This window comes from Cucumis melo, chromosome 9 (genome assembly GCF_025177605.1).
Source record: "Cucumis melo cultivar AY chromosome 9, USDA_Cmelo_AY_1.0, whole genome shotgun sequence".
Classification (NCBI taxonomy): Eukaryota; Viridiplantae; Streptophyta; class Magnoliopsida; order Cucurbitales; family Cucurbitaceae; genus Cucumis; species Cucumis melo.
The window spans coordinates 17323407-17395495 of record NC_066865.1 but is presented as its reverse complement, the minus strand read 5'-3'; the positions used below and the strand labels follow the sequence as shown (position 1 = coordinate 17395495).

At 33.4% G+C, this 72089-nt stretch overlaps 3 protein-coding genes across 3 annotated transcripts in view; 2 read left to right on the top strand and 1 right to left on the bottom strand.

Annotated features, from left to right (window-relative positions):
• Window positions 1–26719: 26719 nt before the first annotated feature.
• Window positions 26720–27544, top strand: LOC103503157 (protein PXR1). The gene has a single exon (XM_008467310.3). The coding sequence runs from the start codon at window positions 26775–26777 to the stop codon at window positions 27348–27350; it is 576 nt and encodes a 191-aa protein (XP_008465532.1). The 5' UTR covers window positions 26720–26774; the 3' UTR covers window positions 27351–27544.
• Window positions 27545–38243: 10699 nt separating this feature from the next.
• LOC103503143 (alpha-mannosidase) lies at window positions 38244–54090 on the bottom strand. The gene is given in 28 exon segments (NM_001328469.1): window positions 38244–38471; window positions 38553–38621; window positions 39142–39189; window positions 39289–39495; window positions 40145–40229; window positions 40452–40564; window positions 41348–41413; window positions 41577–41696; window positions 42466–42513; window positions 43463–43534; window positions 43616–43675; window positions 43783–43854; window positions 44462–44598; window positions 44697–44916; window positions 46317–46373; window positions 46489–46554; window positions 47160–47249; window positions 47336–47503; window positions 47594–47687; window positions 47769–47869; window positions 50041–50154; window positions 51836–51907; window positions 52003–52086; window positions 52284–52403; window positions 52544–52718; window positions 52850–52938; window positions 53596–53679; window positions 53790–54090. Coding segments are annotated over 28 exon segments (3063 nt in total). The 5' UTR covers window positions 53994–54090.
• A 10296-nt stretch (window positions 54091–64386) lies between these two features.
• Window positions 64387–72089, top strand: part of LOC103503133 (uncharacterized) — a 14002-nt gene continuing 6299 nt past the window's right edge. Inside the window, exons 1-4 of the mRNA XM_008467295.3 lie at window positions 64387–64974; window positions 65067–65181; window positions 69773–71094; window positions 71803–72089. The exon at window positions 71803–72089 is cut by the window's right edge and continues 1242 nt beyond it. Of these exons, the coding sequence (XP_008465517.1) occupies window positions 64921–64974; window positions 65067–65181; window positions 69773–71094; window positions 71803–72089 (1778 nt within the window). The 5' untranslated portion in view covers window positions 64387–64920. The remainder of the gene's footprint in view (window positions 64975–65066; window positions 65182–69772; window positions 71095–71802) is intronic.

The window sequence follows — 72089 nt, the reverse complement described above, 5'->3', positions numbered from 1 at the left end:
CAGTCCTTATAATTTTGATGCCTAAGATTACATCAGCTTTACCTAGGTCTTTCATGTCAAAATTTGCACTCAACATAGATTTTACATCATTTATGACGTGCAAGTTTGATCCAAAGATTAACATGTCATCTACGTATAGGCATATGATAATACATAGCCTACCTTCAGTCTTATAGTAGATACATTTGTCACTTTCATTTACTTTGAATCCTTTTGACATGAGTAAGTTGTCAAACTTTTCGTGCCATTGCTTTGGAGCTTGTTTTATGCCATAGAGGGATTTACCTAGTTTGCAAACTTTGGATTCTTGGTCGTAAACTATGAAACCTTCAGGTTGTTCCATATAAATCTCTTCTTCCAAATCACCATTTAGGAAAGCAGTTTTAACATCCATCTGATGGATTAAGAGATTTTTCAGAGCAACTATAGATATCAACACTCTAATAGAGGTGATTCTAGTGACCGGGGAAAAAGTATCAAAGAAGTCTATGTTTTCCCTCTACCTAAATCCTTTTGCTACTAATCTAGCCTTATACTTATCTACTGATCCATCAGGAGTTTCTTCCTTAAAACCCATTTGCAGCCTATAGCTTTACATCCATCTGCTGAGGATAATGCTTCTGTTAGATCTTTTAGATCTTCTACGTTGTATATTTCGAAGTCTTCTCCAAAGTCTTTTACTGTTTTAGCTCTCTTGCTTCTTCTAGGTTCAGGATCTACTTCCTTGTCTTGGGTTTGGATCCTAATTGAAGGTAGACTACTGGAACTTGAGCCCTCACTAGTTTGACTATATAGGTCTCGCCTATTTCTAGATTTAAAAGGAAATCTATCCTCGAAAAAATCTACGTCATTTGATTTTATTCTAAGTCATAAAATTTATAGGCTTTACTATTTTCAGTTTATCCTATGAAGACACATTCATAGGCTCTACTTGCTAATTTCCTTTTTTTTTATCAAGTATTCTAACATAATCTAAACAGCCCCAAGTTCTAAGATAAGACAAGTTTGATGTTTTATGTTTAAGGACTTCGTATGGTGAAGTTTTACTATTTAATTTAGGAAACCTATTAAGAACATAATTGACAGTCTTAATTATTTTACCCTACCAAGATGGTGCTGCTTCTAACTCAAATAAGATAGCAATACTAACTCAGTTAGAGTTCTATTCTTTCTTTCTACTTTTCCATTCATTTCAGGAGGATAAGGCGCAATAATTTCATGTATTATTCCTTTTGAGTTATAAAATTCATTGAAAGCAACTGACTCATATTCAGTTCCTCTATCACTACGAAGTCTTTTAATTCTTTTGTTAAACTCGTTCTCTATTTCAATTACAAAGACTTTGAACATTTCATAGGCATCACTTTTATTTTTAACCAAATAAATAAAAATGTAGTTAGAACTGTCATCTATAAAGGTAATTATATACCTTTTACTGTCTCTAGTTAAAGTGTCATCAAATTCACATAAGTCAGAATGAATTAATTCTAAAGGCTCTGTTACTTTAGTTACAGACTTATGCGAGGTTTTAGTTATCTTAGCTTGACTACAACATGCACATTTCTCAAAATCATGCAAAGATAACTTAGGCATAAGATTTAACCTACTCATGTTACTAATTAATCTTTTATTAACATGACAAAGTCTAGCATGCCAAACATTTAAAGAAGTCAACATGTTAGCAGAAGATGCAATCTTATTAATTTCCAGATTCAATTTGAACATGCCATCAGTAGCATACCCCTTTCCCCACAAATACATTGTTTTTAGTTAAAGTAAACAAGTCTGATCCTATGATTTGTGTGAATCCAGCCTTGTTGAGGAGATATCTAGAGACCAAATTCTTTTGAATTTCTGGAGTATGCAGAACTTCCTTCAGTACAAGCGTCTTGCCGGATGTGAATTTCAGTTCTACTTCTCTAATACCGGCCACCTTGGTTGTGTGATGATCTTCTAGAAGGATATTCTTATCCTTAACTTCATTATATTTTCTAAAAAGACTAAGGTCATGGCAGACATGGCGGGATGCACCGGCATCTAGCCACCAACCTTCAGACCCCCCAATCACATTAACTTCAGATATCATAGCTACTAATTCATCTTCTATCAGGTTTGCCTGCGCAGCAGGACGACTCCCGTTTCTACAATTTCTAGCTAAATGACCAGGCTTATACAATTATAATAAACAATTTGTATCGTACTTCTGGACTGTGGGTTGTTTTATTTGTTGGATCCTCGTTTCATTTTGTTTTCTTTCGGCTTCAGGTCCGGTTTCAAAACTGCAGTGGCCTTCTTTCTGGGGATAGCGTTCACTCCTCTTTTTTTATCATTGAGTGGCATACCTTCACTGATAATTTCGTGGGCTATTTTTTTGGATTTCATGTGACTATGCCTCCATGGGTTTGTCATCAGTCATTTGATATCTCAGGTATCAGCTGACAGTGTACTTCTTCGACTCCGCTTACTCAGTATCGTACTTCTTTTATAGCGCATCCCACACTTCTTTTGCAGTAGTTATGGTACTATAATAATCATATAGTTCATCAGTAAGACCATTAAGAATTAGGTTCTTACAGATGAAGTTAGTTTCAGAAAAATATCCTACAGAAGATTATTGGATGAAAAATTTGTAAGAAATTATGAAACGTTTTTTGAATTAATTGTTGACTGTTAATATTTTATTAATATTTTACCATTTTATAATTAAATTCTTAACGTTTCATAATTAAATTCTTAAGGTTTCATAATTAAATTTTTAACGTTTCCTTAATGAATTTGACCGTTAGCCGATCCTCCCCACACTATATATAATTCCCTCATTCTCATTCTCATTCTCACAACACACAACAAACAATCTTCTCTCAAATTCTCATTCTCTTAAAAGTTTTTCAAGATGTTCTTTTTTTAGTGTTTCGGTCCCAATTAGTTTCTGTGCAAAACTAATTGATGAAAAAGGGTTGTTTTATCCTAGGGAGGACGAGACATAATTCTGTTTGCACGATTCAGAGCAGAGCCGTGAAACGTCTTAAGGAGAGCGTGTTCTGCGACTCAACCTTTTACTAATCCAGTTTTTGTTCCGCAATCTTTGTTCCTTTTAACAATCTGTTCAGTTGCTATCTCATTTCTTTCATCATTATTTGCCAGACTTTGACGATTTTTTGCATTGAAAACCGAAATGTAACACAACTTATACATTAAGCAATTTCAATCCAAAATATATATCACATTCTTAGTTCAAGATAAAATAACTCCAATTATATATATCACAATAAAATAGAATAAATTGATACAAAGAAGCCAAAAATAAGGGGAAAAAATCTAAGATAAAATAACACCAAAAAATAAATCTAGCAAGATCATTATTAAATGTAGCAAAATCAAGTATAGCAAAATAAAAAATTAAATCAAAGTTTAACCTCTTCAAAACAACTTCCATCAACCAAATCATACATTAAGCAACTTCAAGTCAAACAAAAGAGGACAAGATTTCTACTAATCAATCTAAATAAAATCATCACACAAACACAATTTATCTCAAATCATCATAATCCATTATTGTAAAACGTGTGCAAAACAAGAGCAAAGATTAAACCAATGAAAAGAGGAAAATAAAATGGAGAGAGAAGAGCGATTTTCGTACTGTGAGAGATGATTCGAGGCGGTGTCGAACAGCGGAAAGAGCGCAACGGTTAGAGGCAACTCGGACGACAGAGCGATAAAAACGAACAAAATCGATGTGAGTTTGCGTCACGACAAAAGAAGTGAAAATTTTCAAATTTGCAAAATTTGCAGATTGTAAATGCCCTGACGCCTTAACTAGTCGTCTGGTGTTACCTCGAAACTCCTGGCGCTTTACTTTAAAGCGTCGAAAATTCTTCTGGTTTTTTAGATTTTGTTTCCCAACTCCTACATTTATATACTGTGTCAGAAGTTGTGGCTTACTTGGGACGTTGTATGTTTTCCCGTTAGGAGATATCGTCTCTCCTGACTATCTTCTGACAACTATTTTAAATGTCAGGAAATCCTCAAATTCTTGTAGTAATTTTTTTGTGTATGCATGTGATTAGAGTCGTAGAGATGTAACATCACGATTTAAACAATGGAGATATGTTTGAACCGGTAGTTAGGTATTGCCCATTAAAGTTAGTTTACATGACAAAATAGTATATCGTTTCGTGTATTGGTGTGACATGCATATGTGATATATGTAAGAAATGCATGATTTTACAATGAAACATGTTTAAGGAACCCCGTGAATCACTCCTCTAGTTTTTTTTTAAATTCCATAAATTCTCATTTTGCTTTTCTATTAATAATTTCATAAATTCTAATTAATAGAAGTATTTGTAATCTTATTTTCAAAAAATAATAATAATAAAACTATAAATTTCATTAAATAAATATCATTCTTTCACTAGGTTAGTTTTAGAAGAATAAAACTAACCTTTGAAAAAAATATTAAAAAGAATATATAATTTATTCCCACTTTTACCCTTTTTATGTGTGTGTTATTTCAACTATATGACCGAATATTGTTTCATAAACCACTCGTTGATTAGAAAACAAGTCAACAATTGCATCGATACTTTGATGGTAAAAGTTAAAAACATATTTTTTAGATAAATCGTAAAATTGTTAATATAATAGTTATTTTTGGAAAAAGAAAGTCAATATAAAATTATAAGATGGCTTTTTACCAATATGAAATCACTTTTAAAATGTTTTTCCAACCTCAGGATTATTATTATTATTTGATAAATTCTTTTAAATAAAAAACGACGAAAATATTTATGAATATAACAAAATATTATATGATAGAAGGTAAAAGTATTCTATGGTATTCGAACATAGCTCAACAAACATACTCATTGTATTATTACCTTTGAGGTAAGATGTTCGATTTTTGATCTACTTACTTATTTAATTGAATATATTTAAAAATAAATATTTGAATATACCAAAATATATATAGTCTTTGTTGTTTGTTAAAATATAAACCTACAATAAGTGGAGGGCAAACAAATGACATAAAGTTGGTGACAAAGATGGGATTCTGGTTATTAAATAATGGATATTTTTAAGAATCTTAAAAATAAGAATGGATTTAGTTTAAACAAAAACAAAGCTAAAGATTATTTATATATATATATATATATATATATATATATATATAAGAATAATAATAAAAAGAAAAAAAGGTTATTAAATGTACTTTAAGATCTTTTGTGATCCCATAATGGCAGTGGGTTCATCCACAGATAATATGAGAATGAGACCACTTGATTTTTTGTAATTAATTAATAATTATTTATTCTATTTTTGAGACCACTTGGAGATTTGGTTATTCATTTTAGTGGGTGGGAGTTTTTCTCTTTCTTTATTTTGAGACCACTTGGAAATTATTTTTTCTTAAACTTTCAATAATCTTAAACGGGAGCTTCTAAATTTTTATTTAAAATTGACTTTATATTTTAAAATAATTATAGAAACTAAATTTTAAGCACTCGATTTTTAAAATCGAAAGTTTAAGTGTATATTTGGCGGCTATATTTGATTTTTGCAATTTGCTTCTTTTTTTTTTTTAATATAAATAAGATGTAATAAAAAAAATGGAATTATTTAAAATGACTAAGAAATTGGATTATCAAAGTAAATACATTTTAATTGGTTAACCTACAATTTTCAAAATGTGTGATTAAAATTAAAAATATTTATAAGATAGGTGTAACATAGATGCTCCTAGTTTAGGGTCTAAACAATGTGCCATTTTTCCATTGTCCATGTCTTGATGTCATAAACGCTTTAGTGTCCATTATTCATTGCATAAGGAGCTTTTAAGAATTATGTGTGAGGTTTTCATAATAAATATTTAATAAATTAATAAATAATATAATAGCATTTCAAATAATTAAGGGAGGTAATATACATTAATGTATCACTAGAAATATTTCGTTCTCAATTGTGTCACATCCTCGTTACCAAAATCCCGGTAAATAAGAGAAAATTTCTATTAAGTGCTTGCCATCTAAGGAGCTTTTAAGAAATTGGGTTGGTTTCACACAATAAATATTTAATAAATTAATAAATCAATTAATGTCGCATTAATTAGTCAGTGGAGGTAGTATTTACCACGAACTACTGCAACACTATAAATTTTTTCTTATAAATAGTGATCATTTATGGATTTTACATATGTGTTCAAATTGTTAGGGAAATCAAAGAATATTGGAGAAAATTTTCGTTGTTAATTTCTTATGTTTTTATTTTCTAAATTTTAGTTATTAATTTTAGATGACTCAGTATGGATAGAAAAAAATAATTACAAAATATATATAAAAATTAAATAATTTAATAAAAGTTTGATGAATTTTACTATATTTTATAAATAGTTTTAATATTTTACTATTGTTGAATAAGAAATTATGAAACCAATCACAAATTGTCACGTCATTTACTAAAATAATTGCATTTAGGATTAACTAAAAATTGGCATTATGTTCCAAATTAAATTTAAAGACAAATTTGGACATTTCTGATGATGCCAAGGGCTAAAATTCAATTGAGCAAAAAAAAAAAAAACTTAATTTAGCCCAAAGGTTAAATATGAGTCAAATTCATGTAATTGAACTCATGGGTCTGGTCTATGGACCAACTAGGCATAAGATCATAAAAGCCACTAGAGAATTCTATAAATAGAGGAGTTATCTTCATTTATGGAGGTTGAAAATTTTTGACTCTAGAAGGTCTAAAGAGAATTCTCCCAAGAATTAGAAGACTCTCAACTCCTGAAGTTGACCGCCCTCGAAGATTGAAACTCCTTTGAAGATACAAGCTTTCTTCTAAGACTCAAGCTTTAAGAACATCATGTGCTCCACTTCCTCAAATCAAGCGTAAGCATCCAACCGATTGAAGCTCTTTTGAAGATACAAGCTTTTTACCAAGACTTCAATTTCAAGAACATCAAGTGCTCCGCTTCCTCAAATCAAGCGTAAGCATCCAACTGAGAGAGAATTAAAGGATCAAATTCTAGAGATCGAACCACATCGCATCAAATCAACACAACACAACACAAGTTCAACTCTATGAATCAAATTTCTCCGAAAATCTCGTGTGAACAAATTGGCATGTTTAGTGGGCCTCTCTACCTCTCATCTCTCTCCTGTCATCTAAATCTACAAGCAAACCAATGGCATTAAAGAAAGCTGCATCCAAATATTTTGTTGCAAGCGATGCTTACATGGGACCTGTTACCTGCAGTCGTTCTAAAGGGATCATCCAGGAGTAGGATCAGGGTTTTGCCGGCATAGAGCATTCTTAAGCAATTGATGGAGTCGCCTAAAGCTGAAATTGTCATCAAAGAAAATCCTTTGTATGATAACTCTGACCCTCCCCCTAGCAAGTCAAAGAGGGAAGCACAACTTGACGTGATGTCTTTCATGATGGCTGATGTAACGGTCGAGGCTGCCATGGTGGAGATGGAGAGAATCTTCTGATAAAGGTTGTTGAGGAACGAGACCACGAAATCGCTGTTGGAATTTATGTCCTAAAACTTGTACTTTGTTATTTGATTCAATAAAATTTATTATTAAATGCTATAATCTTAAAACCAATAAATTAAGATCCCGAGGCTATTTTACTAAGTTTGTCAATACACTTGAACTTTATGTAGAAACATAAACATGGATTAAGTTCGAGTTAATAGCCCAAATAGTCTATAGTGTATGAATAAGGTTGGGCGCATTATTCTCGAAAAACACTATGGATGCGGCCCACTCTATAGTTAGTACAAACGATGTAATCCTGAATCGTTCATGTAGAGACATGGGACTGGGAGCGTCATATGTAAATGGTTTGCATAAGACTGGAACAACGAAATAGTCATTTTTAGTTATAACGCCGTAAACTATAAACTGACTATTTTATTTTAAATGACCTAGATAACTTGATCTTAATTCTGAGCTAACTATGAACTTTTGTTCATTCGATAGTATCCTTAGATCTGCATAGGTGAGGGCAGCTCATCATCACTGGCCCAATAAGCATCCCATTTCAGGGATAAGACCGAGTTGATAGCTAGGGACATAGAGTACAAGATAGAATTCACTCCTACCCACTTCTGGGATAGTAGATAGGTCGTTCCCTTAAGGACTGAATCCAAGTCTTAAACAAGGGGCCCCACCTTCTCATTGACCCGAGAAGGATTCAGGTTTATAGGTTGGACCTTAAAACCAGTTGTCAATAGTGGATTAGTGGGTCTTAAGGAGCAAGATGTAATCTCGAGGGTAAAACGGTATTTTAACCTAGCCAAGATTATGAACAACCTGTGAAGAATCAACTTACTCATCATGGTTATATCAAGTGGATAGAAATATATCTATAGTGAGGGGAGTGCAACTAAGAGTCTTTAGTGGAATGACTCTTTAGTTAACGAATGTTGATTAAACTTGGTCTAAAAGAGTTTAGCCAGTTAATCTCGAATCGTTGGAGCCCATGATCTACAAGTCCATTAGGTTCACTACTAGCTCATATAGAATCAACTAAGAACAATATGTTGGAATAACTCGAATTGTTCGAATTAGGTAAAGAGAGAGAAACCGACAAGTGTATATGATATAAGTCGGTAAATATAAACTTCAAGCTTTATGTTTAAATAATAAAAATATGAATATAGATTCATATTTAGAAGCTTGGAAAGTTTTGAAACGGTCAAAGTTGTAAAAGTCAACATTTTGACTTTTCACTTTGAAAAACAAAACTTTGACCGAATTTATATTCAAATATGATTTGAATTTTAGAATAATGAATGTGGATTCATACTTGGGAGGTTGAAATTAGTCAAGACGGATAAAATAGCAAAAAGTCAAAACGTTGACTTTTAACTAAGAAAAGTCAAAGTTTCACTTTGACTTAATTGGTCAAATGACCAAATTGTCCTTTGACTAATATATTTATTACTAAATGTTAATGGAAAATGTGGCAGCTTATAATGCAATTAGAAGCCACTAATTCTATTAATAGTTAATGGATTAATTAGGTGTTGAGATTTCATGAAGTAAATTGCATGCATTTTGCATGTAATTTTCTTTATAAACTTCCATTTACAGAATGAGAAGAGGACGATAAAAATTTGATAAAAAAAATCTAAACGATACACCTTTCTCCTTCCATCTCTCTAAGATTTTCTTCATACAAACGAGTCCCACAACTCGATTCTTAGTCTTGAGATTAATAGGTCAACATAGTGGTTGTCCTTTGCTCGTGATCTTCAGGCAGAGAAGAAGTTTTGGAGAGAAGTAGAAGTTGAGAACTACAAAGGTAAGCTCATCGTTTACCTTCTATTTTCTTCGTTTAGGTCTATCGTTTAGTTACAGCATGTTAATTTCTAAATCGTTTAGATGCATATAAAGCAAAGCATGATCCTTGTCTCCCGCTGTATGTTTCTCTGATGGTTTTTATTCCTTCAATCGCAGCTTTGAGAGAGCAAATACAGACTCGTGAAAACTATTGAGTCGAGTCAAACTTCTATTGTTAAAGCTAGTGATAAATGGAAGAATAAGGTGTAAGAAAACTAACCACAACAACAATCAGCTTCTGTTGCTTCTCTCTCAGTTTAATAACTACAATATATGATTCTGAATTCCATTAGAGCTCAATATAAAGGACCATCACAAGCTTCTTTCATGTACTCTAAGTCGTACACCAAGAGAATCAACAACTTGAGAATGTTGCTTGGGTACCAAGCTCCAAAATTCCAACTGTTTGATGGAAAGGGCAACCCAAAACAGCACATCACCCACTTCGTCGAAACATGCGAGAATGCAGAATCAAGAGGAGACCAGCTTGTTAGATAGTTCGTTCGAAGCTTAAAAGGAAATGCTTTTGAGTGGTACACTGATCTGGAGCCGAAAGTCATTAACAGTTTGGAACAGCTAGAAAAGGAGTTTCTCAACTACTTTTATAGTACCAGACACACAGTAAGCATGATGAAGCTTACAAACACGAAACAATGAAAGAGAGAGTCGGTCATTGACTACATCAATCAATGGAGGGCTCTGAGTCTTGACTGCAAAGATCGACTCACCGAACAGTCAACTGTAGAAATGTGCACCCAAATCATGCACCGAGGACTCATCTACATTCTACAAGGAATAAACCCCACACATTTGAAGAGTTAGCAACTCGTGCTCATGATATGAAGTTGAGCATCGCCTAGAAGAACTAAGGATTTTCCTGTTCCTGAAGTAAGAAAAGATAAGAAAGAGACGAAGGGTGCTGAAAAGATAGTAAAGAACACCATGAAGGAATATATGGTCGTAAACACGATCCCACTGAAGTTCTCCAAAAGAAAAGAAGGGAGAAGTGAAAAGAAGGATGATGGAAGCGAGAGATGACGTCTGACTTTAAAAGAAAGACAGGAAAAAAGCTTACCTTTTCTTGATTCAGATATTGCAGACATACTAGAGCAACTACTGGAGAAGCAGCTGATCCAACTACCGAAATGTAAGTGATCTGAGCAAGCAGGAAAGGTAGATGATCCCAACTACTGTAAGTATCATCGGGTCATCAGTCACCTAATAGAGAAATGTTTTGTGCTGAAGGAACTAATTCTAAGGTTAACTCGTGAGAAAAAGATTGAGCTAGTCTTGGAGAAGGTAGCATAAACAAACCATGCTGTAGTGACGATAGTGTCAAAGGCTCCTCCGTCAAGATTGATTTTTGAGCAAAGGGAAAGCTTGGTCCAGTTTGGGACCTTTGAGCCTATAGTTGTCCAATTCTATTAGGAAATTGCACTAGAGGATTCTCAAGGTAAAGAAGGACCGGTCGAAGAAGACGATGAAGGATGAATCGTTGTGACCCGCCGAAAGAAAAGAAAATCGACTCCGGCTCAAAAAGAGTTTCGCTCCTATAGAAATTATAGAAGAGGGAATAAGGCTTAAAAGAATAAGAAGAAAAAGAAGACTCGAAAGCCTAAGCTTGTACACTAGGAAGACAGGGATTTCCCTCGACCTCAACGCTTAATAACCTTGGCAGACTTCTTTCTAACAAGATTCATTTGTGATCATCATGATGAAAACCCAGAAGTCGTTACATGTCATGCTATCAATGCAACGAAGAAAAAAAGCATCCCTCTAAGATCACTAGAGGATGAGGCACTGTCAAAAGACCTATTGAGGTTCAATGTGGATGATTTGTTATCACTTCCTTGAGAAACCAAAACCATTCTTATTGATGCATTGTTAAATTTATGAGCATCAAGTTCAAGTGCTCAAACTACAACATACGAGAGTACTCCTTATTGCATGTCTATAGACTTCTCAAATGAGCATTTGCTGAGGATCTAAACTTTATCGTCACACCCCCTCCCTGACTACCTGCTAGCTTAGCCTAAAAGACGGCGTGAAGTCGACTGACATCGCTCTCCTCTAACAATATCTATCGACTTTACTGAACTCTTGAACCAGTCTACGGTCTTACTACTGATTTAGAAGACTGACCAGGTATTCTCTGGCTCTGCCTCTAATAAGCACTACCAGAACTCATGTGCCTCGATGCTTAGCCTCCAGACCGACTCTTAATGTCTTGACGACCTGAAACATCTACCCCAGGTGTGCACCTTCACTACTTAGTGTAGACGTCATTTTAATTGGTATAAATCATGCTATCTTAGTGAGTCTGTCTACTATTACCCATATACCATCATGTCCACTACAAGTACGAGGTAACCCAAATAGAAAATCCATAGTAATATGCTCTCACTTCCACTCTAGCATTGACAAAGGGTTAACGAGTCCCCCTAGCCTCTGACTTACTGGTATAACCTGTTAACAAATCAAATATTTAACAATATATTCGGCTATCTCTCGCTTCAAACAAGGCCACCAGTAAGTTTTCTTTATAGTTTTATACAACTTGGTATCAAAGCAGTTAGCTCTATGGGAAATGAGATAGAGCAGTTAGCTCTAAGAAGAAGCTATGAAATAAAAGTTAGATGTCAAGTTAGTTTAGGTAGAATTTTCAGAGCATCGTCAAAGTAAGGATAAAAATAAGTCTAGTAAGGAATAGAATGTGGGTAGATGTATAGTATCATGCATATGTGATTAGTATTTATAGCATGTCTAATGTATTAATATGTTGTAGGAGTAATGTTACAACGTACTCGCAAACGATGCAGATAGGATCATAATGAGATGCAGGATCCTATCTAGGGTCAATCAGAAAAGGGATCCAGTACCCCGAGAGTTAAGACGGGGGTCAGAAATGAGCAGTTTTTTAGATGCGCACAGGAGATAGGTAGGCTAGAGAGAGCAAGGCCTAGTGATTTAGAAAAGATGTATGCAATAGAACGACTAAAGAAATCAGGAGCCATAGTGTTTGAAGGTTCCATAAATCTAATTGACGTCGAGGTTTGGTTAAATATGCTTGAGAAATGTTTTGATGTGATGCGCTATCCTGAGAAACGAAAAGTCAGATTGGCCACACTCTTGTTGCAGAAAGAGGCAGAGGGATGGTGGAAATCCATATTAGCTAGGTGCAATGATACACGTACTTTAGACTCACAGACTTTTAGAGGCATATTCGAAGATAAGTACTATCCCCACATATTGCAAGGCCAAGAGGGATGAGTTTCTAACATTGAAGTAAGGATCACTTTTAGTGCCCGAGTGCGAGAGGAAGTATACTGAGCTTTCACGGTATGCTGATGTTATTGTGGCATCTGAGAGTGACAGGTGTTGAATGTTTGAAAGAGGGTTACGTTTTGTGATACGTACCCTAGTTACAACCATTGCTAAGTGGACAGATTTTTCTAAGTTAGTGAAGACTGCCCTCCGAGTGGAGCAGAGTCTAACAAAAGAGAATTCAATAGTGGAGCTTAGTCGTGGGACTTCAATAGCTAGCGGTTTTCGAGGTCGTGAGCAGTAGAGGTTTACACCTGGGTAAATGTTTTAGGCTGTCAAGACTTTAAGAGTCGGTCTTGAGACCAAACATCGAGGCATATTAGTTTTGGTAGTGCTTATCAGAGGTAGAGCTAGAGAATACCTAGCCAGTCTGCTAGATCAGCAGTAAGACTGTAGATAAGTCAGGAGTTCGTTGCTAGTATAGTCAGACGAATCTCATGTGTCAGTTGTGGCAGGAATCATCAGGGTCGGTGTCTTATTGGTACTGGTTTGTGTTAACAGTATGGATAGTTAAGGCATTTCAAGAGAGATTGCCTACAGTTGAGAGCAGCAGTTCAGAGGGACTAGGAAGTTGAGTCCCAAACAGTTGAGCAACCTAGAGTTTCATTAGCAGGAGAGGGTGCCGGTGGTGCAAGACAGAGGGAAGTTATTGAAAGACCTAGGCAGCAGGGAAAGGTCTATGTTATGACTCAACAAGAAGCAGAGGATGTACCAGACGTTATTACTGGTATGGTTTTTATTTGTAATGTGCTTGCACGTGTTTTATTAAATCTAGGTGTTACGCATTCCTTTGTTTCTAGTATATTTATGACTAAGCTTTATAGTTTATCCTTCCAAAATGTTTTACCCACTTTTCAGGTAGAGATCGAGCTCCCGATGCCTGTTAGACTGCCTTAGTTTGGTGAAGCTCCAATATCGATTGAAAGTACATGGTTAGAGTTGTACATAGAGTCTGCTTTGTTATGTTGTATATGTCTTTGTAAGATATAGATACTCTACAGTTATGAATGAAGTATTAAACCCATGATTAAGAACATTTAAATTAATATTCATGTCATGTTTATGATGACGTTATGTTATGTTACATGCTATGGATATGGTGTACTGTTAGCTTTTTCTATTAGTCATACCCACATGAGTGTCCTTTGGGATCACCACCTTTTTATGATTGTGTAGTCCGACGAGATCGTCAGTCCAGTATGAGATGATATGTTTACGAGTTGCTCGACAGGGTCACTCACAGCCCCATTGTCTTAGTTTTTCTCTCGAGATTCACTAAAAACTGGTTTGTCCTAGGTGTTCCTTGTGTTCACCGAAGACCAGTTTTGTCCTAGGTGTTCCTTTGGGTTCACCTAGATATGTTCCTACGAGATCACAAATTTGCACGTGTTTGGGGACGTGTCAGTTAGGGGTACCACTTTACAGAACTCTAATAGAAAGTTAACAGCCACATAACAGGACTAGTAGTAGATCCCTTACTGAGTATATTTTTATACTCACCCTCTTATGTTTAATTTTTCAGATAGAGGTAGAGGTAAGAGTAGAGGAAAGCTGGCGAATGACAAGAAGTGACCGTGGCATGCCATAGGGGACCACTTTTGCTTCCGCCTTATGTTATTCGATTTGATTTCTGTATTTATGCACTTTTATTTATTTTACTCTCTTAAAACTAGATAGGACTCGAGCTAGGAACTTACTTTTAGACTTATTTCTATTTACGTTATTTATTTATGATTTTAAATGAGTAGTTGAAGTTTTGTTCATGATCTTTTGTTTTACCTCCCAATTTAATTTACGAAATTTCTATTTTCCTTTAAATAGTAATGATCTCAGCTTAGTATAAAGAGTTGGGTCGTTACAAAGAAGAAGAAGAAGAAAAGAGAATAAAAAATCTCATCTTTTGAAGATATGTTGGGAAGCAAAGGCGCGACAACTTTCCTATAAAAAGAAGAAAAAAAGGGACGGCAAGTTAAAAAAAATTATTAGAAAAGAAGAAGAAGAAAATGTAAAAAAACAAAGTGGGAGAAGAGAAGTTTTTTCTCCCACACACCTTTGTTCAGTTTGATGAGGAAAGAATGATCAAGGTATGAGTCTATTTATAAGCCCAACAAATGCAATTTCTAATATTTTAAAATTTTTAAATAATAAAATAAAATTAAAATTCAATTATCTTATGTTATTTTATTTTGGAAGAAAATCTCGGATTTCACTTTTGAGATATTTAAACAATTTTTTATTTTTTAAATAAAATTAAAATTCAATTATCTTATGTTATCTTATTTTGAAATAAAATCTCGAATTCCACTTTTAAATTTAGATTTTACCCCAAATTAAAATTTAAATTTAAATTTTACCTTCATTTTTATCTCAAATTTAAACTGAAGCCATAAATCTAACTTTGTCTCAAGATTGAGGTCTCATATTTATCTAAAAATTGAATTTGGTCATTTTATCCCAAAATTAAAATTGGTCTTTCTAAATTCTTGTGCATCCTCAAAACAAATTAGGGTACGACAGAAACCTCATCTCCAATTAAAATTTGGTTCCAAATTTTATCAAAAGAAAAAAAAACATCAAATTTAACTTTTTATCCTCAAATCAAAGTAAGCTGATGATAAAACTTGAACTTTTCTCAAATTAAGGATTGATCATATTCCAACCCTCATTTCAAATTTAAATCAAATTCATGTCCTAAATTCATAGTTCGATTAATTTGATATATCAAATTGAGCAAAAAAAATGCTCGTATTTGAACTTCAAATTTATCTTTTTCAAGATTCACCCACCATACAAGTGCATATATCTAGAAAATGGAACATCTGTTGAATAAGAAACTTTGAAACCAATCACAGATGGCTAGATTATTTATTAAAATAATTGCATGGGGTTACTTAAAAATTGACATGTGTCTCAAATTAAATTTAAAGACAAATTGGTCAATTCTGATGATGTCACCTGTATTTATTATGACAACTGGAACAAATTAATTATTTTGGTTCAATTAAAATTTACTTGACCTAAAATTCAATTCGACACAAAAAAATAAGCTTAATTTAGCCCAAAGATTGAATATGATGCAAATCAATGTAATTGAAATCTGGTTCATGGACCAACTAAGCCCAAGGTCATAAAAGCACCAGAGAACCCTATAAATAGAGAGTTCTCTTCATTTGTGGGGGTTGGAAATTTTTTATTCTAGAAGGTCTAGAGAATTCTTCCAACACCTAGAAGACTCCAATTCCTGAAGTCGACTGCCCTCGAAGATACAAGTTTTTTTCCAACTTCAAAAACATCAAGTGCTCCGCTTCCTCAAATCAAGCGTAAGCATCCAACCGATTGAAGTTCCTTTGAAAATACAAGCTCTCTTCTAAGACTTCAATTTCAAGAACATCACGTGATCCGCTTATTCAAATCAAGCGTAAACATCTAATTGAGAGAGAATCAGAGGATCAAATTCTAGAGATCGAACCACATCGCATCAAATCAACACAAGTTCAACTCTACGAATCAAATTTTTTCGAAAATCTCGTGTGAACAACTATTTAAAAAATGGCCCTTAATTTGATGTATTTATTTCACTTTATTTGTGCTATCGTGATGAATAGTTTTTTTCCTCAAGTTTGTAAAAAAAACATATTTATGACAAATAGAAGTCATTTATATTTGAAAAAAAAATGTAAGAAATGATAAAAAAAAAATTAGAAAACTATTTTTTCAAAGAATATTTGAATTAGAAAGTGTTCCAAATGACAACTCATTGTGCTTATAATGGTGCACATTTAATTTGTCATGATAAGTTACTAATCGATCACACATTTACCGTAACAAACAAATTACCATTTTATAGTAGCATGGGGTGCATATTTGGTTATTGTGGTTTGTGGTTATTATAGTATGGTTTATAATAATCTACATATCATTGTTGTCTATGTTTTGGGTGTTGATTATTTTAGTCTATATTAAAATAATTTTGGTATTGTACTATAGTATGAAAAATAACAGTGTGTAAATTAAATGTAGGTTATTTTATATCATATATAATTTTTTGTACTATTATTCTTTATCATATAAATAATTATATACATAAAATATTCTTTTTAGAAATATAATTAAAATTAGGGTTTTTTAAAAAATATAACAAACCAGCAAAATATTTACACTGTATAAAACAATTTTGAAAACGGAAAAAGCTCACAAGTCTACAATAAAAAATACCAAAAATGTCTTAGTAAACACACGATTAATTGACACACGCGCACGTGTTACTCTTGTTCTAAACGATCATGATACACGATTGTGTAGGAAATGAAATGTGATCATGTAGGTAGTATACACACAATCGTGTAGTGTTTTTTTTTTTTTTAATGATGGGAAAAATGCCTCAAATCTAAATGATCCTATTGACCACGCTAACAGTTAAACGATCGTGTTGACTAGGTAAGCGATCACTTAAATCATATCCACATGATCGTGTAACTTTTTTTAAACAATAGGTAAAGAACTTCAAATCTAAATGATCGTGTTGATCGTGCTAAAATTTATGAAAATATTTTTTCGACTTCATGGATTTTTTTGTTTTTATTACATGGACTGTAAATATTTTGGTGTTTTGTTACATTTATGAAAATTAATCTTAAAACTATATTTCCCACCGATTTATATAAAATTAACTGAATTTTAATTTATGTTAAAGACTATCTTTTTCTTTTCTCATTTTCAGAGATATCTTAGTTAACATGAAATTGTTAAAAATGTCTTGTACATATGCAATTCATGTCGTTCATTCATAAAGCTCCCTTTTTTTAGGTACAAAATCGGTTCTAAAATAAAACATATAACTCATAACTACATCCTAAACTTCTTTAGTTAATTTGTTTAATATTTTAATATTTTGATTTTGACTGGATTTGAAAAAAAAATTCATAGACGTTTAACTATTTAAAAAAAAGATCATAGTTTTATCTTTTACTCATACTAACTTCAAAGTGAAATGAAATAGTTTTTAATCTTAAATTCAATTATTGGAATATTATAATTCTTTTATAAAAATATATTTAGTATATAAAAAATCAAAAAGTTTAAATTTTAATTTTATTTGGCCTCTAAGTTTTTTTCAACATTATAATCTTTTAACTTCAAAAGATAATTATACATCTTGTTAGCTAAATTGACAAAAAAAAAGGTTATTAAACTAAATTAGGAATTTCCACACATATAGTCTAAATAAATAGATTTAATAACATAATTGTAGTAAAATGAACTATTATTTTACACAAAATGTCACCTAATTTACTTTTTAAGCTCTCTTTATATATATATAAAGGAAACATTAATTTTAAACTAATAAGAAAAAAGATATAATCTTATAAAGATAATCTCATAATAATAAGTTTTAAAAAATTCTAAAGAAAAAAATAGAAAAATGAGGAAGTGTATTAAAAGTATATTTTTTATTTAAACCCATTTAATAAATACTTCTTAAAATAAAAACACGATTGTGGTTGACAACTCTCTTTTAAAAGTGTTTTATTAAAAAAATTCATGTTTGACCGGTGGTGATTGGAGGTTGGTTGGCGACAAGTTTCAAAGTTGGTTGCTGAAAGTTTGCTTGTGGAGTCGTCAGAAGTTTGCCTATTGAGTCACCGGAAGTAGTGATCAAAGATCGGTCGATGACGGTTATCAAAAATGACGTACGAAAGTTGGTCGACGAACTTTACAAACCTTAAAATAAACATCCATTAGGGTTGAAAAATAGTAACGAGGTTTACTTGAAATTCTAATTCTAATCACCAACTAAATTTAAACCTTACTCTAGATATCGAGTGAGCTATTATAGCCCGCTCCATCCGCTTCACTCATGCCCCAAACATGTCCTTAAAGATTGAGTGTTGAACTAAAAAAAATTGTTACTAACTGGTAATTAAACATATCAAATACTTCTAGACATTTAGATGATTTTTTAATTCAATCCTTAATTATTTTTAAAATTTAAAATTTACTTTGAATTTCAACTAACAACGTTATTGTTAATACAACTTTCTAAATTATATTTCATTGAGTGAGAGAATCGAAATTTTAACTTTAAGATTAAGATATATTTATTTTTACACAATATTAAGAGAATGTTTGGGACAAGGAGTGAGTTATGATAGTCTGGATATAAACTGAAAATTATAATAGTCTGCATTTGTGGTGCAAAGTATTATAGTATGGATTATTGTAGTCTATGTTTGGGTTGCAGACTATTATAGTATGTGTTATTATAGTCTATGTTTGGGGGGTGCAGACTATTATAGTTCATGTTATTATAAGTTATGTTTGGGGTGGAGACCAGTATAATCTCGGGTTTTCACTACTCTTTTTTTGCCTACATATATAATGTACATGAAATACACATTTTTCTTTAATTGGTTATATTAAATCTTGTTAATTATGATGTTCATTTAATAAATTTAGTTTCTTGGTTTTTCACCACTCGTTTTTGCCATACATTTATATGGTACCTAAAATACACATTTTTCCTTAAATTGATTTCACTAAATTACACCAAAAGAGAATTTTGTAAGGATAACTCTCTCCTTTTTTTTTTTTTTATATATCGGTGAACAATGGAATCTATGTTTTGAGATCAATGTTAAAAGCTTTTTTATGTCTATTCTAACCGACAAAATTCTTTTTTGAAAATAAAATATATTAAAAGTGAATTGTCCACATGACAAATTTAATTGACAAACAGTCAATTATTTGTAGTACCCAAGCGCATGGTAAATATAATAGGTTACAATTATTCTTTATGTTTTTCTCCATAAAATAGTCTTCAAATTTATTTATTAAATAGTAAGCATTGTTTCAAATCTTCTACAACTCGGTCTACAAATGTGAAATATCAAATAGTTAAGAAGATTAAACTAATATCTAGAATTTGATATTTAAGAATCCAGAATTCTTTTTCAAGCATATTCCTATTTGTTAAGAAACGAGAATAATTGAGTATTCTATTCATAAATTAAAACCTACAGTCCGTTGAATTGGTTGAAAACATCTCTTGCAATGTTCACATGACCATAGTTACCATAAATAGAAATAGGGCAATTGCCCGGTGGAGCCCCAACTTCCATTCCTGTCTTTATAACATAGGAATGAACCCAAAAGCCAACTTAGGAAGCAAATTTTGTAACATAAGTAGGCAAAATCGAAACAAGAGTTGCATAATCAGGTGAGCAATCAACTTGGTTATGCAACATGGCATGAAAAAACATTATAGCATTGTCTTCTTTCCCATTTAAAGTATAACCAACAATCATGGATTTCCAACTCACAATGTCTCTCAGAGGCATATCATCAAACACTTTACAAGCAGTTTCAACGTCCTGATACTTAGAATAAAACTCGATCAGAGCATTATCCACAAATAAATCCAAGTCCAACCCACATTTCAAAACATGTCCACGAACAATCTCACCCTTGTCATTGTTCTTCATTGCGCCACATGCCTTCAACACAAAAGGAAATGTACAATGATTTGTGGGTGCCCAATTGACTTGCATTCATCAAACAAGTTAAGAGCTTCAACAAACGGACCCAAACTCGCATACCCTTGTATAACCACATTTCACACAAACAAAGCTCTTTGAAGCAATCTATCGAACAACTTTCGTGCAATTCCCATTTTCGAGTCACCTTCACCATGCTCAACGTATTTGCCAATTAGTTTCGTGACTATGAATTCATTTTGATCAAGACCCTCAACGAGGATCTGGACATGTAGTTCATGAACGCTTTTGATGATTCTGCAATGCCCCAATGACTTCATGAAACCATACAAATCGCGATAATACTTCCCAGACCTTCGTTTGCTGAAGAAGGGTCTTAGCAATCTTAAGAAGGGTTGATTTCTCAACGTCAGAGCTCACCAAGTTCGCAAGCATAGCCCATTCATTTGTTACTGTTGTCATGACAGTGGACATACGACTATTGTTTTTCCGGTATCGAATGTCTATGGTTTGACGACGAAGCAGGTGACGGTGAGAGAGGTAGAGGGATATAGAGGAAAAACGAAGGAAGAGGGAAGGAGAGAGGAGGGAGTAATATGCAAGGATTGAGGGGAGAGTGAAACAGTGTGCGACAGGTAGTGGAACAATGTTGGCAGGGATTTGGGCATGAAATAAGGAGAGTAAAATAACCTTGATCCCTTTTTTACTTAATCCATGACCCAAACGTAGAGTGGTCTAAAATAGTTCACTTCACTTCCTTCAAGTCTGAGGAACAAACAAGCCCTACTGTTTTCAAAATATATTTAGGCACACATGCAAACCACGAGAGAGAGAGAGAATTTGTTAGCCACATAAGCAGCTATTAAGGATTATGTGGGATCCACACAATAAATATTTGATAAATTAATAAATCATTTAATGTTGTGTCAATTAGTCGATGGAGGTAGTATGTACTACCCTATCACTAGACATTTTTTTCCAAAGAAATGAGTTATGGTTTGGTTATTCATGTAAAGAATGCTATCATATGTGATTTCTATGCATGTCAAATCTATTAACAATACAAGGATCCAAAATGCATCAATTTTTTCCTAACAAATTTAAACAATATCTTTAATGAGTGATCTACTTTATCATTTGTAATATGTTTAATTTATATTTCGATCTCTAAACTTTATATCTTATTCTATTTTTGTCCCTAAATTTTTAAAACGTCTGTCTTAGTTTTCGAAAAAAATTTTAAGCTTACTTTGGTCCCTACCTTTTGGATTCTATTAACTATTTAATAAAATGATGATTTGACTTCTATATTTGGAAGATTAAGCTTTATATTCATTGTATTATACAAATTGATAAATAACCAAGAAATAATTCATAAATCTTTTATGCCAAACATAAACATAATCAAGACATTTATCAAATAAACCAAAAAACTAATTTTGTTATTTTTTTCTCCAAAACTCAAATCTCTCACTCCCCTTCTACTCCCCCACTCTTTACTTTTTTTTTTTTAATTAGAATCTTACAGCAAATCAAAAGCACGTTGAGGAGAATAATAATAATAAAAAAAATACAACTCATATATAAAATAAACTCTACAAAATTGCTAATAAATATTCTGACAATGAAGCACAACCCCTCTAAATATCCCAAACTTTAGGCACTAAAATATTTGTATGTAGATGAAATAATAGCATCTAGCATGAGATGAGAAAGCAAGGTACAATGTCAATGTGTCAAAATGGTGATGATCGAAATCTTGAAGGCAAAGTACGTTTTGAGTTATCTGATAAAACGTCAATTTACCATTTTGCCTCTAATTAAAAATTAAAATCCAAAAAATTTAAGATTGATTATCTTAATTGGTAGACTAAGCCTACTCAACCATATATAAAAGCTTTCGATCCTAATAATAGAGCCAAAATATACTATTTTTAAAAGTTTAGAAACTAAATTAAAACAAATATTTTTAAAAGCTTAAAGAATAAAATAAAACTAAAAACAAAGTTTAGAAATGAAAATAAGATTTAAATCTTTTTAATAAGTTAGTTAAATTTGAGAATTAAAGATTAAAAACAATAACTAACGACCAAATTGAGAATAACTTAAAATATCAACCCGTTTTGAAAAGGATTATTTTGTATCCTAAGTCTTACCAATTAATATCTACATTTTCATAGTTGTATTTGTTTAGTTTTCTTAACCTTGACATGACTTTTTTCATAAAGTCAAAGATTTAATCTTTTTCCTAAATTATTATACTAAAAAGAATTATAGAGTTACCCTTCAATTTTTATATCATTTAAATCGTATAAAAATAACATTTAAAAAATATAAAATCAAATATCAAATTAATATTTTATAATTAAAAGTTTGTTTTGAGAATGATTTTAAACATAAAATCAAACGATTTTCAAAATTATTTATGAACGTACGCTAGAGTTAAAATAACAAATCATTTATGAATATAAACTATACTGATAATAGTTGTTGAGTAAAATTGTATATATATAACATACAAAAGTGTGCAAGAAAAAAAATCATACTTAAAAGGTAAACCATCCACTCTTTCATCTCACCATGGAAGCATATATATACAAACTACAAAGTATACTCATCAACCATTAAGCAAAATATCAATTGACTTCGTTATTGTACCCAAAGATAAAAATAGATGTTGACATATTATCTATTAGTTGATAGATATATATATGTATATATATAAATTGAAAGCTACTATATATGTAATATATCAACTTAAAATGTCATCCACCCAATGTTTTCATTGAAACTTTTGGTCCATTCATTTAATTCTATTTTAGAGGCGTACTATTTTAGTGTCATTTCTTGTCAAATCATTCTCTTACACGCATCATACCTAATGTCAACATTAAGCATTGATATAAAGTCACTCATCAACCAAGCAAAACAATAACTAACTCTCTTAAAATCACTTTGTTATCTTTTATCCATTGTTATTTCTCACATTTTACCCAAATACTCATTTATATTAACTACGAATGAGCATGAAACTTTCTTTTTTACACTTAATCTAATCCTAATTGACCCATTAATCTATCTATATCTTTCTCTCTTTCGTTTTGTTTTCATTTTTTTTTGTTAATTTTAGTTTAATATATTTCTAATCATATATTTCAATTTTTTTATGCAGTGTTGCTTCTAACTTTCAAATTGTTCGGGACATGTACTTTTTATCTTGGAAAAGTAAAGTTGTCTTTTTAATGTTATAATTACTGTAATATATTGTTTTGGGTTATATTTACGTGCATTTATAAAAATAACCAAAAAAAAATTAAGATAATATGAGACATGTTATTACATTTTCTAAATTGCAAAAATAACAAATTTAAAAACAAATAGTCATCTAATAGCTCTCTGATAACCGTCCGATATATCTAATCACTTGTCATATTTACAATATACAAAAAAAAAAAATGTTATGGGCTGTTTTTTTCTAAATCTTTTTGCCATATAATGCAACTTTCCTTATATTGTATGTCTATTGATATTAATATTTGATTGAATTTACTCATTAATATATCTCAACATAAAATTTATTTTAATCCCTTATTAAAAAAGAACTTTTAGTTTTCCGAATCTTCACCGGTATCAATTAGTCCATATAATTTTAAGACTAGGAAAGTTTTAGTATTTGGATTTTTCAACCAAATCTATACCGTCACTCGATTAAGTAATCCTCAATTAACTAACGAAAAAATGATTGTTGAATGGAAAAATAAACCAATTACAAATTATCACATCATTTAATTTATCAAAATAATGTCAATATTAAAAATGATCACGCAAATTTTAGGATTAATTAAAAGTGGACATTTCTCAAATGATATGGAAAACGTACGTTAACAAATATCATTGATACTACATTCAAGAATAAACTATAAAACCTTAAAAATAAGTTTACTTCTCGAGAAACAACATCAAATAATAATTTATTAGAAATTGTACTCGCGATGTTAAAACGTCGATAGAAAGTTTAAATTCAATAACTAATTAAATTGATCGGAAATTTTCACACCATCTTTGTTGTTATAATTTTTTCTTCACCTTCCTCATGCACTTTTTCTCTTCCTCATGAATGCTTCATTTGGTGGTAAACCATCCCTTACCCACAAGTTACAACTTATTTGTGTCCATTCTCAATCATCCTTATTTTCCTCTTCCACATAGTTCCAACAGTTTTTAAATTGTCAAATTTATTTTTTTATCATTTTTAAAATTATTCTTAAAAATATTTTTAATTGCTCAAAATTAACTTATTTTTAATATTTTTAAATATAATTTTCATACTATCGAAAAAGATTAAAAATATGTTTTACACAATTTTTACAAATGGCAAAATGATTTTAACTATTTTAGAGTTACTATAAGATATATTTTAATTAAATTGAAGCATCGATGTAACTAAACTTAATTATAACATTGAAAATGTTTATTATTAATGAATGGTTTAACATGGTGACATGACATCTATCAAAAACACAAGTTCTAACTTGTGCTTGGAAGTTAATTCTGTAATATCCAGAATGAATATTGATATTTTTACTTGTTGGTAAACGTAAACTAATAAAAAAACGACTAATACATTTCAAAACAATCCTATAATATTCGTCTCATGTCGTCTTTTCATTAGTTAACCAACTTCTGTGTGGAACATTTAGAACAACTGATAGTCGACTTAACTAAAAGAAATTTTAAACTAATTTTTAATTTAAGATATCAAGTTCAAATCTTACTATCGTTACTAAACAAATGCATTTAAAGGGAGCAAATTGATGCAAAAGAATTCAATAGGAAATTGTATAATAACTTTAAACCTATTTAAAGGGGAGATTTAAAAGAGTTAAAAACATATTAATTAAATCAATAAAATCTTTAATTTTAATGTGATCTACATACCATTCAATGTGAAATAAATTTCAATCGCATGACAAAAATGGTTTTCATCTTCCAAACTTTGTAGGATTCTTTTCACTAAACCGCTTTTTCTCGTTTGGATGATATATTGCGTAATCTACGTTAATATTAATTTACCAAAAAAGGTGAAGTTACAAAGCAATAAAGACAAGTGAGAAAAGAATGGTACACCAAAATTTGTGAGATGGAGAAGATTTTGAATAAACAATGTGATTTTGAATTGTGGAGGAAAAAGGAGATAGTGAAAGCCATTGATGATCTTAATAAAACGACACAAAAAATGAATGAATGCAAAAGAAAAAAGATGTTTGGGATAACATTTAAAGCAATCAACCCCTAGATTTAAGTTGAAAATTTATTGCCACCAATTAAATAAGGAAAATAATAATTGAATTTTACAGATATTAATTAAGTGCGTAACAATAAAAATTAAAGAATTGTAAACATAGAAAATCTATCACAATGATAGCTATAATCTACCGTTGTCACTCATGTACTTGTATAATAGTATGATTTGTCATTGAGTACTTTTAGAATTGGATCTATAGTTTACTATATTTACAAATACTTTGAGTTTAATTATTATATTTACAACTACCAATAATGAAAATAAATGCTCAAAATCATTGAGATTAAATAGAATCCACGACATATGTGATGAGAGATTGTAACTTCTTAGCCATTAGTAATATGAAAATTACGAGTAAGAAATTGTTAGAAAACAAGTTAATTTTTTCTTTTTCAAAAAAATTAGATGGTTATGAATTGAGCCTAAATAATTATAGGCCTTAAAAATTTGTAAGATAATTACAATAGATAACACTTTTATGATCAATAATTAAGAGTACAACAACTTCTATGAGTGATAAACTCATCGGTGCTAGATTATGGATGCGTTTGAAATACATTTTAAAGTATTTAATTTTAAAAATAAGTCATTTTGAAATAAACTTGAGTGTTTTGCAATCCCTAGGAGTAAGCATTGATAGCCGAAAAGAATCCAAATGATCAAAATTGACTAAACCAACATTTGATCGTCGGTTTTATTAAAAATACAGTCGATGGTCAATTTAATTAAAAGGTTTCATAAAACTGACCAAAAACCAACTGCTTATTACCCGAAACCGAGTGAACCTATATATATATATTATTTATATTAAATAATAATAATAATATTTAATATTAAATAAACTGAACGAATTGAATTGAAGAAATTGAACCAACCGAAACCGATCGGTTGACATCAATCACCGGTTTTCTTGACATAAACCGACTAGATTGTTTTTGGTACAAAACTGCTCCCGCCTAACCAATAATAACTAACAACAACTTCCAAAAAATAGGTTTCAAATGTATTTTAATAGTTTTTATGTAGTCAATCAAAATGGCCCCAACATTGATGATAGTTGTATCAGGTTATATTTTGGTTATCATGGGCCAAAATTTGACTTGTATATCAAAAATCTTTTGCAAACGAAATGTTAATGTATGGTCCAATAATACTGATAAAAGCCCATTTAATTTTCGAACGGAGCCCAATTATCTCGGCCCATTATCTATATATAAATTGGATGTAAGCGCCCTCTCATATTTCCCTTTCACTTTCAGCAGCTTAAAGCTCTGAAACCCTAATTCCCAAATCTCTTCCATGGCGTGCACAATCGACTTCCGCCGCCTGGATGAGGGTTTTGGTGGAAAAACGTATAAGAGAAAGCGTGAAGAAGCTGAGAAAAGCCTCATCATCACTGAATCCGAAAATGCCGACACCGCAATGGAGATCGACGACTCACTTCCACCACCACCTGCCAAGCGATCCGCTATTCCTTCCTCGGAAAATCCTGATAAACCCACTTACGGAAACCCCACATATGACGGCGTGATTGCCGGAAAAGTCTCCGGACGGAAGTGGAAACAGCCGCGGAAGCACAGGACGTCCGCTATGCAGGTGAGCCGTAAAGGCACCACGTTCGAGGAGAGGGAGAGGCAGAAGATGATTAAGGCGGCGTTTAAGGAACGGAAGGAGGAGTTGAAGGAGCAGATTAGGTTAAATAAGGTGGAGAAGAGAAAGAAGAGGGAGGAGAGAGAGAAGAAGAAGAAGGAAAACATTTTGAGATCTGGAACTAAGCTACAAAAGATTACAAATCCCAAAACACTGAAGAAGATTGCAAAGTCTAAGCAGAAGAAGCTCCTCAAGGTTGTTCCTGAGGATTACATCAAAAAATAGGCCCGTCGCTTCTGTTCTAAGGTTTTTACACCACCTTTTGAGTAATATAGAGAGATTTATCTGTTTTCTTTTGGAGTTTTGGCCGAATTTTCTGTATTATTAGTTCTAAACGCATAAAAATGTTGCGGAAACCAAAGCATATAGCTGCATTTCTTGATGTTTATATTTCTAACAATATTAGAAATTTTGATTAATCATCTTATTTGGATCACATATAGAACTAATATCATTTATAAACTACAGCCATTTTTATCAAAATGCTACAAAATCTTAACGTTGGTGCTTTCTTAGTTTTCACTCGATTTCTCACCATATAAAATTGTGTAGCAATTGGATGTATCGAAGTTTGAAGAAGACCATGAATGAGAGAGTTCATAGCTCATGGCATGCAATCATTTGGAAGTTCAAATCTTTACTTGTCAGACTTAGCAAAAACATAAATTGGACGAATAAATTTGAACTGCCAGGTTCTTGATTGACTATGATCTAATGCGGACTTTTGGGTGTAAATAATGTATTCAAACTGCGTTTTGTTAGAATTTACTTAACCATGAAATTTGCGTCTTTTTTCCCAAAAGAATATGTGAATGCACATCTTTAAGGCCATGCTTATGCTTATGCTTTTACAACATCCTGGCTAACTTTACGTGCCGAGATGTGGGAATTTGAAATTCGCAACATCTATCATCTATACCACTTTATTTTTACTAGCACTAAAATGTGATTAGATTAATAGGCCATATTTACGGCAATAATAATCAGGTTAGCATTTCTTTTATGCATGGTCTTTTCGCCATTTCTTTGGCACATTTGGGTGAAAAATCTTTTCTTCTCTCGTATATGTGATTTTTATACGCACCAGTCTGCAGTGAACATAAAAAAAAAATCTCTTTCTCTGACCATTGAAGCTCATGATGTGTGAATTGATTATTCACAATTTTGATTACATGTTAGTCAAAATGACCTTTCCGTGAAGATAAGAAGTATTATAAGTACAATAATAATAAATAAAATATCAATTTATCACTCATTTCTATTTAGATAAGTTTAGTAAACCTTGATAATTGTACAACTTCGTTGGGGTTGTTTGCCCTTGGATTAGAGAGGGATGTTTAGCTCACCCTATGTTTGGCTTTAATATTAATATTATAATAATATTCGTTTTCACTCTCTTTCCTCTCTTTCTTCTCTTCTTCACACCCCAAGCCTAATAAAGTGTCTCATTAGTAGTCATAACGAATTGAGAAAGTTCATATTTGCTTGTATCATCTGCCCAGAAGTGAAAAATAAAGTAAGATATCATCAGCTAGTAAAGATATTGCTCCATGGGTATGGATGTTAAATTTGAATGTAATTTAGACTGGTTTAACAATTTTTTGTAAGATTCTTTTGGTACACTATTATCTAAATTTGTCTATACAATCGTTTTTTTTTTTTTACATAATCGTTTAGAGCAATCTAAACAATTTTCTTATGATTCTTTGTATAGGATCGTTTAAATTTTTTTCCACAATCGTTTAGATTTAGGTCAACAGTTTTTCCAGTTTTTTATATTTAGTACACGATATTGAACAACCAAATGAAAATTTGAAAAAAAATATATATCTTTTATAGTTGATACACGATCTTAAACAAAAAAAAAAAAGAAAAGAATGAAAGACAGATAGAAAAGGGAAGAAAGAAAAAACACGATCTTAAACAAAAAAAAAAAAGAATGAAAGACGATAGAAAAGGGAAGAAAGAAAAAAAGAAAAAAGAGGAAAAGAAAAAACGAAAAGAAAAAACGATAAATAGATGAAGAGAAGAAGAAAGGCGGAGGGGCAAACCTAGAATATTTAAAAATTAGTTAACTTCATAGGCTTTGTTACACAACTCGTAAATATTTTACCAATTTGTTATATTTATGAAAATTTTCCTTTATACTTAATGAATTAATTAAAATTAATAACAATAAACAATTGATATAAGTTCATAAATTAAATAAGTTATATTTTTTACCGATAATCTCCTAAATATAGAAACCTAAGGGTGCGTTTGGAGGAAGGGTTAGTGTTATAATAAACTAGGTTTATTATAACATTAATTTTATGGTTTAGGGTTTAGGATTTAAAACGAATGTTATGATAAACCTAGTTTTATAATAACCCTTGTTTGTGAGAAATGTTTAGAAATGTAGTTTTATGATAAGAGATATTCAGGGGAAGCGTTATCTGGGAAGGTTTATAAATATATTTTTTTGTTTAGTAATTTTTTTTTAATTAACATTGTAGTTATAAGAAAAAAATTAATATTGCATATTTATTTTAGAAAGCATCGAACCCCTTTTATTGCACATTTTTTTCTATGTCTAATATTATTAAATTAGTAAAGACAGTTGTCCAATTTTTAAATAATTTGTTAACAAATTGTACTAATTTTATTTTAATTCATTTTTTACAAATACAAATTAATTATTGTGTATTTGTAATCAGTGATAGATAGCATCGTACATTTGATTTTAGCATATTTACTTACGTGGTCTAACGCATGCGTCAAAATTTATATTCATTAATTATTACTTATTATGTAGTACTTGAACACCATATTAGTCAAATTATTACTATTTTCCATAATTTGAAACAAACATTTCAACCGAATTGAAGAGATGTAGAAAGGAGAAAAAAAAACATATGCATAAACCGATATTATACATGCGAAAAAAAATTTGTATAATAGAAAAACAAATAACATTGAACAACATAGTCGAAGTGAAGTAATAAAATAACAACCAAAACAGCGACGTAAGGACAAACTATCTAGGGATGTCTCGTAGGAAGACTCTGCAAAAGCTCTCCCATCATCAGGCATTTGTACGAAACCCCGCATGTCATCCATACCCTATCTAAACTAGTTAGTTGTGGCATCTCAAGCAATATGTGAAAGAATTCCTGACGCACATGGCTGTTATTGGCAAGGGCGCTTGCAGGCCACTCCATAATCGTCCTGAGTTGGTCGTTCGTACACTTGAGGGCCATATGTATGACTTCAATCTCGCCCTCTCGCTGGCTTCCCCTCTTCCTCTTCGATCCGCTCGATCCGGCCCTACCCTCTAACGCGCGAGAAGGTCGTGATGCGCGTACACCCTCCTCAGACATATCGACCCCCTAGATAGGAACTCTTCATTCCCATCCAGCATGTCAAACCCCTCATACCCGGCAGGCTCGTTATACCCCACGTTAGCGAATGTCTCAACGAAGCGATCCGTCACCCTATCCTGACCAAACACATGCAAGTTCGTCGTAATAGGGAAAAGGGTATGTTAAGGAGTCCATTCGCTCTAGGATGCGACTACATAAAAAATAGGACCACTTAAAAGTACTGATTGGAAAACTGTTGAAGTAAATGTATAGTGCGCAAGTAGTGTGACGTTTATATTATTTTCCTTACCCTAACTCAGTTACCAAATAATTCCTTCTTCACAGTTATGCATTTTTCGTCATTGTTCCAGTCGAAGCCACTGCACGCTAGCCCCGCATTTCCGTGATGGGCTATAATGTTCGCTTAAGTGTCTTTATTCTACAGTCGATTACAGTGGTTACGCGGACACGACATCCAGGCAATTTTTCGACCAACATGCATACTAGTTAAGCAAGTTAACTTGGACGGAACGTACCATTGTCGGATTTACATCCCTCCATGGACAGAAACTCCACTAAACACTCTACAAGAGTGCCCTCCTCCTTAGCCATACATGCTTCGGGGCACGCGACGAGATTGTCATACTGAGAATGGAAAATGACAAAAATACATGAAATAGGTTAGTAATTCCACAATTCCACATTTATGAGACAAAAACGACTGTAAAAAATATTATGATATATAAACTATGTACACCATGCACGCATACATTAGATATGAAACAATACATAGTAGAGGTCATTTAAATTCGCAAACAATCAATGGGTTCTAATATAAAATCGGTTTAGCTAAGCGTTACACAACTGTCATTCTATGAACATCGCTTCAGCTAATTCGTCGCACCACTGAGACCACTCGTTTGTCTTCTCAATGTACTTAATGTCTTCTGCAGCAACCGTCGTGGCGTACACGGAGTCCCCCTCATCACGTCGCCAATGTCGTCGCAATTTGTCATTTCTCTGTTTATCAAATTGTGGAGTAAGCAACACGCTCGGATGGTGCGACACTAGACTTGCAGGGGATAGTAGAACTTCCCACGAAGTGTTGCCCAACGACCGTAAAGAACATCGAAAGTGCGCTCAATCACATTCCTTGCCGAATAGTGCTTCATGTTGAAGAACTCATTTACATTGGTTGGGACATTTCCAGCACCACGCCACTCTTGCAAGTGGTACCGCTGGCCTCTGTAAGGGGCGAGAAATCTCTCAGCGTTTGAATAACCCGCATCACACAGATGATAATAGTTTGTTACAAAAACCAATGTTTTAATCGCTTTCAATATTTAAGTAGAAACCAACATTGTTTGATGAAAAATAATAAATACCCTTTGACACATGGAGTTCGTTTTGTTGTGCACGGGCATCACGTAGAATTTGCGAATCTGCGGTGGATCCTTTCCAACCGACGAGGACGTATACGAAATCCCCTTTCGTGTCGCAAACGCCAAGAACATTTGTGACAATTTTTCCCTTACGCTTTCTGAACGTAGGACGATCTGCTACGAGCACGTTAACCTTTATGTACGTTCCGTCCAACGCCTCAAGGAAATTCTGCAGGTTTAAACAAACACGCTTACACTAGTGGCACGTATTGATACGTCACATATAGACAACTTGTATATACCTACCTTGAAGTACTTTCAACGTTGATCATTGTAGTTGTTTATTACCGAAAAAGATATCTTTATCAACTCGTCATGTAGTCGTAGCACAGCCAACAAGACAATGTTAAAATGTTGAGATACTGTCTCACTTGATCATACAAATTTCCGTTGAATTACGTGATTCTTCACGTCATGGACAAGGACGTGCAGGAGCATCGCTACCATTTCCTCAACATTGACACTCTCTGTCGACGACAGACCTACATTCCTAAGTAAATGACATAGAATTGCGAATGTTCGCCTGTCCATGCGGGTGATTTGTCTACACACAAAATCTGACTCGTGTATCATGCAAAAGTACGCAACCTGCCTAATTCTATGTCTTGTATCGTACGATGTCTATAGGAGACACTTATTGTCGTTCGTTAGTAGCTCCAACGTTAGGAGCATCTGACGTTGTGCTAGTGTGAACACAGTTAGGACTCAAAGAATGGTTTGTTGATCCATTTCAAAATACGTAAAATTTCCTAAAAAACTTTACTAAATCTATTAGTACACTATCGATATACGTTGTCAAAAGATCCCTAATAAACATTTCAATCCCTATTGCACATAAACATAAATTTTCAATTAATGCACTTAGTAATTTATTGAAAGCTTATTATGCACTTAATAAAATAATGCACTTAGTAAAATAATGCACTTAGTACTTTTAAAAAAAAAATCCTATTTACTATGGGTTACATGTCATGTCTAAAATAATAAACATAATTTGATTCAAAGTTTATCTAAAAAAATCTGAAACTTTTATTGAAAGTCTATCGAAAACTAAAATTGTAGAAACATATGATTGTTCCCTTTTACTTGCTAATCCAGTGTAACATATGACAAATAACTTCTTCCAAACATTCTTTTAAAAGACGTGTCGCGGTTAAATTTTATAAAATTGTAACTATAATTTTATGTGTGATAAGTATTTTTAAAATAGTATGTGCTACAATTACTAATTCTTCAAAATAGTATTTTAAAAATAATATGTGCTACAATGACTAATTCGTCAAAATAGGATTTTAAAAATAGTATGGCATACAATTGTTAACCCTAAACCCCAAACAGGCCTTTAGTTTTTCAACCAAAAGAAGTAAACTAAACATCAAACTCTAAGAGCTTATTTGGGGTTAGACAATGGGTCTAAACCGAGTATGGTAGGGAGGTATACTTCTGTTTGAATACTATTTTTTTCAAACACAGCCGATGATGAGTACCTGTATGCAAATACATCTGAATCCATGTTACATTTTATACATTTTTAGCTAATTTCGATTCCCTGATTTCGATTCACTGATTTCGGTTTATATCAAATACGATTCATGTTTTATTTGTGCATTTTTACATATATTAGTTCAGTACATTTCCATTCAGTGATTCGTTTGTGTGAAATGTATCCTTTTTTTTTTGTCTAAATTGTATTCAATCTCTTGTCTTCTGCACTATGATGATTGTTTTTTTTCAATATGATTAGGAAAACTATCATTTCTGGTGATTATTGTTTTGTCCCTTCAAGCAAATGTCTTATCTACCTTTGACTACGGTTGCACTAATTTTTTAACCTGATTTTGCAGAGATTTTCTCTGCCTTTTCTTAGTGTGGTGTGCATATTTACTCTTCATCTCCCTCTATATAAACCTCATCTCCTCTTATCATTTACTACTTCCATTTCTCATTGGTTTCCTTGTTCCTTTGTTTTCCAAAATTTTCTTTCGTAGATAAATGCTTTTTTCTCATGTATGTTTCTGCCTTGTTTTCTCTCGATTTCTGCCCTCCTTTTTCACCTATGTTTCTGCCTTCTTTTTTAAGTTCATTTCATATTTACATATTTCCTTTTGCTATTTGCATATGTTTTGTACATATAGTTATTCATTTGCTTTCATGGCTTGCCTGCATTCTGTACCCTTTCATTTGGCTGCTCATATGCTTTGTTCTTTGTTTTTCATCCCTCCTAATTGATGCTTTCACAACGATGAAATTTGGCTCAACTTATTTAACTGATTTCTAAACTTTGAGGTTGCTTAACATTTGTTTTCAAAAATGATTTTTACATTTCAATATTATTTCTTTAACGTACAAGTTTCAATCTTAATTTTGGGTTATTGCTTCACGTACAAGGTATGCAATCCTTCCTTTTCTCCTTTATTTTTCTTGAATTATGTTGCATTTAAAAAACTTGTCATGTTTTTTACGTTTCTTGTATCGTAACTTTTTTTTTTTCAGAACGTCTGCGGTCATCCCATCCTTGTAACAAGTATTACGAATTAGTCATGTCTAGATTCAATGTTCATACTGTATTTATTTTTTTCATTAGAATTAAAATTATATACTTTAGGGATATTTCTAGACTACAAACTATCGATTTTGTAATAATTTTTTTTCATGAACATTTCATCTATTTAATGAATTTCTTTTTTTTTTTTGTTTCATTTTGTGTTTCAAATTTGTATTAATTTTTTACATTGACGTGCAATACATTTTTTTTCCAAAATTACCATACCAATGTCTACATTTTCATTAGTATAAGTAACCAATTATTTCACAATAACTCTTTTTTTAGAAAAAAAAATCCTACTACCATATCATAACAAGCATAGGCTAAAACGTGAATCTCGTTCCTTCTAAGTAATACATATGAAAACTTGACAATTTTTTTAAGTTAACAAAGTTATAAATGGTTGTTTTTTTTAAATATGCCCCTAAGTTTGGATAGTCATTAAATTAAGTATATGTAAGAGGTAATTTACTACATATATTTCATAACATTCTAAAATCTGTTTAACTAATTGAAATACCTCATTCACTACGACACATACAATTGTATGCCATACTATTTTTAAAATACAATTTTGACGAATTAGTCATTTTAGCACATACTATTTTTAAAATACTATTCTGACGAATTAATAATTGTAACACATACTATTTTTAAAATACCTATCACACATAGAATTGTAGTTACAATTTTATAAAATTTAACTGCAACGCGTCTTTTAAAAGAATGTTTGAAAGCCCTTTATGGGGAAGGAGAAGTTCTCTCTCATTGAATGGGGAATTTGGGCAAGACGCCTCTATCTGAGAGTCGAGTTCAATTCGTACGTGATCCTACTTCTTTCATCAAAAATGAATAGCCCGTAACCAAGGTAGGAAGACCAAGAGCTATGTGAGCACAGCGAGAAGAGATCCTCACTCGATTCCCATCTTCTTCCTTGAATGGGGGAATTTCACTTATTATCCCCCGCTTCCGGTGGTATACCGCTCCGTGGGCCCGATGTAGAAGGGTTGGGCCTTGAAGAAAAAAGAGAAAGATTCCCAGGTGCAGTGGGTGTCTATGAAGATCTTCCCAGTATCGGTCAATCTCTGGAACTCCTACAGTAGTTTCCGAACGGACTGAGAAATCCCTACTACGTGCTAACTTAGACAAAGCAGTTTTTCATGTATGACTTTCGTCACACTTTCATCTAGTAAATCCCTTATATTCATGATAATTCAGGATCATCCCCTAGCGAGCTTCTAATCTCAACTGCGAAACTTGACCTATGTTACACTAAATTAGCAAGTAAAATAGAACAATTTTCATACGTTTCTACAATTTTGGTTTTCGACAAGCTTTCAATAAAAATTACAAATTTTTTAGATAAGCTTTGAATCAATAAAATTCGTGGGAAGTTCTACTGTTCCCTGCAAGTCCAGTGTCGCACCATCCTAGCATGTTGCTTGCTCCACAATTTGATAAACAAAAAAAATGACAAATTGCAACAACATTAATGACGTGGACGAGGGGGACTTTGCGTACCCCACAACCACCGTTGCAGAAGACATTCAGTACATTGAAATGACAAACAAGTGGTCTCAGTGACGCGTCAAATTAGCTGAAGCGATGTTCATAGATGGCAGTTGCGTAACGCTTAGCTAAAACAATTTTAAATAAGAACTCATCGATTGTATGCAAATTTAAATGACCTCTACTATGTATTGTTTCATATCTAATCTATGCGTGCATGTTGTACATAACTTATACATCATAATATTTTTCGCGTTTCTGTCTCGTAAATGTGGAATTGTGAAATTACTAACCTATTCCATGTATTTTTCGTCATTTGTCATTCTCAGTATGGCACCTCATTACATGCCCTAAAATATGTATGGACTAAAGAGGAGGAGGGCACTCTTGTAGAGTGGTTAGTGGAGTTGGTGTCCATGGGTGGATGGAAATCCGACGATGGTACATTTCGTCCAAGTTACTTGGCCCAATTGGTACGCATGATGGCCAAAAAATTGCCTGGATGTCGTGTCTGCGCAACCACTATAATCGACTACAGAATAAAGACACTTAAGCGGATATTCCAACCCATCGCAGAAATGCAGGGGCCAGCGTGCAATGGCTTCGACTGGAACGATGACGAAAAATGCATAATTGCGGAGAATGAATTATTGATAACTTAGTTAGGGTAAGGAAAATAATATAAACGTCACACTACTTGCGCACTGTACATTTACTTCACAATTTTCCTATCAGTACTTTTGAGTGCTCCTATTTTTTATGCAGTCACATCCTGCAAGGGAGTCCTTAACAAACTCTTTCCCTATTACGACGAACTTGCTTATGTGTTTGGCCAGGATAGGGTGATGGATCGCTTTGCTGAGACATTCGTCGACGTGGGGTCTAACGAACCTGTCGGGTATGAGGGGTTTGACATGCCAGATGGGAATGAGGAGTTTCCATCCGTGTACAGCCAAGGGATCGACATGTCTAAGAAGGATGTACGCGTATCACGACCTTCTCGCACGTTAGAGGGTAGAGTCGAATCAAAGAGGAAGAGGGGAAGCCAGCAAGAAGGCGAGATTGAAGTCATACATATGGCCCTCGAGTGTACGAATGAACAACTCATGACAATTGCAGAGTGACATGCACGCGCCCTTGCTAATGACGACCATGTGCGCCGACATGCACGCGCCCTTGCAAGACAACCACGTGAGCTAGGAATTCTTTCGCATATTGCATGAGATGCTGGAACTAACCAGTTTGAGTAGGGCGTTGTTGCAAAGGCACCTGTTGTCTCGTATGAATAACATGCGGGATTTCGTACAGATGCCTATTGATGAGAGGAAAAACTTTTGCAGAGTCTTCCTACGAGACATCTCCAAATAGTTTGTCATTACTTCGCTGCTTTGGTTGTTATTTTATTACTTAACTTCGATTGTGTTGTTCACTGTTATTTGTTTTTCTATTCTACAAATTTGTTTTTTCGTATGTATAATGACGTGCATATGTTTTCTTTTTCTCCCTTCTACATCCTTTCAATTCGATTGAAAATGTTTGTTTCAAATTAAGACAAATAGTAACAATTTGACCAATATAGCATTCAAGTACGTAATAAGTAATTTAATTAATGAATATAAATATTGACACATGTGTTAGACCACATAATTAAATATGTTAAAAGCAAATGTACGATGCCATCGCTAATTAAAAATACGTTATAATTAATTTGTATTTATAAAAAATGAATCAAAATGAAATTAGTACAACTTGTTAACAAATTATTTCGAAATTGAAAATTTTGCAATAAGAGAGATTCGACGCTTTCGTAAAAGAATATACAATAATTATTTTTTTCTTATATCTACAATGTATATTAAAAAAATTACTAAATAAAAAGAATTTATTCATAACCCAACCCATATGACCCTTCCTAGTACAAAAAAATTACTAAGTAATCTTCTTCCTCAAACCAAGTGATAAGGGCAATTTATTTTTATTATTTTCACTTCTACCGTGAAGGATGAACATGTAACTCCCTAAAATTGCCATCAATCATCAAACAGTTTCTATACAGGACTGAAGCATTCAAAACATTACATTCTCTCATCATGAACATGCCCATGAACATGAACTCTATCGGAAAATAGAGGTTAACCTCTCAAATTATTTATATGAGTTTTCTTTTTATTTTTCTTCCGTTCAATAGGAAGAAACTGGAAGGCTAACCCCAATTATGAGAGAACAGAAAATAAAAACTCGACAACAGACAAGAGACCAAGAACTTACTTGAGAATTAATGTTAGGCATCAAAAAGCAGTTTGCGACTGAGCTTCTCACCCAAGTCGATGAGAAAGGTTCGAATTTCCATAGGAGAGAGTTCCACCACCAACTTTTTAGGATCTACAGGGCCTCCTCTCTTAGCTTTAACTTCATTTGAACTATTCTCTACCTTCCACACCTTTCTTTTCTTCTCCATATCTGTTCTTTTTTGATTTGCAGACAAGTTCATTTCTGTTACCTTCTTGATCTGAAATGGAGGGGAGAATTAGAAGTTATGAAACGAAGCAGAATGATTAGCAGCTAGTTTTGAAGTATTTGTTGTTCTTACCTCCTTCCCTGGAAATAGCTTCCTTAGTTCTACTCTAGTGTTCACTGAATATTCATTTTCCTCTCCAGTCTTTGCAATTTCAAAAGAATCGCATATTAGTTCTTTGGATAAAGAAACAGCACGCATTATAGATTGATTGTTTGATGAAGATTGAAACATACAGCAGGTTTTCTAAAACTTTGCAGCCCAGATAGAAGATTATAATGTTTCCATGCTCTCTTAAAAGTAGCATGGATACTTTCAACAGTGCTAATAAATGAACTTCAACATCATAATCTAAGATGCAAAGCACTGATAAAGAAGTTGGCAGGAGAATTACAACGGAAAATATAATTCTTTTTTAGGCTTTTGTGCTAATTGTTTCCTTTCAAAAATTTAATCTAGAAAATCTAGAGGGAATACAGAAACCGGATTATTAATATACAGAATATTAGCTATGGAGTCGATCGAACTACTCGAGTTCATAAATAAAGAATAAATATTTGCATGTCATTCTAAAGCAAGATTATAATTGACTCAAGCAATACTTATATATGGTATTTCATCAAGAGAAAGTGAAACTACTACTTGAGCATGGATAGATTAGCACCTCATACAGATGAGCCAATCGAAGCAGAATGTTTCCATCGTGAAGTTCCTGTTTAAAATTAAAGGAACGACAAAAGAAAAAGTCACAAATGGAAAAAGAAAAAGAAAAAAAACCATCAAGTTTAAGAGGGAAAAAAAAGGATTGCACCTGTAAAGTTATCACAGCAACATTTTTGGGTAAACTGTATGAGGAATCAATTCCGGAGAATGTAAGTTTGTGAGAATTTGCCCAATTATCTCCGTCCTGTTCAGCAAAGGCTAGGAGAAGTGGAGAATAAATCTCCTGACCAAAAGAACGTCTCCATTTTGCACCTTCCCCTAAAGGATCAATTCTGTAGTACAATCTTCCTTGAATCTGCACACCACAATGTAAAATGTGAGAACTAGGGCAGCAAGAAAAGAGGAAGAGGGAAAAGAGGGAAAAGAGGGAAAATGAATGCAAGAGAATATATGAGACAGATTGTGGGTGATGGGAGAAAAAGAATAGTTTTTTGGTTTTTGGTCTTAATCCAGAATACATTAGCCATCGAGAGGGGTAGGAGAGAAAAATGAAGTACAAAGTAGTCTTACTACAGTTACAAAGAAAAATCATAAATTTGAATTTCTTCTTTTACATCAAAATATTGAGAAAAAAAGTCAATATAAGAAATCGTAAGATTAACAGAGAAAAAAAAATGTGAGTTCACTTGAAGTAAACCAACTAAGCGCATGCTGAGAATATCTTGTGCAGTTTTTCCTGTAGTATTCTTATTTCGTGCAATTGATTCTCTTTTTCTCTCAAAGAAACAATTAAACAGTTTCATGATCACAAGAAATTACCAAGCCTGATCAACCACACTAGTATCTAACATGAACTAACTCTACCATTTTAAAGCAAAGTTGATCTGTACAAAAACTGCAGACCCCAACCTCAGCTTCAATTCCGCATATAGGAGGATAAAGAAGAAAAGAAAAAAAAGCTACAAGTGCCATAGATTTTGAAGAGTTAGGTGCAGGGCACTTACGATCAGTCCTTTGCAGTCATTATTAATACAAACTGTTTCATTTAAAGCCTCATCAACACCTCTGGAATCATCTAGTAACAGCCTCCTATTTAGTAAAAAAACAATAATTAGGACGCACAACATATGCATAAAGAAAAAATTCAGCAGTGCCAATTAGCTATCTTGTGAGTTTTGATTATATCAACCAACAACCAAGTAAATTATCGAACCACATAGGCAAACTGAGCAGGCTGCTCTTAGCACGTGAAAAAGGGAGCAGAAGGAACTATTCATTTTTGGAAAAAGGAATATATACATAACCATGCACCTGTGAAGCATCAACTCTAACTGCCCATCAACTAGGCTGGACCCCCCAACAGCACGATCCACCAAAACTGAAAATTCTTTCTCATTGTCTTGTGTATAGATCCCAAGATTTATCTGAAACAACATTTCCACGTAATTTAACTAGAGAATATAATGTTAACGTGGGACTAAGAAGCAACAGGAACAAGATTAGAAATCATGTTCATCTACAAAGTGTGAAATTCGTGGATTCTTTTGAAGGAATTGCCTTAACTTACATATACACATTCATTTTCACTATGTGGGCTAGAGATTCAAGCCTTCGACATTTATGCGGAGGATAAAATAACTTAACAATTAAGTTATGTTTAGGTTGGTTACAAATTCATTAGCACATTATAAGGTACCTAGATAAGTATATTAGTATGGTATTAGTAAGGGGTATAAGGGAAATTAGTAGGAATTTAGTTACTGAATCTTGTTATAAATAGAGAGAGAATGAGTGCGTGAAGGTAGGCTTTAGTCGAGTGGTTAAGGCTTGAGTTAGTATGCTCAAGAGAGAGGTTCCCAAGTGCCTTGAACTTGGTTTATCTTATATTTCTTCATAGTTATGTTTCAATATATTCAGACCTTGTTCTTTTTAGGAAGTATCCTAACACACATATTGGCAGTGCTCCTCTTGGGATGGTGGCCACCCCAGAAGGGACAGCCCATCTTTCAAACCCTTATCTAGCTTGGAAGATAAAGTGCCAATGGTTTGAAGAAATCTTCTAACAAAGACTGAGAAAGGTTTCAGAAAAAACACTCATTGTTTTTCAATTCATTCTCAGTTGTTACAGTAAAGAGTACTATAAAATGGATAGAGTTGTTACAGAAAAAAATGCTCCAAAAAGGCTACAGGGACATAAATACACTTACTGGATAGTAATTTCCTGCAACAGGCTGGTTCACTTCCAGATTCCAGTCATCTCTATAGTCACGAATCTGCAAAATAATAATAATAATCAGAGGCTCATATCAACTCATCAAGGAAATCATCACATCCAGATGATGGCCAAGTAATTACAACGCAAAGAAAATTTTTACATTGAGACAACGTCAATTCTAAAGTTTAATAAAGTAAAAAAGAAATAAGCCGACGTCATACCCTTTTGATAAAATCTCTACCGTTGGAATCTGTATAAAATGTTTTGTTGGTTTTCATAGTAGTAGTAATTTGAGTTGTTATTTCTTTGCCAACTCCATCATCAATAGGTATGGGCCCAACCTAAAAGCCACATATAGTCAGCATCAGCAGTGGTACTAAATGCAGAAATTTACTAAGATGGATGTTTGTGGGGGTGGGGGGAAGGAATAAGATAAATAGTGGAAACAAATTGGAGAGATGTGCCTATATCTAAATGTATCTTGAATTTTTCGTGAACCAAAGCAAGAATTAGATCCATGTGTTCGAATGAAACCAGACAAGAAAATGGGTTCTTTTCTTTTTGGTTCAGTTAAGAGATTAAGAGCTTAACTAAAACTAATATTGACATTCAATGATTAACATATTACATTTTATTAGTTATAGGAATAAATAAGAGTAAGTGTTTTAAATGGCAAACTGCTGTACACAGACCATGACATTTTGCTATGTTTATAAACAGCCCAATAAATAACAATAATATTATTTTTCTGAAGTATTTAATAATATATTTATTATTATACAATTAATGATAATATTTATTTCCAACATTATGTTCATACAGTTAATTATTATATTTAAATAAATTTGATGAGATAATTAATTTGTAAATAATTTTCTTTAATTAAATTAATTAGTTTTAACAAATAAATAATATCAATAAAGATTATTACAGATACTATAAATGTTTCAAATAATATTAAATTGTAATTACAAACTATAAATAATGGCGAATAGACTTTGCAACATATGTTTGGTCATTGCCCCTTTCTTTCAATATATGGTGTCGGAGTAGCATGCAGAACAAATTAGGCACAAAATAGCAGTATAAAAGAGAGCGTGGTAAGCTTACAGTAAATTCAACTTCAACGTGCTCTTTTTCCTTTTGAAGTCTGGTAACCTGGAAATGTCAAAATAACAATAACTGAACATCTCAATCCCCGGTATACCAAACATATGATGACTTACGGTCTAGGGCTTCAATTTTACAACAACGAGATAGTGACCCAAGAAAACTTCTCAGTTGTGCAATTCTTAAACCACTTGACCAAAACAATGATTCAGCGAATACAGCAAAGTCTTCTTGTACCTTTCACAACTTTCACATCTCATTTATCTTTTTGGCTCTTCAGTCTAGAGATATATTTTATTAATTATCCTCTTTCTACTCCAGATAATTGGAGAGTTTTTTTTTGTAACTCAGGGTCGTGTGTTCACTATTTATTTTCATGAAATTCAGTATATTATTTAATTTAACAAAATTAAAGGCCACCAGGATTTGGAAGAATACGAGAAGAAAATAATAACCATGACAATTAACCAACCAAATCCCATATCAAATCTTTCCAAAAGAATTACTTTCCAGCATAATTTTATGAAAAAGAACAACGTTGTACTTATTTCTAGAAGTGAAGGTAAATAGTAATACTAGTACAAATCCCACCTATTTAATAGAAATATCATAAAATAAGAAAAAAAGAAACTAACATAATTTTATTATTCTCATCAATATGGACAGCCAAAATTCTCAACAGTATGAAGAATATTACCTGACTTTTTGTTTTGTTGTTGTTGCTTTTTTTTTCTTTTCTTTTTTTTGATAAAAAGAGAAAAAAAATGAAAGAATACTAGAGCTATAAAAAAAACAAGGAAGGCCACAAAAGGGAGCAATCCTGAAGGAAGGGGATTAATCAAGCAAAATAAGACCTTACAAATAATTATAAAAAGAATTTGTCATTCACACCCTGTTGAAACAAAGCGGTAGCTCATAAAGGGCCAAACGTTAAAGATCTTCCTGTCCATCCCTTGGAAAGTTCTATTATTTCTCCCAGCCGACATTAAAGAATTACCTGAGATATCCAGGGATTTATCTGTTGATGTACTTCTTCAATCAAAGGTCCTCGCATAACTGTCAAGGGACTCTGAAAATTTGAAGAAAATTTTTTTATTTCAAGAGACCTGTGACCGATGTTAAAGCCCACATTCTTTGTGAGAAAACATACCTGCTTACTGGGTGCTATGGGAAATGTCCCATTCGGACGGAATATATAAGCCCCAGCATTCTGAAAATGTTATCAACTTAATATTGCAAAATTTGTATAAAAAATAACAATTTTCAAGTTAGAACATTAAACAACTGAAACAAACATTTTGAAATAACAGAATCTACCTGTGGAGCTTTGTCATGTCTTCCATCATATCCTGAATAGTAGCTGTATGATTGATCAACCAATTCATTAACCTTCATCAATTAAAAATAGGTACGTCAGTCACATAAGCTCACCGGTTCTTCCATTCTTTCTTCAGTTTTTTTAAAGAAGGCTGAAAATGAAGGACAGTTTGGAGTGTTGCATAAGATTATTATTAAAAAAAAAAGAACTCCTATAGTTGTCAAAAGAAAACATTTCAGCTTGTCCTAATGAAGAAATGACGACAAGGATGGATTGATGCTTTCTGCATTTTGTGATGCAAGCTCTTCAGGAGCAGCAGTTGAAGGAGAAAGCTAAATCTCTTTGGCAAAAAATGGTCAGTGGAGAACTTCACCAGACAAATTGATACTTTTCTGAATATGCATAGAAGTTTTAAACAATTTAGTGGATATACTTGATCTTTTATCTACATCCAGATGGCGTACATTGCCTAAATAATTTAATTAGAAGTCGACTAGAAGAGTTTCATGTAATGTGTCAGTCTTGCAGCAGGATTAAACAGTTGTAAGTTGGTTCAAGAGAAAAAGAAAGAAAGAAAAGCTGTTCTCTTATTACACGTTTGTCACCTACTGGAAAAACCTGCTATTTGGTCACACATTCACTGCTAAAAATAAAGTTAATGTTGGCTAGATTACATACCGAACTCTTGCTGTTGCCATAAATAATTTTTCCTTGATCTGAAGAAAATTTAAGCTGAAGGTCTCCGTTACCAACTTGAAAAGTGGATAATTCAGCACTTGGAAATGTATGAATGGACGATTTTATTGAACTAACGCCTGCATAAGAAGTGACAGTGAATGACATAAGTTCCAATTGTCTTCCAACTATCACCTTCAATTTAGTTCAAACGTGAAACAACTCCATATAAGCTGACCTGCCTTCCTGGAGATTGAGATGATATATGTACTGAAGCCCAATGGTGGAACTGAAACTGGAAATGCAAGCCAAAATTTTGGAGTTGCAGTAGGTACGTAGCCTAAGTAGGCCTTTACATGATAATTTCTCGAACGCATGCTTGCATCACCAAGAGGAAGGAGCTGTGACTCGATTACTTTCCCTTCAGAATCTTTAACCGCAACATCTTCACTGATGACCTGTAGCCAATAAATTGGTAATGTAATACATTTAATTGGAAAAGAAATTAGGTGGTGCAACCTCCGGACAAGGTGCAGGTGCAGGTCTTGTAGAGTAAAAGGCCATATTGTCACAAGGCAGGTATTCACATTCAATGGATTATGAGAGAGGAGGATAAATGTCCGATAGATCGATGGTTATCAAGATATGGATAATAAAATAAAACTTTTTAAGATAAAAGAAGATATTAAGGAAATACAGAAGATTTACACAGTCGTTATAACATAATGAACCCTACTTGATCTTGAACTCTTGCAATATAGGAGTGTTAGTGATATATAATTAAATTTACCTTCACCCATAAGCTTAAGCTTTTTGGTCAATTAATGATTAAAAATCTCTAGTACCATCTTAAATCATGAATCAAAAGCTTAAGCTTTGAGTGAAGGTAAATTTAATTATACATCACTAACACTCCCTCTCACTAGAGGGCTTGAAATATTTGAAAAGCCCAACAAGTGGGAATCAATTTTAATTGGGGAGAAAACAACAATGCAGGGACTTGAATACAAGACCTTTTTGGACCACCTACTCTGATACCATGATAATTTATATAATATATTGAATAAATCAAAAGTTTGCATAATAACCTATTGCATTGGTGAAAAAATAGAAACCAAAATACTAATAAAGAGAAATATATTTTTTAGTGATATATAATTAAATTTGCCTTCAACCTCTAGCTTAAGCTTTTGAGTGAATTGGTGGTTTAATACATATAAATATGGAAAATATTTAATAAGAATAAACCAATAAACCCTAATTTCCTTTAACAAGAAGAAACCATTAAAAAAGAGAGATGTATCAACATTCAAGAACATGTTTCAATGATAAAATCCCAATCATATTGGTGTAGTGATACTGTGATAGATGATGACATTTGCAGAAAACATCGTGGATCATCCATCTATAATTCCATAATTGGTCCATTGCTTCACTATTCAAGAATGGACCATAAATGCATCCAATACACGCACAAGCCAAAAACCAGCCATTACTTCTCTGCTATGAATGCAATTGCACCATCCATTAACACATCCAAACAAAAAAGAACAGAAAACGGGAAAAAAAATGGCTTATGACATGCATAAAAACCCTCCGGTGAGATGTAGTCCCTTGTTAAATTTCACCTATCCTTCAGCCTTGGTGTGTAAAGCTTTTTGTAATTAACCTTTTAATTCTTATTTTTTGCTTGATTGGAACCCCTCTGTTAAGTCAAAGTCAATTGGGCTCTTTCTGTTTTTTGGTGTTCCCCTTTAATTCCTTCCATCTTAACAAAAGTTTGGTTTTTCATTTGAAAGAGAATGTTCAAGTAGAGTAAAAAACTATAGCAGTCAATGACAAATTTGGTGGCACTCACAGGTATACGTATGATATCATTCCGAGTCCATCCGAGAGAGTTGTAGGTAACAACAACCTAAACATGATTAAGAAACACACAAATAGATTAGATTGTGGATTAAACATTACAGAACAGAGCCTTTTCTATTTAAGAAAAACACTAGAATATGGAATTTTAACAAGTCCCGTACCAAATCTTTTCCCTGGGATAGATCAAGTTCTGATGCAGGGCAGTAGCTTATATTCAGAAGGGGGCACTAGAAAGCCAGAGAGAAACAAACTCAGTTAACAAGTCAAAACCACTTTATCATGACTAATGATATAACTTAATCTGCTAAATACAGATGAGCTCGAGAGCTATGATAAAACAAATTTGATCTACTAATTTGTGTTACGATAGACTTAAGATTTAACAGGAACACCTTCAATTTAATTCTACACAAATACTCCAGTGGAAAGTTCTTCAATCATACTTATAACTAACTGATGGTCCATAAGCAGTTGAAATAAGTTGAAAACTATTGATGAAGAACAAATTATCGATTTCATTTTAGGAACACTTATGGAGAGCCTTGAAAATTTGGAAAACAACCATTTTAGCTACCATCAGAATTTATTACTTTCTTTTTATTCGATGTACTGCAAATATTGACCTCTGTAAATATGCCTTAGAGCAGAATTCTTATCCTTCCTCCATAGTCTCTTTTCTCACTTTACTTTCTCTAGATGCCAGATCTTCTTTCTCGATAGTTTTTTTTCCCTCTTTTTCATGCTTAATCATTTACGTTTCTGAACCAACAGCTAGAAGCCATCATAACTTTCAAAACAACAAAATAAGGCTTCTAAGATGTTTTTGATCTACCTGTTGGAACTTTGTGGTCGGGTTACCACATTCAGAATACGGAGTGGACTCCACTAAGCAAGCAAGTGCAGATGCCGCTAACTTCTCAGCCTGCAGAAATACAGTTGAGTAGATCAGTTAATAAAAAAAATAAGCTCAAAAGTCGAAGTATTTCTCGAACAAAATCAATACTGCACCTCCTTATAGCCTATCCACAGACGTTTTGCATAATCATTTGCCACATGTTGCTTTTCTGTACCAGTAACGGCATCATGATGTTGAGCAATTGCTAAGGCATCAGCCAAATAATCTGTATTTGGCCCTGTGCTACTCCTTCCAGTGAAAAACTCCAGTTGTCTTGCAGCCTGGTGACCCAGCAGAACAGTATGGTCACAACTTATGTTAAACCCATAGATCTGTAGAAGTAAACGTAGGCAAAGCTACATTGCAGATACCAGATAAAAACCACTCATCATTCTGACAAAGTACTTGATGGATGGCCTACTGGTGAAATATCCTGTCCAGTAAGCATTTACACGATCTGCATAGCTGATATAGAAAATCTTCAACTTTAAGAGATTGAATTTGAGAACATAAACTCCCTATATTTTTAACTTCAATCAAACTTACGGAAAAAAGTCATCAGTCTTGACTGGCCAATAACTATTTGTAGCATATTTTGCAGAAGTGTAAACAGATGGAGTAGAGTACAATGCATTCACACGGCCATCCTGGAGTTGTACAACATGAAATCAGTAACAGAAAAACTTTAAAAAAATACTCAAAATGGTTATATATTTCCAGAATAATACCTAAAGCACTTACACGCTCAACATGGAACAATACAAATATGAAATCAGTATGAGAAAAACTATAAAGCTCTTTTGAACTCAAGTTCATGGTTGTACAACTACAACCTACAGAACAAACCCGAGTAAAGTCATATCCCAAAATAATGCCAAGAAACTGTTAACAATTGCCAAATTTCTAACAAACAAGCTTTATTTTCATTCCATTTTATGAAGTTTTTATGAGAAACAAATAAATATGCCATCCAACGAAGACAAACAGAAAAGAGAGGATCGATGAGGCATCACTCATAATGGCTGAAAGAATTTACAATAAGGTCTGTGAATAGGTATTAATCTAAAAGGGAAAATCTTGGTTACAAAATATGCCATCTTTCCCTCCTCCCTATCACCAGGATCTCCTAATAGGCTGTTCTACCTTCTTTTACAACTCTCCACCCCCAACACTTATTCCTCCCATCTCCAGTCATATGGCAGAGACCCTTCCTGGATATTGAGCCTTGCAAACTATAGCAAATGGACCCACAATACTTATTGCTCCAACATTAGCCCCTTCAACCCCATGGTAGATACCCTTGTTCTCTGAAAACCAACCACGACCAGAGTCTTTGAGAACTATTTCACTCATTGAGCGACCCACCATTGAGACATACCACCAACCTTCGGTAGTATTGCCCCCATCCCTTCTCAGTTTGGCCTCTGCATTTCATAGTCCCATTTCATTAAAAGGGAAAAAAAGGATTGACAAGGAAGCTAAAAAATAGGGGAACTAATTGCCCGAAGACCAGAAACCTCTTTTCTTCCTTAACTATGATAATTTCCCACAAAGGTTTTAGGGATGGCTCTTCCCGCCATTGAAGAAATCCTGCCCTCGTTCACGGTCTTCATTCAAAAGAAGAGCTTAATTTTGTAATTCTTTCAGGAAGAAGAAAAAAAAGAGAAAAAAAAAAGCTAAGTAGCATTGAGAATTTCTTATTAAATCTGTTCAGAGCTCTTCTTGCATTGAACAAAAGCTTAAATACTGGAGTGTTCCCTTGGAAGCTTAAACAATCAACTAAATACCCTTCAAGCACACCTCACAGTCATTCTGTTCAATTGAAGGAAATAGGTTTCCTATCCTTGGAGGAGCATGGAAATATAGCGAGAGAAATTTTAACTATAACTATTGATGGAAATTTGGAAACATCATCCATTCTCTGATGATTCAATTGCTTTGGCAAAGTCAGATAGGATGTCAACACATTCTCCAGAAGAGTAACTAATAAAGACTTTAAAGAGGTCGTCAATCAATCTTCCCTTCTTAAAAGAAAATTTGGTTTATTCAAGAAAGATCTATTTGGAGGATGATATATATATATATATATATATATATATATATCACTTCCAACTCATTGCTTATATGTGAATGAAATGAACAAAAAAGGCAAACTGTTCAGGAAGAAATAGATCTGCATTCCATGTCACTGTGATCACCCAAGAAATGACTTCCTAAATGCTTGTGATTGAACTCTTACAGGGAGAAAATCAGCCACTTTGGAAGTCCATTTTCTTGAGGATAAAACTAATGTAGGTTTCACTGATCACAAGATCTCAAGAAAGTTCAGCAGACCTTAAGGAGGTCTCTTTTGAAACTATATTCCAACATTTTTTTTAGCTATTCTGCAAAATAACCATCTATCCCAAGACTTATAGGGCCAATTAGCAATGATCGTTCAGATCTCCAACTTAGAGGGTCTTTCAAGTTGAAATATATTTTGATCAGAAAACAATACATCAATGTCATCTGCTTTGACTGAGGTTCTCCCCTCCCTACTTTGGATCTCATAAATCAGATTTTTCCTTATGGAACATTTCGTGGAGAAGTAAAGAGTAAAAGGTCTAAATATGGTCACATTTTGTTCGGCAAGATGAAACTTCCAAAAGCAATCTACCAATAATTACCAATTAGAGAATACATACCACAAGATCACAAAACAACCATATAAGCACAAGGTACTTTAAATTTAATAGTAAGGATCGCCTTATAATATAAAATTGCAAATTATAATAGCATAAAATCTAACTAAAAGATGTTTCAATACAACTCATACTACCTTGTTCACGTAATGAATGAGCTTGTCCAACTGCCTGAACCAGGTGTGTGCATATTGATATTTGAAATCAGTTCCCATTGTCCACATTATATGATTTGTTCGAGTTATGTTTGCCTGAGAATCCAGAGTGATCACCATCAATTAATAGGAACTCTTAGCTTACAGCTTGCATGCACCCTCAAACAAGCACAATCTTGAGATGTACTGAAGTCAGAGAAAGATAAATTATTTTTTTTGCTTGTCTTATTAACATCAAATTTCCTGCAATTCATATTTAGAAGTTGCACATGTACACAAGACAGCAGGAGTTAAAGATCACTAACAATCTATGGATCTGAATCTTTGTTTGTGCCAATGCTCAAGAAAGAGAACCTTTCAACTATGTAATATACAACTTACAACAAATGAGTAGTCATACATGAGAAATACATTAAAGTTTCTACATGGGCTACAAATCTTCCCCGTCAACTTTTAACTCCACTATACTTTAAGCATGAACTTTTCACTCATTCATTCAAACACTACTGTTGAGCTGGTAAGAAAATAGTTAATTCAATCATCTTCTGGATAACATATATCCACCAAAATTCATGGCAAAGGTGAAAGAACATAACTTTCATAGGGATACATGTAAGGATATACAAGGGGATACAAAAAAAGAAAGCCCAAGAACAAAAAATAAAGAAACACATGCCCGATTACAGTAAAGGACCCCAATCCAAAAGGATAACAGCTAGTAACTACAAAAATTCATATAACAAGGGGGTTTTCCAAAAATAGAAAAAAAAAACCTACTTACAGTCTATAGAAAAAACCACTAAAAGACAATTTATTACACTTGATTTTTCTATGAAAGTGTAAATATTTGGTCAACTTTTCTACTTTTGACAATTTTCCTATTAACAAACACCCACATGGCAGAATTAAATCTAATTGTTTTCCAAAGCTTCTCCCCAGACCACTCCACCAACAAAGATTCTCCTATTCCTGTTAAGCAAGATGCCCAACAAATAAAATTAAACAAAAACAAAACTACAATGCAACCCTTCCTTTCTCTCTCTCTCTCTCTCTTTTGGGATAAGAAACAAATTTCATTGATGGATAAGAAACAAATTTCAACCCTTCCTTTTTCACTAGAGGGAAGGTTCAAGAGGACCTCCCCAAACGTTGAACAAGGAACAAACGAAATGACAATGCCTACTTTGAATTTCAGAAATCCCATGGTTTCATAAGGAACTAACGAAATGACAATCCCAAAATAAAGCTGATTTATTAAACTATATTACTTATTAATTTTTTTTAGATAATATATTTTTCACAATTATTTCGCTGAACTTTTATATTTAAATTAATTGTATTAAGAAAAAGTTTAATAGGATTTGAAGTAAAATTAGAAGCTTGGTTTCGTTGTGGCCTTGTGGGTCAATAAAATATTGCATATACATGTTTTGTAAATATGAACATATTACATGAAAGAGTGTGTGCTTAATGATTGGGATTTAATAATCAACACAAATCAAAAGAAAATATTGCAGTATAATTTAGTGACACATTAGCATTCAACTTGTACCGAAGGGGAAAATTACATTAATACAAGAAAATTGTAGAAAACAATGCTAAATCTTCATTCAACTGTAATCATGACTTTTAACGCAAATGCCTATAACAATTGTAAGATTTGTAACATTCTTGATAATATCGCATAGTCTAATTTTTCGCACTATAAAGAGTTAATATCGCATAGTCTACATAAAGAGGTTAATCCAAATATACAGAGTTGACTTTAGTTGTTTACCTGTGCTACTGCAGCAGCAACAAAATCATTCACTCGATCTTGAACATTGTAATCAAACAAGTTAATATCGTCCTTCATATCAGAAATGGAATTAGTATCACAATTATCAACTATTACAATAAACAAATAATTAACCAAATATTAAGGGGATAAAAATAAAAGATTACTTGAACTATTGGGGAAGCATCATTAACTTCAAAGTAAAAACCAGATGGAGGTTCATAGTTCTCAGGGAAAGCACCAGCAAAAATCTGCAAGAATCAAAATGGTAATCACAAACATGAAGCAATCTGACATCCTTCAAATGGATTTTAAAGAAGACGAAATAAAATAAGATTAAAAAAACCATGTCATGAAGAGTAGTAAATTCTCATCATATTTGCACAGTTAGAAACTTGTCCAAATTAGCATTTGCCGGTTTACATGCTGAATGCTATCATAATTTTACCTGAGCAGATGAACCAAGGCTTTTAGAACCCTGCCAAACAACTTCAAGACTCTTCTCAATTTTACGCTTGGCCCTGTCTTGGTAATCTATCCGACCAAAGAAAAATGAATCGAATCCAACCTAAAGTGACATTAACTTGTCAATAATTCATACAGTATTTATTGAAACTTCCCTTTGAAAAGTGTCTCTAATTGTATTGTGATGTAAATGTTCTTTGCTGCCACAAAAAGAATTTCAAGATTAAAAGAACTGTAGCTTACTTCTGCTCCCAGTAGGTAAGCCTGCACAGCAGAATGGCCAAATGGATCAATTTGCCAACCAACTGTGGGAGTAACATCAAATTCCTCCTTTATAAATCTATGCCCAAGGGTTGTTTGATCAATCATATCAATATAATGGGTAACTGCCTCATCATGCATACACATGCCTCCATTACTACATTGGAAAACTAAGTTTAAGACTTCAAAATGGAATGGTAATATCGAATATTTACATTGAAAATGTAGTAGAAACCATCAAAAATAAGCTCGTGAGCTTAATATGCACACAAAAAGCAATAGCTATACATGAATTCTAATTGACCCGAGTTAACTAGTTTCCTGACTACATCCTGAACAATTTCACTCTGATCTCTCCACCATCTTTGGAAAAATGCCTGCAGTAACAAGACAAATAAAAGTGTAAATATTAACAAGCAGAAGATGGATTATAGTACAAACATGAACTATATTTTTAAAAAATTCCCAGAATAAGAAATTTGAGTTTATCGTTTGGTTTAAAAAATGGTCCAGTTACCTTCCACTTTGCCAGTCTTGATAATATCGACCATCAATTTTACTTGTGACATAAGATTTGATTAGAAAGGTACCCTAATACCTAACACCCCCAATCACTATTTGTAGGCAATAACGCACTTCAGCAATCCACTTGATAAATCTAGAGAACAATGTTCTTGATTTTCCCAGACATTGTCACAAAATAAAAATAATTCATAATCTTTTACCCACTTAAAAGTTGTAGAATAGGGAAGAAATAATAACCCTTACAATCAATAACATTTTTATCTACATTAAACATTGAAATTCATCCTGTAGCAACAGTAATCAAGGAAAAGACGGGCAATAAAAGAAATGCCACCAAATAAAGCGCTAGTTTTCAACAGCTGAAGAGCTAAAAGAAAATGTCTCAACGACATCCTCTTTTTTTCTCATTATTGATCCTTTCCAATGTCATGGATTATTTCCTCAAAACCCCAAAAAAATATCATACCGATACTGATCTGCAGAGCTAGAAAAAAGAAGAAACAACGCACCTGCTCGACATATATAAATTTTCTATTCTTGTCAGCCAGTAACGCAGAAACCATTGAATCCAACACATTCTGCACGCAAGCTCCCTGCGTTGGAAAAAAAAATCGAGAGTCAACTTTCGAAACGAAAAAAAAAAAAAAAAAAAAAAAAACCATTTCACGATCATTTCAAACGGAGAGGCGGAAAAGAAACAAACCTGGATAGAGTTATTAGAGCCAACATAATACTGATCAACCGTCTTCAACCATCCAACATCATCATGCGTATGCGCGACCAAGTGAACATTAAGCTTCCCGGGAACAACAGTCTGAGAGGTATTATACACCATGAACTTCGATTGAACGCCAAAAAGCAGCGATAGGAGAATCACACCGAAAAACAACCGAAATGTCGTGGCCATTGAAACCGAAAGATTTCAAGCCTTTGAAAACAGAAATTAAAGAAGATCACAGGAGTGATGTTTTCAGTTAAATTGAAGAAACAGCAGCAGTGAAGCTGGATTTGAAGTGCATTTTGAGAGAGCGTAATGGCTTGGAAAGTGAGTGAAAATGGGGGAAGTTGAGTGGAGCTTGCTTTGGAGTAGAGATACAGATTGTTTCTCTGATGACTTCGATGGAGAGAGGGGAGGGGCCCAAAAGAGATGATCAAGATAAAATTAAATTAAAAATATTATTGTATAAATGATAAATACTATCCATTTCCAAGAAAAGAAAAAGAAAATTGTTTATAAAGTGACACGTCATCGTTATTATTTTTTTTCTTTTTCTTTTTCTTTTTCTTTTTCTTTTTTGCTTTTTTATCCATTTTAAATTAACTTTTGGATAATATTCGGTATCGGGACGATGGGATCGATATCCATTAGAAAAGTTGTAAGAACGAAAAAGGAAAAGTTTTATTTCCCATTTTATTGAAAGTAAACTATAGTTAAAAAGTTCGTTGATTCCACGTGGAAATTGCAGCTTTAATTTTTTTCCTTTTTTTAAAGGATGTTTCCAGCTTTATTTCAAATCCCACAAAACATAAACATTAATAAATTATGGAAATTTGAAATTCCATGAACTATGATTTTGGTTTCAAACTATTTTTCATAGGTTTCAAATTCAACCTTCAAGTCCTTGGCGTTTTGAAAATGCTTTATTTTGGTCAAGCTACTAAGGAATGCTCATAAGATATATGTGTTAATCGTAGTTCAATTTGGAGTATAGTTGTATCGTGGATATTGCTGTGCTACTTTGAAAGCAATTTTGACACAAGTGTGATCGTGGATGTTGGTTGCTTTCCAAAGATAATACAACTTCTCTCTTTAGATGTGCACTCGTCAGGTGAAGGACTGAACAAGATAGGTAGAAATCAATTCAGACCTAAACAAATTAATTCTACATTAACTTTAAAACGTTTTAATTTAAAAAAAATAATTAACATATTATAAGTAAAAAAAATAAAATTAAAAATAATTAACATATTATAAGTAAAAAAATTCAATAAAAAAAAGCTCAATTGTCCAATTGATGCCAGCTATTGAGCAAGTGATATCAAAGTTATACTATTACAACCAAAAAACTATTACAAGTCCTTAAAGTAGTTCTCTCTATATATTAAACTTCTCACTTCTAAATTCTCCAACGTGGGACGAGAAGATAGGAAAATTTTGTTCTCTTATGCCTTTGTAGGCCTCAGGTTATGTGGGTCATTCCCAAGAGTTCCATACGAATGACCTACGCGCATCAAAATAAAAGATCGGAGGAAAAAAAGGATTATGAACCATGGAATGATAGTAAACTTAAGCATCAATATCTCAGGATTTGAATTGATACGTAATGAAGTACAACAAATGTATTTACAAAAGTACGTTACCTGTTAAACTTTGTAAATTATGGTTAGAACTCCCACAACATGTTCCAATCCTTTTGATTTCTCTCTTGATTATGCGATAATGTATCAATTTTTATTTGATCTATTCACATGAAACCTTGGGTCATCGTGAAAACTTTAGAAAAGGATCCTCGAACTCTTTCATAGAAGGAAACCCACACCTTCACTTTCATGTTAGATGCTACATCAAGTCTATCACAATAGACCACTCATAATTATATCTATGTTTCTAACAAAAATCAACATACAAACATATTGATATGAAAATCCTATGATTTGAAAATTAGGAATCCAATCAGTAAACCCCTAATATTAAATTCTAAAACCTCCAAGTCAATCTGACAACAACCCAAGGGAATGGATTAGAATTAGATTACCCTTTGATCGAAGACTAATAGATAAAGAGAACTAGTTCTTCACTCCAAGTTTGAGTACTCCACGAGGAAGAGGATCAAATAGATAGTGATGAGACTCTGTCACCTACTAGAGAATTTCTATTGATAGAAAAACCTTAAACTTCAATTTTTAAAAACTTATGAGACGTTTGGGGTGAGTAGTGACTTATAATACTTTGAGGATTAAAATAGTATGAATATTATAATAGTCTGGAGATTATAATCATTTGGAGTGCAGACTATTATAGTTTGTGTTATTATAAGTTGTGTTTGTGGTGTATATTATTATAAACTATGTTTGGGACTACTTTTTTTTTCTCTACATTTGGTGTGGAACCAAGTATGTTTTCTGAAATTTTCTCTATCTTCCTAATATGGTCAGGTTGTAACAGCCTTACAATTAGTTAGTTGTTAATAGGTTGTAACAACCTTACATTTAGTTATCACTATATAGCCTTTTAGGCTTACATCAAATCCACCCCATCCAAAATCAACTAAACCCCGAGTTAGTCTAATAAGCTAACTGGAATCCATCTGGAGCGTGGTAGGTCTTTAGGTCTACTACGTTGAAAACGGGGCTGATGTGTAGGTCGTATGCTAGTTCTATTTTATAGGCATTATCACCATATTTCACCAATATTTTGCAAGGTCCAAGTTGTATGTCTTTTAGTTTGTTGTATGTTATTGTTGGAAATCGATTTTTCTTCGAATGAATCATCACTAGATTTTCTTCTTTGAATTGTACTTATCTTCTTTTCTTGTCTTTATCTTGTTTATACCTCTTTGTGCAGATTTCGTATTATGTCAATCATATTTTATGCTTTTGTTGATATCTGCATTTGATGGCAGATTGGCTAAATCAAATGTAAGTTTATGGCTTTTAGTATAGACAATCTCAAAGGGACATCTCTTGGTTGGTCTATTCTTCGTATTGTTGAATGCAAATTCAGCTTGAGCTAGCACTAGATCCTACTGTTTAGGCTTTGGTCCACATAGGCAACGAATTAGATTTCCCAAAGTTCTGTTAGTGATTTCAGTTTGGCCATCTATTTGTTCCTTTAATGTGGTTACAACCTCGATCACAACATTTACTTTGGAGAAAGAGATTGTTTTAGTTGATTCTTTAATCGAGTGATATTCATGAATTTTCAATAATAACTTAATATTTCATGCATCCTTAAGAAACATTAGATAAGTGTATAATATTCTTCAAAATATTTATCTCGATATTGCTATTGTGGAATCATATTTGAAACGTGAAAAAATCTTCTCTAACATATTGATTTAAGATTTTGGAGCCTTAAGTGTTTCCATTTATTACGAGCTTTCGGAAGAATAAATGCTTTTTCATGATCATATTTTTGTGGCATCTTGGTGAATTTCGACATCAAGTATTCATGATAAATATTTGTTACTATTAGTATCAGTTACTAGAAATTGTAATTTTGTAATATTTTTCAAGGTAACATTATTATAAGATATTGTAATTATATTATATATTTAATATATATCAAACATGTAAAATAATAGTTATTAATTATAACGAATAGGAAAAAATCAACATATATTTCGAACTTACCTTTAGTGGAGGAAACGGTAAGAGTTCGTGCTAATAACGTGTTGTAAAAATGAGGTACAACAAGAACACGAATGTCGAGAATATATAATATATAATATATAATATATAGATAAAATAAAATAAATAGAAATTAAAATATTAAGAAAATAGAAATTCTAAAAAAAATCCACGTTTCTAATTTTTTAAAATTTCATCCAATATGCGTCTTGCAAAATTTACTATTTATAAACAATTTGATAAGATGTTAAGAGAGTGACTATAGACAATGAACATCTGTTTTAATAACTAGAACATTTTAAAAATATCAAAATATTAAAGGAAAACTATTATAAATGTAATAAAAGACCAAACTATTTACGATCCATGTAACAAAACCCATAAAATTAGTCATTTTTTAAATATTTCAAATTTGCCTTTCTATCTTTCTTTCTTCCTCGCGATTCGTCTTCCTCCTCTATTTTGTCTTCTCCGTTCTTCCCTACAATTTCGTCTTTCTTCTTTCCTCTTTTTCTTTTTTGCGATTTCTTTCCATCATCTTTCTTATTTTTAAATTCTTTATTTACGTCGTTTAATCTTTCCATTCTTTTTCTTCTTTTTCTCTTCATTTGTTTACTTCGATTTCTTTTCATCGTCTTTCTACTTTTCCTATTCTTTTTTCGCTGCGATTTCTTTCCATCGTCTTTTTTCTTTTCTTTTTTTACGCGTTTGCATTTGAGTAACCAAAACTAAACGACTTTGTATAAGACTATGTACAAAAAAAATAGAAAAATCTAATGTGTATAAAATTGTGTACAAAAAATAGCAAAATCTAAAAGATCATGTATAAAGAATCTTGAATAAAAAATCATTTAGATTAGAGTAGCCAAATGTAAACGATCATGTAAAAAAAAGTAAAAAAAAAATTGTGTATAAAGAATCTTAAAAAAAAAGCAGTCAAATGTAAACGATCGTTTAAAAAAAGTAAACGATCATGTGTATAAAAAATCTTGAAAAAAAATCATTTAAATTGGAGTTGCCAAATGTAAACGATCGTGTAAAAAAAGTAAACGGTTGTGTAAAGAAATCTAAACGATCATGTAGCAAAAGAATTAAAAAAATCATGTACCAATTTTTTAAAAAAAATCATTTAGATTTGGGTCCCCAAATCTAAACGATCATGTAACAAAATTAAACGATGGAATTGAAAAGATAAATTATAGTCATAACTAAACGATCATGTATAAATTGTAGCCATATCTAAACGATCACGTATAAATTATAATCATATCTAAACGATCGTGTATATATTGAACCATATCTAAACGATCGCATATATATTGAACCATATCTAAAAGATTGCATATATATTGAACCATATCTAAACGATCGCGTATAAATCGCAAATATATTACGCGCGCATTATTGACGGTGTGATTAACGGGACATTTTTTGTATTTTACACGATGGACCTCTGGACTTTTTTCGTTTTTTGAATTGTTCTATAGAGTGTAAATATTTTGCCGCTTTTTATATTTTTTAAAAGACCCCAATATTAAAACTATTTATAAAATATAAAAAATTCATTAAATTCATATTTTTTGCTATATTATATAAATAGTTTAGTTTTGTTGTGCTTGTTGAACAATAAATTTTGGCCAATTAAATCACATCATATCACCACAGCAAAATTGTGATGATTATAATTTGATTGGATTTGAGTAGTCAATTTTTTTCATATCCAGCCCAATTCAAGCCCTTGATGAAAAATTGGATCAGAGAAATGATGGGCTCGAGCCCGACAAACAAGTGGGCCCAAGTCCGAGCCCATAAAGCAAATGGGTCCAAGCCCAAGTCGCCAAGCAAATGGGCTCAAACCTAAGCCTAACAAGCAAATAAGCTCAAGCTCAAGCCCAACAAGCAAATAAGCCCAAACCCACCTAAAGCCCATGAAAAGTCTTTATAAATAGAGACATTCCCATTCATTTTGGACATTTTTGAATTGAAGAAAGAATTGAAGCTATGAAGAATTTAAGACTCAAACTTTTAAAAGCTTTCAAGACGTGCAAGTTCTTATCAACCTCGAGATCATCCTTCTAAAAGATTAAAGACTTGGAATATTAAACTTTTCCAGAATTTCAGAAAATTGAAGCTCGAATTGACTTGTAATTATAACTTCCTGAAAATCGAGGACCACGAAGTTCTAAGTTTAAATTGTACGCGAGAGATAGAATCAAATGAGTAAATATTGGAGATTGTCCACAATACATAAATCAATACAAAGTTCAATTCCACGAATTACATTTCTCTTGAAATCTCGTGTGAACAATTTGGTACACCTAATGGGACAATCTCTACCTTTCACTTCTTTCTCTTTTTGAAGAACAACTAAAGAAATCATGACATCTGAAGGCAACACTTCCAAAGCGCTAAGCGATATCAGCAAGCGGCTGCAGCCACTCAAGGGAGAATCAATCATATGAGGATATGCCACCCTTTGAGGTTGTAAAAAATATTTGGGAACAATTTTCAAAGTGACCAAAAAGTGGAATTATAATCAAAGAAAATCCTCTGATTGACGAACACAATTCATCCTCTGAACACTCAAGTGAGGAGATGTCTCACCCAAATATAATGTTAGTTATGGCAACTGACGTAGATACAGGTGAAAATATCATCTCTCAAAAATCACATCGAGAGACGTGATGCTGCTGAATCAAGCCATACACACATACCATCAAGAATACTGACCAAGGGAATGCAGTTATGTAAGAAAGTCAACCACACAATTCGACCTCAATTGTATTGCTGTTTATTCAGCAATGGCAGGAGATGATTGCAAACTCCATCAAAACTTAATATGGTGGACCTGCTCAAACTTTCTCTTTGTATTCCAAGCCATATACGAAGAGGATCGACAATCTCAGGATGTCAAATGGATACCAGCCACCCAAGTTCCAACAATTTGACGGAAAGGACAACCCAAAACAACACGTTGCTCATTTTAATGAAACTTCTGATACACGAGTGAATTTGTTGGTAAAAGAATTCGTCTAAACTCTTAAAGAAAACGCCTTCGACTGGTACACTGACCTGGAGTCTGAATCCATTGATAGTTGGCAGCAGCTTGAGAGGAACTTTCTCAATCACTTCTACAGTACCCGACGTATCGTTAGCATGATGAAGTTAACAAATACAAGACAACGAAAGGGAGAGCTAGTCATCGACTACATCAATCGATGGGGAGCTCTGAGTCTTGACTGTAAGGATCGACTCACCGAGCTGTATGTAGTGGAGATGTATACTCAAGACATGCATTGGGAACTTCTTTATATTTTGCAAGGAACAAAACCCTGCACATTTGAAGAGTTGGTGACTCATGCCTATGATATGGAACTGAGTATTGCTAATAGGGGAGCAAAAGATTTATTAATTTAAAAAATAAGGAGTGACAAGATTAAATTGATGACACTAAAAAGATTGCAAATAGTGTCATAAACGAGTCTATGGTTGTTCATGCAACTCCTTTGAAATATTTTCTCTAAAAGAAAAGAAATAAAATTTGGAAGAAAACATGATGACGATGAAAAGTGAGGCCCAACTCTTAAAGAAAGGCGAAAAAAAGTTTATCCATTTCCGAACCAACTTATTTAACTACCAGAATGCAAACGACCAAAACAGGTAGGAAAAGTAGATGGTCTTAACTACTGTAAGTATCATTGGGTCATTGGTCACCCTGTTGAAAAGTGTTTAATGTTGGAGCTGATTATAAAGTTGGCTCATGAAAATAAGATCGAGCTAGATATTGATGACGTAAGCTCATAGTAAAGGATGCATCACAAAATAAAATTCAGGAGTAATCACACCATAATAAGAACATTTTCAGTACCCCTCGACAAAATCTTGCCTTTACAAGAATACAACAAAAGAAAAAACAAAAATAGGGGCAAAATGGGCAAATTCAAAGTTTACCCTTGAAGTTTTTTTAAATTTTTCGCATGAACCATAGATAGGATCTCGTGGCTTCTTCGGTGACAATAGAGATGTTTAATGTCTACCTTCTTAAGATAACTAGCTTCGTCTTCCTTAAGAAACTTCATCGTTGCTTCTTCAAGTTCAAGTTCAAAGGCTTTAAACTTCGTCATTGCAGGTGCGACTTCACCGCCTCTCCAAAATGTAGACCAACAAACTCTACTCCTCTTTGATGTGTTGCAGCCGAGAGGATCTACATCCTCATCTTCTCACATATGTTGCAGCCAGGAGGATCTACATCTTCTCACATGTGTTGTAGTCGAGAGGTCTTTAATGCAATCATCATCTTTATCTTTAATGTGGCGTAGTAGAAACAATCATCGTCTTCATCTTCAAAGCAGTCGAGAGGTCTTTAATGCAATCATCATCTTTATCTTTAATGTGGCGTAGTAGAAACAATCATCGTCTTCATCTTCAAAGCGGTCGTAGGATCAACATCTTTATCTTCAATGCGATTGCAGTTGATAGGATCGTCACCAATAGGATCATCCTTTTCCATGTGTTGCAGCCGATATGTTGGTGTAGTTTCGCCCTCCATCTTCAATCAAGCTCGGTGTGCTCCGTCTAAGTTTGTTTAAGCGTTTCATCTGCACATTCTTCATTCCTATGAAAAAAATGGGATAAGTTAGTAAAAAAATAATGAGTTAAAAAGAAAAAAACCATTAAAAAAGAGTTAGAAAAAGAAAAGTAATTAAAAAAAAAAAGAAAAAAAAGAAGAAAAAAATAGTTAAAAGGAAAAAAAATGTTAAGAAAAGAAAAAAAAGAAAAAAACGTGAAAAAAAAAAAGAAAGAAAAGAGAAAATAAAAAAGAGAGAGAAAAAACGTGAAAAAGAAGGAAATATGTAATTGAAAAGAAAAGAAAAATAAAAAAATAGAAAAAGAAAGAAAGGAAATAAAAAAAAAATTATGTCCGTCATCTTCCTTTCTCTGCCGCAGATGGCCAAAAAAAATGTAAAAAAAAAAAAAAATCAGCGACACTCTTTCTCTCTTCCTTGTTTACCTTTCCCTTCTCTTCTTTATTCCATATCTTGACGACAAAAAAAGTAATTATAAAAGGTATCAATTTTTAGAATAATTATTAAGTATGTAGCAATATTTTTAAAAAATTGCAAATATAGCAAAGTCTATCAGTGATATAGTTCTATCGTTGATAGACTCTTATGGTTTATCAGTGATAGACCAACATTTGCTACATGGTCTATTAGTGATAGACTCCTATCAATAGATTTTGCTATATTTGCAATTTTTTTAAAATGTTGCTATATACTTAATTATTTTGAATGTAATTGTTATATCTGCAACTATCCCAAAAAAAAAAAACCACTATCTTCCTCTCTACCCGACAATCATCTATATAACCAAAGAAAAAAAAAAGAAGAAAGAATATTGTTGACAAGGACATCGACCTTATTTTCCATCAATATCAAAATCACATGTATAGAGAAAAACAAACAAAACAAAGAGTAGAAACACTTTTTTTTAGAATATGGGAATGTGTTGCTTTGGTGATAGTAATGCCAAGAAAATAAAATCTCAAACACTTCCTCTTCAAAATAAGAGACTCTACTCCAAATTCGTTGAAAATCGTTGAGATTTTACATTTTATTATTAAATAAAAATTAAGCAAAATTGTTGGAGAAATTTTCTCCTCTAACTCACGTTCTTTTTAGGGGGCAAACTTTTGAAATTTTAACTTTGGGGGATTTCAAGTAGCACAATTTTAAATTAGGAGATTATGCTAAAAAAACAAACCATTGACTTAAATTCATACTTTCATGAGTTGATAATATTCCAATTTTATCAATTTTAAATCTCAATTCTTTCATTAAATTCATTGATAAAAAAATTCAAATTAATTCAAATTTATTTCTTGGCCGTATTCCAAGTGATTTAAATTTAAAAAAATTGAATTAAATTCAAATTTCTCTACAAAATTGGCATTCCAAATTTTTTCATACAACATTTTAATCACACTTACATGCAAATGCATAGTATGGATAATTTGACATATTAGTGTTGGAGCCAAAATCAAGAACAAATCACTTGTATTTTTGGTTTCATCTTATCGTTTTCAAGATTCACCTACCCATATACATACCTGGAAAAGGGATATTTGTTGAACAAGAAATTTTGGCCAATTAAATCGCATCATGTGATGATTATAATTTGATTGAATTTAAGTAGTTAAGTTTTCTCATATCCAACCCAATTCAAGCCCATGATGAAAAATTGAGCCAAAGAAGTGATGAGCTCGAGCCCACCAAACAAGTGGGCTCAAGCCCGAGCCCAATAGAAAAACGAGCCCGAGCCTACCAAACAAATGAGCCCAAACTTCAAGTTGCCAAATTGGCTCAAGTCTAAGCCTAACAGGCAAATAACCCAATGAGCCCAAACTCACCTAAAGCCCGTAAAAATTCTCTATAAATAGAGATATTCCCATTCGTTTTGGACATTTTTGGATTAAAAGAAGAAGTGATGCTGAAGACTCAAACTTCTTTCAAGACTGTAATTTTATGAAAGATTAAATATTTGGAAGTTTAAGATTAAACTTTTCCTTTTCCAAAATCCCAGAAAATTGAAGCCCAAATCGACTTGTAACTGTACGCGAGAGAAAAATAGAGATTGTATCTACAATACATAAATCAATAAATCAATACAAAAGTTCAGATTGTATCCACAATACATAAATCAATACAAAAGTTCAATTATACGAATTACATTTCTCTTGAAATCTCATATGAATTTTATAATAATTTTTTTAAATAATATAATATTTATAATAAATTGTTGGTATCTTTTAAAAAATATAGTAAGACGATAAAATATTTACATAAAAATTCTACATTCCGCCGTCAACCACGCCCATAATTATTTGGCACAAGAAATATTTAAAGATTTACACGGACTTAAAACATATTTATGAAAATTTACTAATTTGTTTTTTTAAAATAATTTTCGGATGACTCGTCGGAATTTATTTTCTTTTGAACCCTACCTTTTACTTCCTCCCCTGCCACCGCTTCCCTCAATACCCGGCGGGCAGCCACAGCAACCCAGCCAGTCGGACACTGTCGCTGCCCAACGTCAGCACGCCCACCTTCGGCTATCGCAGTCTTTTGGTCGTTTCCTCTCACACCTTTCACACTTTGCCGCCTTCTGCGTAGTTGACCTAAAATGGTGGAGTGGAGAAGGTAGCAGTTGATGGCAGTTCTTTCTCAACGAATGTTTTTATTCAAAAACTTGAAACTACCATGCGCAAAGAACTTACTTGTTTTATAAGATTTCCCTGCACTCAGTCCTAACCAGTGGGTGATTACTGAACTTATGCTACTGAATAACTCCCGGCGATTGATTGAAGCTGTGCGATTCTTCAAAAAGTTCTCGGAAAATTTTAGTTTATGGGGTTTCAAGAGTTCAAGTGCAGTAATTCAATTGTTCTTAGTTTACCCCTTGTCTTTTAAGAGCATTTTGAAATGGTGGAGGATGTTGAATCCAAGCCTGAATCATTTAATTCCTGCTGTAAAGTGGTAATGCCTTCTTTCTTTCTTCCTTCTTTCTCTTCTGCTTTTTGTGATTTATTGATTGCATTTTTATTTCATTGTGGTTCTTCTGGGTCCAGTGGAAAGATTTGTGCACGAAACTCGAAGAAAAGAGAATTGCTTTACGGCAGGCAACCAAACTCCTTAATGAACAATGCAAGAGGATTGAGGTGGAGAATCGTAATCTTAAAAGAGGTAGAATGTCAATCATAATTATTTTCCTTTGCCTATGTAAGAACGAGGTTTCTTTTAGCAGAATGGGTCTGGGTATTGACGAAAGAATATTTGTTCATTTTAGAATTTGTAAATTGTGATACTTCTGCCAACAATAACACGGAGATGTGACATATAACCATTGAAAAAAAAATGTTAACCAGCACAAGAATTTTTTTGTATCTTTACTTAATTTGTGTCAATTGGAGAAGATGTTTATCATCAATCAGGCCTAATATTTTTTTTCCTTCCCTGTGATTCTTTTCTTAATTGTTCAATTAACAGGCAAATGATACCGTGTAAAGGTAAGTTCTCTCCCCGTTCACCTCCCTCCTCTCTCCTTCTGGTTGCCGGAAAGCCCTTTCTGTCTCCCTCTCCGACTAATCTAAAGGATCATCGTGGAAGTAGTCAGTTGCAAAGTCCTTCAGTCTCACTATTGTACTTGGAAAGAAGTAATCGTATCCATGTTGAAGATGTGGAAGCTAGCAGAAAATTGTCAGAGTCCGAAACTCAACTCGAATGGTTTTTGAAGGCTGTTTCGGATTTGTTAAGAGGTTCAGAGGATAAATTCTTTCAAAAGCCGGGTGAAGTAGACAGAGGAAGGTTGAAAGTATTGAAGTTTAAAGCAAGGAGTGGCTGGGTGTTAAGCTGCGTTTTCTGGCCTTCTTTTGGAGGTCACTCGAATTTAAGAGTATGCTCTGGAGACAACAAATAGGGATGGAGCTCGTTTCATAATATGTTGGAAAATTTTCTTAGTGAAGAGGAGTACATTAATTGGTTTTCTCGCAACCATTCGAATAACACTCTTCCATTTTTGACAAGCAACACAAGTTACACAGAAAAAGTCAAATCAAAGAAGGACATTATTTTTTTATCTCAAAGAATACTTCTGCATCTCTCCCCAGTTTGGCAGGTCGGTTTAAGTCTAAAGAAGTGATTGGTGATACCTCCTTAGCCAGGAAATCAGATAATCAGGGCCAATGGGTGATTAGGAATGCTGAAGTCGCCACAACCAACTTTGAAAGTCTCTGGATAGTTACCAAAGTATTTGCATTTGATGATTGGCAAATGATCAGGAAATCGCTGGAAGAATATTTTCAAGCAAAGATAGTCATAAATCCTTTATTTGGTGAGAATGCTTTCATTAGTATTGATCAAGACTCAATTAAGGATAGTATATGCGAGGAAGGAAAGTGGCAGGCTATGGGGTCATTTCATCTCAAATTTGAAAAATGGAACAAACTCAAACATTTCATCTCAACTTTGAAAAATGGAACAAAGTTAAACACAGCCGGACGCTTGCTTTGAAAGGCTATGGAGGTTGGTTAAAAATCAAGAATCTCCCCTTGGATTATTGGAGTAGGAGTACTTTATAGATCATTGGTGATCATTTTGGGGGTCTTGTGAACATTGCCACAGAAACTCTTGAATCCCACAAATTGTAGTGAAGCCAGGATTCAAGTCAAGCAGAATTGCTGCGGTTTTGTTCCTTCAACGATTGAGATTACTAGAGAGGGAATATCTTTTCAAATTTTGGTGATTTTGAATTTTGCACCCTCCTATGTCAACTAGTGGTTCTCTTATGTTCTCTTATGGTTAAACATTTTGCAAATCCCACCGATCTTTTGAGAATTAGAAAGGTTTTGCAAGATGAATATTTAGATCTCTCTACTTTTCCTCCGGTTTTGAAGGTTTCAAAATCCACGTTCGCGGTCCTTCCCATGGCAAGAAATTTGTTTGAAGCTCTGAAGGTTTTGCAAGAACGTTCATTGACTTCGTGGAAGATGGCAGTGAAGGGCAGTCAGGCCGATGTGGAATTAATTGCGCCGGAGAATGAAAAGGCGTCTTCTTTGGACATTGCCAAACCCGTTACTAACAGCTGCTAGACAAGGTAGTGGGCCCCACGATGATTGATTCTCCTTTTAAAATGCCGGTATTTGAAGGGTTGAGAAGAGAGAAGGATAGCAAAAAGGCGCCATTAATTAAGGCTATGAGAGAATATAAATTTAGTACGGGTTTTAATGCTGCCAACTCAACGCATTTATTGCACAAGCACAATGATCTCCATTGCAACGACCCTCTGTGAGAAGACGAAGTTCAGGGATCACTGGAAGTTAGGATATTGCACGGATTCAGTCAGATTAAAGATTATAAAAATGTAAGCTCTCCAAAGTTATGTCTAAAGCATTCCATTCGGAAACAAACTTCCTTTAAACAATGTATGGATTGCCCTTTGGAAATTAGAATCAATTGGAGCATGTTCTCTCAAAACCTCAATCTCGGATCCACACCAAAAGTATATGCTAAAGACTTCTCTTTCGGAGGAAAATCCGGATCTTTTGGAGGTGTGCAGCTCCAAAGTTCAGTCATCCAATTGTACTAACAAGTTAGTAACTGTGGATTCCAATCCTAAGTTTTTCAATTACTCGTGTTTCATGGATCCTAATACAAAGGCTACTTTATTACGAGGCTCTCCCTGTCGCTCATATGGTTCATCCAAAGAAGCAAGCAAATGTGGAATTTGTCTCCCCATTCGGTGTTAGTAGTGAAGAATTGATGGGAGTAAAGAGTCCTATTGATCACAAGGTTGATGCGGAAATAGAAGGGGTGGATCTAAATTCCTTGTCTGACGATGATGGTGCCCCTCCAAGCATCTCCCCCGGTCCTCCCCTTTCACTCCATCGAAAATGCCGAAGGACCTGGTGCCCATTGTCAAAGACTGGAATTATTTTGATTTGAACAAGCTGTCCCATCACCAGTTTAGCAATTAGTATCTATGAAGATAGTTTCTTGGAACACAAGAAGTTTAGAAGATCTCGCCAAGCGTTCAGCCCTCAATGATGGATGGGGGGCTTGGGTTAGAATAATGTGGTTTCCTCTTTGGGAATTTTTTTTGAGGAATTTCTGTTGGGAGGGATATTCCGGTAGTAGAATCAAGTATTTAGTGAATTGGAAACAGGTTACTCAATGATGGATGGGGGGCTTGGGTTAGGAGGTATAGAAGTCCAAAACACAGCTCTTCTTGCTTAATGGGGCTGGAGATTTGGGAAGGAAGATTCCTTTTTGTGGAGGCAAGTTGTAAGAAGCATTAACGGCAAAGAGGTATTTGATTGGCACACGTCGGGCAAATCCAGGAATAGTCTAAGGAGTCCTCGGGTAAGTATTTCAAGAGCTTGGAGGAAGGTGGAATCTTTGGCCTTATTTAGGCTTAGCAATGGTAGGAGAATTGGTTTTTGGACAGATACGTGGATTGGTGTCTCCCCCCTTAATGTCCAATTTCCTAAGCTGTTTAGAATTGCCTTGTTGCCCAGAGGGTCGGTTGCTGCACATTGGGATAGTTCTACTTTGTCATGGTCTCTCATGTTCAGAAGATTGTTGAAGGAAGAAGAAATTTAAGACTTCCAATCTCTATTATATCTTCTTTCGTCAAAGAGGGTGACTGAGATGGATGATAGCAAATATTGGTCTATTGACCCATCTGGTAGATTTTCAGTCAAATCCCTATATGTTCCTCTTTCTCCATCATCCCCACTGGATAAAGGTATGTTTAAAGCACTCTGGACATCTAGCAGCCCAAGGAGATTTAAGATTCTGATCTGGATTATGGCTTTTGGTCTTATTAATTGCTTCTTGATTTTGCCAAAAAATCCTCCAACAAGTGCCTTTTGCCCTCGGTTTGCCCACTTTGTTTGAAGAACAGTGAGGATCTGCTTTACCTCTTTATGACATGCCCGTTCTCATCCTATTGTTGGGGGAGTATCCTCTCTCTTTTGAAGGCTGTTTGGGGTTTTGATGGTTCCTTGCACTCAAATGTGTTTCAATTATTGAGGGGTCCGATTTTGTCAAAGAAACAACGCTTAATTTGGGAGAATATGTTCAAAGCCCTATTGCCAGAAATTTTCAATGACAAGACCTATCAGTGGGCTGGTTTTGCAGGAGAAGACATCTGTGCTTATAACTAAAAATAGGAGTTGAATATGTGGTCTTTTTCTTTTTGTTTTAGCTTCTGTAATTTTTGCATTTTGTCAGAGTTTGTTTTGTCTTGGCCGGTTTGTTCTAGTTTTGGTTTTATTGTATTCTCACGATTCCAGGATATTACTTGGGATATGATGATGACGCTAATGAGGTGTCAACCTAGTTGATATGCCTGGGTGTGCCTCCTGATCCCCCTCTTCTTGGCTTCTCTATCATTATTCTTATTGTATAATTCTCATGTTGTCTGAATTTTTATTAATAAAGATGCTGTCTCCTTTCCAGGAAAAAAAAAAGATACCAACTGTGTAATTCCCATCTCTTATTTCTTTTGTGTTGAGTGGTTCTATTTAAGAAGTAGATTAAATTTAAACCTTTATCCAATGAAAGAGTCATTCTCCTTGATATATGCATCAGTTTGGTGGTTTTTATGTCAGCCTTGCAACTTGCAGCGTTCCCTAATACAGAAGATGAAAAAGATCTTATCTTAGCTGTTGAGCATGTGGATTTTAAAAGAAAAGCTGTAGTTTGTTGATTCTAGTTAATATCTTCTTCTTCTTCTTCTACTACTTCTAACATTGTTGATAATTAATTGGTGTAGGGTATGAGGAGGAAAAGGCTCGAGCTTCCATTGAGAGAGAGGGCAAGGACAAAGAAGCTGCTATTAGAGTGTCTTTAGAGAGGGAAGTTTTGGACTTGAAATCTCAAATTTCATCATTGAGACAAAATGATGTAGAGGCCGTTAATGTCCAAGGGGAAGTAGATCATCTTAATGCACTCGTTGCTGAGGGTAAGAAGGAAATTGTCCAACTAAAAGAACTTCTAGAAATAGAGAAGAGAAAAAAGGATGCTGAAAGGAAAGATGCTGAAGCGAGGAAAGAGGAGGCTGCCCAAGTGTTGAAAACTGTCAAGATTGAAAGGAGTAAGGTTAGGGACTTGAGGAAGTTTCACAAAGCTGAAATGGATAAGGTTAATGATTGCAGACAACAACTTGGGATGTTGCAAAAAGAATATGAAGAAACAAAGTTAAAGTTGGCTAGTGAAACATCTAAACTAATTGAGGTAAAGAAAGATGTAGAGGTTGAAAAGCAAAGGGCTGTCAAAGAGAGAGAGCGTGCAGATTCTGAAATGTCTAAAGCTCAGGCTGCAAGCATGCAAGCTGAAGTAGCCATGAAACAGGCTGGGGAAGAAAAATCTAGGGCTGAAAACTTATTTCAGCAACTGGAAAGAAAGACATGCAAGATCAAGGAATTGGAGAAGGAGGTCAAAGAACTTCAGACAGTGAAATTTTTTATTGAATCCTGTTGTGGCCAACAGGTTAAGAAAACTAATAGGAAGGGTGCGAAAAAGAACGATAAAACTTGGATGGAAATGATACAGAGTAATGCAAATGAATTAAAGTTGGCTTTTGAGTTTTTGAAGGCTAAGGAGGTTAACACAATGCATAAGATGGACGGAGATTTGGGGATTATAAAGGAGAAGTCAGTAGATTCCAGCTTGATAGAATCATCAGAACTGAAAAACCATTTGGAGATTTATCGCAGGAAGGCCATGGATGAACAATGCCGTGCTGATAAATTGTCTCTTGAGTTAGAAGAAAAGAAAAACAAGGTTGAGGAATTGCAGAAGAATGTACGTGAATTGAAGTCTTCTAGGAAATTCGTGAATGCATCTGGTGTTTCTTTAGAACATGCTATGAGTTCTGAACGTGCAGAAATGAAGCTTTTGAAAAAAAAGCTAAAGTTTGAGAAAACGCGATTGAAATATGCCAGACAAGTGGCTAAAGTGGAAAAAACTCACCGTACCATTATTCAACAAGAACTGAGTCGTTTTAAGCAAGAATTTGTGCAGCTGTCAAACCACTTGGATGGCCTACATAAATTTGCCTCTACTGGCACTAAGGATAATAATGAGTTGGAAAAGGTTGGTTTTTCCTTTTCAATTCCTTGTTTGTTAACTTTTATTTAATAATGTAACTATAGTACTTGCTATATTGATTGTTATATTTTACTTACTTGTAAAGGCACAATGACATCACCTTATTGTCATTCCTCTGTTGGATTGGTCTGCCCACTTTTCCTCCGAATTGATGTAGGTTGGTTATTGGTAACTTGAAACTACATATCTTCATTGGTTTCTGGTAACTCTAATTTTTACAAGTCTTGCCAGTGAAGAATTGATTGCTAATAATGTTCACTTCAGATTTATAGTTTTGCTATACCTCATATGGAGCTGATTGAAATGTAGTTGTCTTCCTTTTTTGAATTATTAGTGAGCTCAAAGATCGTTCTTCCTTTTTATTTTATTTTTGTTTCTCACTACAGAACTGCTAAGATGTGCGAGGGTATTAATATTTTCACCTTTCTCACTTGATTTCTTCTTCGTTTCCTTTCGCCTATGTCTTGTCATAAAGTTGTTTATGATCGTTTTTTTTTCTCACTTTTTTCTCATTGAAAATGGTTGTCAATTAAAAAATTGTTTATTGCATATTCATTTTTAATTGAGTTGTTGTGGTCCTCTTCTATTCAACAGCTTGCTTTATTCATGGTGAATTTATTCTTCAATGGTTGTTATTACCTACCATTCTCTACCCACTTTTGACTGAACACTTCTTTGTTGAATGGTTCACAGACGATGAATGCTAAGAACTTGCAAAGTTTGTATTCAAAGAAGAATGTACGTGCTATAGAGGCATTGCAAACCTGGGTGCCTGATACTCTCAGGCAGACCACCCCACAATCGAGTGCTCCACTTCTTCCTTTGTCTGGAGTGAATCATATCACATCCTTATCAGGTATTGAATCTAGGTTGGAGTTCTTTCCTGGAGACTCTAACAGAAAAATGTTACAAAGTTGTGCAGTCAATTCAAGTACTGCATCTTTTTCTGATGGTCGGTTGGTCGGCTCACAGGAAAAGGC

Excerpts from the sequence above, each read along its gene's own strand:
- LOC103503157 (XM_008467310.3), top strand. The coding sequence starts at position 26,775 with ATGGCGTGCACAATCGACTTCCGCCGCCTGGATGAGGGTTTTGGTGGA.